Genomic DNA, 67,414 nt, shown 5'->3' with positions numbered 1-67,414 from the left:
GGGGGAACTTCTGTGCAGGGGGAACTTCTATGCAGGGGGAACTTCTATCCAAGCCATAATAAATGGTTGTGATGTGATTGACATTTGACAATTTCCCATCTCATTTAATCCTTAGGCTTTCCATAGGAGAAAAGTACTACCATTATCCCCTATATGGATGACGAAGTTAAACCCCAGAGATGTTAAATGACTCGCTGAAGGTGAAGCACGCTAAGAAATGGAGTCATGATTCAAACACAAATAGGCTTCAGGATTCACTGATCGTGTTGGAATTTGTCTGGCACAGGGGCACACTCTTGTAATTCTAGCATCCTGGAGGGCGACTGAAGTATCATGAGTACCTTGACTTAAACAGACCAACGAGAGCAAAACAAAATATTGAATTGTGTTTGACCAAGGATCTCATGTTTCCAAGGCTGTCCTCCAACTGACTATGACCTTTAACCTCTGATATCACCCCCCTCCACCTCCAGAGTGCAGGAATAACAGGCCAGCTACCCTCTTTGGTTGTATGAGGTCCAGGGGATCAAGCTCAGGACCTTGCATACTGGGCAAACATTGTACTATACAAGCACTTTCCACTTGCAATAACCCAAATAAATCACCACCCAACACCTACCCAGTGCATTTATATTGCATTATATTGTCTTCATATCACCAGGTCATCCAATAAGGATAAAGCCCTTAATGTAAATAGATCCAGTTTGAGGAGTCCTAAACCACCTCCTGATGACGTTTTCTATGGTAGAGTGAGTTACCTGTTTATGTGCCTTGGTACTTTGAGTCCGGTTGCTTACCACTTAAAAGCCCATAGTTGGGATGTAACAGTTGGTAGAAAGGGGATCAGGTTCTATTTCAAGGGCCGGTGAAGATGAGGGGTTCAATGCTCCATCTTAGAAAATTTGGGGTCTCCAGGGCATTTGGAGGCAGGAACAAGAGGAACGGCTGCCGTGCCAGTGAGAAGCCATTTGAGTCAGTGTTTCTATCGTTGTCTGGACTGAACACTGCCCTGAGTCCTGATCTCCAGGTGCCAGCCACAGACTTCTTACTTTGCTGCAAGTTCAGCACCACAGCAATTTTGCAGGCTTCGTGTTAGTGGAGGCCTAGAATTAAAGAACAGAGAACACATCCCATACTCCAATTTTATCCAGAGACGATCAGAAGTTGTGAAGTTTTGTAAATCGAAAGGAAGATTACTTAGCAGTTAGCATCTTAACAATTCAGATGGAGCTCTGCCTTAGTGTTTAGACTTCTGGGCAAAGAAGGAAAGCACGAGTGATTCAGCCACAACAACTTCCAAGAAGGGGCCACTGCTGTGCTTACAACTATTTCAGAACATGCTACCCACAGAGGGGAAGGCAGAGTCTCAGGAGAGCATGGCAGGTAGATACACAGAAAACTAAGGACTTGAAAACACAACTTCTCTCTCCAAAGCAATCTATCATATATTCTGGAAGCTGAGGCAGAAGGACTGCCACCAGTTTGAAGCCAGCCTGGGCTAGCCAACAAGTTCAACGCCTGCCAAAGCCCACAGCACAGCAAGACAAACAAGTGTCCCTGGTGGAAACTGTAGGTGAGAGAGCAGTGAGTGTTTCCAACCCCTCGCTCTGCACTGCTGAGCTGTGTTCCCGAGCACAGGAACCTAAGAAACTCATATCTTCATCTCGCAGAACTCATGCCAAAATCAGAGCATGAATCTGGTGATATTTCACACTAACGCTCTGTGTGTAGAATTTGTTACTGAAGCACACTGGACGGATAAGACTGGCTATAGAGGGAGTATTCTAGAGCAAGGAGTGACACCATCTCAGAGATAGAGACTCCTACTAAAGCATCGTCTCTTTTGAACACACCCTAATTGCCTACAGAGAGAGAGAGAGAGAGAGCCCTCAAGTGAGCTGGGGCTTAAACTCAAGGCCCTGTGAGGTAGGCAAACACTCTGTAAGCATCCTCACCTCTTACCTAGAACCCACGCTCCTAAGTTCCAATGGCTTCCGTCTTCAGTACTGAGATTGTAGCAAATACTGCAAGAACCAATATGTTCTAAACCTGTTCCAGGCGCTATAGAAACAATCTCATGGCTGAACGTTACTGTGCTTCAGTCTCTTTATCTTTTAGCAGACCAGGTAACACATGTACACACACACACACACACACACACACGCGTGCACGCACACACATGCACACACACATGCACACACACACGCACACACACATACATGCACACACACATGCACACACACATGCACACACGTGCACGCACACACACACGCACGCACACACACACGCGTGCACGCACACACATGCACACACACATGCACACACACGCACACACACATACATGCACACACACATGCACACACACATGCACACACACACACGCGTGCACGCACACACACACACGCACACACACACACGCACACACACATACATGCACACACACACATGCACACACACATGCACACACACATGTGGGCGCACGCACACGCACACAAACATACACATGCACACACACACATACATGCACACACACACACGTGCACGCACACACACACATACATGCACACACACATACATGCACACACACATACATGCACACACACATGCACACACACATGTGGGCGCACACACACGCACACACACGTACACATGCACACACACATACATGCACACACACACGCGCATGTGCACGCACACACACACGCACACACACATACATGCACACACACATGCACACACACACACGTACACATGCACACACACACGTACACATGCACACACACACACGTACACATGCACACACACACACACACACACACACACACACACACACACACACACGGACATATTAAGAGTGGCCACAGCCTCTTTGGCGTGGTGTGGCTTTTCCGGTAGAGCTATCTGGAGATCAGGCAGCAAATATCTCTATCTCCTTTTCTTAGTTCTACCACATTTGGTTCCCAGTAGCTAAGACTCCCCCCGACCCCGACCTTTGGCCTGAGGGCCATATTACCATAGTTGAAAAAAAAGGGAAATTAATCTCCTTTCAGAAAACCCAAAAGAATATACCCACACAAAGATAATTCCACCTCTAACAACAAAAATAACAGGAAGCAGCAATAATCACTATTCCTTAATACCTCTTAATGACAATGGACTCAATTCCCTAATAAAAAGACATAGACTAACAGACTGGATACATAAACAGGACCCAGCATTCTTGCTGCATACAGGAAATGCACCTCAGTGACAAAAGACAAACACTACCTCGTGGTAAACGGTTGGGAAATTTTTTTCCAAGCAAATGGTCCCAAGAAACAAGCTGGGGTAGCCATTCTAATATCGAATAAAATCAACGTTCAACTAAACGTTATCAAAAAAGATAAGGAAGGGCACTTCATACTCATCAATGGAAAAATCTACCAAAATGAACTCTCAATACTGAACATCTATGCTCCAAATGCAAGGGCACCCACATTCATCAAAGAAACTTTGCTAAAGCTCAAAGCACACAATAATAGTGGGAGACTTCAATGTGAAGTGGGAGACTCTCATCAATGAACAGATCCTGGGGACAGAAACTAAACAGAGACACAGAGAAACTAACAGAAGTTATGAACCAAATGGATTTAACAGATATCTATAGAGCATTTCATCCTAAAACAAAAGAATATACCTTCTTCTCAGCACCTCATGGGACCTTTTCTAAAACTGACCATATAATTGGTCACAAAACAGGCCTCAACAGATACGAGAAGATTGAAATAATCCCGTGCATCTACCAGATCACCACGGACTAAGGCTGGTCTTCAGGAACAACAATAACAACAAGAAGACAAAATACACATGGGACTGAACAACGCTCTACTCAATGACAACTTGGTCAGGGGAGAAATAAAGAAATTAAAGATTTTTTAGAATTTAATAATAATGAAGGCACAACATACCCAAATTTATGGGACACAATGAAAGCAGCGCTACGAAAAAAACTCATAGCTCTGAGTGCCCGCAGAAAGAAACAGGAGACAGCATACATTAGCAGCTTGACAGCACACCTAAAAGAACAAAAAGAAGCAAATGCACCCAGGAGGAGTAGAAGGCAGGAAATAATCAAACTCAGGGCTGAGGTCAACCTAGTAGAAACAAAAAGGACTATATACAAAGAGTCAGCATAACCTAGAGCTGGTTCTTTGAAAAAATTAGCAAAATAAACCCTTAGCCAGACTAACCAGAGGTCACAGAGAGTGTATCCAAATTAACAAAATCAGAAATGAAAAGGGAGACAGAACAACAGAATCTGAGAAAATTCAAAAAGTCATCAGATCCTACTACAAAAGCCTATATTCAACAAAACTGGAAAATCTGGATGAAATAGACAATTTTCTAGACAGATACCAGGTACCAAATTAGGATCAGATAAACCATGTAAACAATCCCATAACCCTGAAAGAAATAGAAGCAGTTATTAAAAGTTTCCCAACCAAAAAAAGCCCAGGACCAGATGGATTTAGTACAGAATTCTATTAGACCTTCAAGGAAGGCCTAGTACCAATACTCTTCAAACTGTTCCACCAAATAGAAACAGAAGGAATACTACCCAATTCATTCTATAAAGCCACAGTTACTCTGATACCAAAACTACACAAAGACCCAACAAAGAAAGAGAACTTCAGAACAGTTTCCCTTATGAATATTGATGCAAAAATAATCAATAAAATTCTAGCAAACTGAATCTGGGAACACATCAAAACAATCATCCATCGTGACCAAGTAGGCTTTATCCTAGGGATGCAGGGATGGTTCAATATATGGAAATCCATCAATGTAATCCACCAAATAAATAAACTCAAAGGAAAAAAAACCTATATGATGATTTCATTAGATGCTGAAAAAGCATTTGACAAAATTCAACGCCCCTTCACGTTAAAAGTCTTGGAAAGATCAGGAATCCAAAGCCCATACCTAAACATAGTAAAAGCAACATACAGCAAACTAGTAGACAACTTCAAAATAAATGGAGAGAAACTTGAAGCAATCCCACTAACATCAGGGACTAGACAAGGCTGCCCACTCTCTCCCTATCTATTTAATATAGTATGCAAAGTTCTAGCCAGAGCAATCAGACAAAAAAGGAGGTCAAAGAGATACAAGTGGCTGGATATAAAAATTAACTCAAACAAATCAGCAGTCTTCCTCTACTCAAAGGTTAAACAGGCTGAGAAAGAAATTAGGGAAACGACCTTCTTCACAATAGTCTCAAATAATATAAAATACTCTAACCAAGCAAGTGAAAGATGTGGATGACAAGAACTTCAAGTCTCTGAAGAAAGAAATGGAAGATCTCAGACGATGGAAAGACCTCCCATGCTCCTGGATTGGCAGGATTAATAGAGTAAAAACGACCATCTTGCCGAAAGCAATCTACAGATTCAATGTAATCCCCATCAAAATTACCATTCAGTTTTTCATAGAGTTAGAAAGAGCAATGTGGATTGATGTCTATATGCAGGTGAGGGCAGGCACAAGATAAGGCAAGGTCTGTGCTTGGGCAGTGAAAAAGAACAGGGGGCGGGGAGTTGTAAGGTGAGAGAGATGAGAAGGTAGAAGACGAACCAAGCTGGAGGAAAAGGATGACCTAGATCTGTGTATCTGTGTGACCTTAAAGTGCCATAGGCAGTTATGCATATCTTATAAGGGATGGATTATTATAGGACAATTTATCTTATCTAGGTGGGCAGTTTATATCAATATTAATTGGCTCTGAGTTTATTGTGTGGATGTTTTGTGGAGTGAGAATTTACTGATATAAATCTGATTGATAAATTACAAGCTTCTAGAGTTTTGATTTTAACAGGTTACTAGATATTGTGACTATAACCACAGAGGGTGGATGACTGAATGGGGCTGGCATGGCCGGGTGACCAGCGCCACGGGAGCTAGAAGGGAGGTCACTTCTGGAGCTAGCCATGACTGTGAGCATGGGGCCCAGACAGTAGCCGGCGGCAGCCTGGAATGGAACCTGGGAACTTAGCAAGACATGTGGAGACATTTTGAGAGCTCTGGGCCAGAGAGCCTGCTGAGTCTGACTGAGATAAAATACCCTGCAGATGCCATGTGGCCCTACTGTGCGGGCGACAGAGTGGGTTGGTGTCTCGTTCTTTGTTTATTTACTACAACAGGCGGCGAACCAACGTGCTAGGCAAGAATCCACTAAAGATTTAAGATTATCAGCCTGAGAATTAGAGCTTTATTTTCTAAGCGAGAGAAAGGTGTCGTGGAAAGAAGTCACATGGCCTTAAATCTTGAAACAAACACAGGGGGAGGAGTCTCTAGTCTCTGCTAGCAATCTCTAGGTCCCCTGCTGTGAAAAGAAATAAGCTGCTCTGGGTGAAGGGGCCAAGGGTGTGGCTTAAATTCCATTTGTTTGCTTTTGGAATAGATTTATATGCAGAGTTTGTCAGAATCACTTGGAGAATTTTGCCCATGATTTGGAACTAAAATTTAAAAAAGATTTAAAAGAAAAGACTATGTAGCACCAGGCAGAGTGCATAACAGAGGTATAATATAGAAGTTACTAGTGAGTGGAGGTCTGAGGCTCCAGGCAGAGAGCTTAACAGATTGATGGTAGAAAGACACAATGCTCTAATTAGTCTTACAGGATACTCATGTTCTCTCTAACGTGGGCTTCATGGGAACTTTGGGTTAAAATCCTGGTTTGACGGCTGCCTGCCTTTTATTGGCAGGCATTAGTAGAAATGTGATTAAAGTGTTTTTATAGTTAGAAGGAGAGAATGCAGATTTTTCCCGAGTCATTTGGGAAATTCTGCCCACAGTTCACAACTAGTACAGGGGAAAAATGCAATGGCTGCAAGCAGACAGCATACTAGATAAAAGCTGCCTGCTTCCTACAGGCAGGGATTCGTGGACGTTTCCTTTAAAGGTGGTATATTATGGTCTGCAGGAGCCTCCTAATCTCTAACCGGAGTTTTGGGTCGATTTCCTGACAGGACAGATTAGAGAGGCCTAAGAATAGGCTCACACAGTGTTTTAGTTTACCTCACTTGTTTTAGATCGTTTTAACTTTCAAAATGGTTGTGATTCTGAGTTTTGTGATAATATTATTTCTCTGGGAGAGAATACAAGATACAAGCCTTCCCGGTTGCCGGCTGAAGGCTATGCTGATTTGGGAAAAAAAGTTTTGTCTTTGTGTGAAAAGGTGATTAGGCTCTGGACACCATCTGGAGCTGTGTGGATCAGACCTGACAGGGGGAGACCCCGGAAGAACTAGATTCGAGAGAATAAAACAGAACAAAACAAGAAGAACAGAATTTCATCCTAAATACTAAAATTCTGTTATGAGATTTAAACATTGTAGAATGTACAGCTTTGGTGAGTCTCATCGCCAGACATGCTGAACTGACCTGCTGAACTGACCTGCCTGAACTCCTGATCTCAGGGACTCCTTTAAGATAACTCAACGCTCATATTGAAGAAGTTATGAAGAGTTGTCAGCCCAATGTCCTGGACTTGGGAGGCTGAGGGTGGTGGTTCTGAAATTATCTGCCTTTTTTTCTTTCCTTCCTTCCTTCTTTCCTTTCTTTCTTTCTTTCTTTCTTTCTTTCTTTCTTTCTTTCTTTCTTTCTTTCTTTCCTTTCCTTCCTTTCTTTCTTTCTTTCTTTCTTTCTTTCTTTCTTTCTTTCTTTCTTTCTTTCTTTCTTTCTTTCTTTCTTTCTTTTCTTTCCCAGATGAGCCTGCTCCTACCCATCTCCCGCTTCCTCTACCTTCACCAGCTGGCTTTCCCTGGGATTCCACTCTTCCTGCCTCAGAGACATTGGTCAAATGAGCCTGGATGGAGGAAGTGCTGTTGTAGCTTTATGTATTCTAGGAGGATGAGCAAGCCGAAAAACATGGGCCAAAGAGGAAGCAGGGAGACATTCACTGGAATGATAAACACAGACCCAAAAAGAAGAAAAGGTTTACCAGGTTGGGGTAATTTGAATGAGAATAGCCCTCAAATGTTTGCATATTTGGACCAGGAGATGTGGCTTTGTGAAGAGCTTTTGGGGCTGCTTCTAGGAATCTGGCAGGAATCTCACATTGGGCTAGGACAGGGAAGTAGGCTCAAGGTAAACACAGCAGAGGAATGTATTGTATTCCTTGCATCCCGGTCATCCTGATAAGCCCCTGATAAAGTGACCTGACCGAGTGACTTAATTACCTTGTTTGTTCCTTGATTACTTTGTTTATGTCTCAGGACTGACCATATTCTTCGTCTGCACCTAGAATGATATAAAAGCAGACTGGGAAAAAAACCCGATTCAGCTTCAGAACTGGCTGGAGTCATGTTATGGTGTTGTCTACATTGTCTTTTCAGTCCTCACTCCCTTCCTTGAGACCCTGTTGACTGACTGAGCTGGCTTAGTCAGGTGGCTCCACGATGTTGGAGCTGAGTACAGGGGTGCAGTGAAGGGCACGGTGGGGAAAGGAAGCGTGCACATGAAGGACACTTTGGACCAGCAGTGAGTAAACCCTGTAAGAATGGGCAAGGTGATGGTAGGATGCTTTTTGTTCATGTGCTTAAAGACACGCTAAAATCTAGAGGAGCGGACATAAGTCAAAAACAGCTTACCCAGTTTCTGAGTTTTATAGAAGAAATTTGTCCTTGGTTCCTCGAGGAAGGTACAATAAATTTACAGACATGGGAGAAAGTGGGAGAAAGGATAAAAGAGTACTATATGACGCATGGTCCTGAAAAATCCCCAGAGATGCTTTTAGCCTTTGGACTTTAGTTAGAGATACTTTAGATCCCAGACATGAAAGTGTAAAATTAGGTAAAAAATTGGAAGACGCAGATGGTGAAAGCAAGAAGAAAGATGAAGCTGTTCCATCCAAACCTCCTATTTATAAGGTTTCAGACAAAGCAAGGGGTGAGCCTCTATGTAGGATGATTCATTATGCACCAAGGCGAGTCCAGGATAAGGTGAAGCCTATCACTGGATGAAAAGGAAGAGTAGGCGGGGCGGGGGAGTCTAGAAAGGAGAGAGGAGGAGGAGAAGCAGAGGGGGAAATCAAGGTGGAGACGACAGAGCAAGATGATCCAGATATAGGTGGACTAGGTCAATTTTATCTTATTGAAGTGGCCATTTATATCTTTATTAATTGGCAGTGAATTTACTGTGTGGATGTACTGTGTATTGAAAATTTAACATATAAGTCTGATTGATAAATCACAAGTTTCTAGAACTTTGATTTTACTGGGACATAGGGGATGCGAGCAAAGTTCTGGTGGGCAGAGAGACAGCCTGGAGAGGGCAGCTATAGAATGCCTGGGGCTATCGTGGTGTGGTGTGGTGCCACACAAGAGCGACCCTTGGAATGTGATGTGTGTGGTGGTGGTCGTGGTAACAACCCACCAAGGGACAGTGTGAGAAAGCAACTGGCAGAGAGACAGCTGGAGTGTGCCTGTGCTCAGTATGGACCTATTGCTCCATTCACCATGGCTGTGTTAGATGGCCTGTCCATGGAGGCTCTTCTGCCTGCAGACTGGAAACAGCTCCTGCATGTTTTGGAGGGAAGAGGTTATTTGTTATGGAAAATGGAATTTTTGAAAGATGGCGGCAGACAGTGGAGTTAAATGCTAGAGCTAACTATCCATTATTTATGAGTCATTAGCAGGAAAAGGCCAATGTCAGGCTATACATTATCAGTTACAATTTAATCCTGGTCCTTATGCTCACATTGGCGCTGCTGCTCCCAGGGCCTGGAATGCCTTGCCTACTAAAAGGGATTTGTCTTAAGATGTTTGAAAAATAAGGTGTGTATGGGGGGCTGGAGAGATGGCTCAGTGGTTAAGAACACTGACTGCGGGGTTGGGGATTTAGCTCAGTGGTAGAGCGCTTGCCTAGGAAGCACAAGGCCCTGGGTTCAGTCCCCAGCTCCGGAAAAAAAGAACAAAAAAAAAAAAAAAAAAAAAAAAAAAACAAAGACTGCTCTTCCAGAGGTCCTGAGTTCAAATCTCAGCAACCACATGGTGGCTTATGACCATCTGTAATAGGATCTGATGCCCTCCTCTGGTGTGTCTGAAGACAGCTACCCTGTACTTATAGATAATAAAATAAATAATAATAAATAAGGCAGGGACTAGATGAGCTTTTTCAGGAGTTTGTGGATAGGTTGATGAAGGCTGCCAGGAAAGTGGAGATGCCAATGCTGGAATGCTTTTAGTGAAACAATTGGCTTCTGAGAACACAAACTCAGCCTGTCGGGTGTCTTGAGATCTTACAGAAAGAAGCCGGGAAAAGGAAAGCAGAGGATTGATAGGCCTCTTGGAAGTTGTTTTGGGTGTGGATAGATGGGGCATCAAGTGAGGAATTGTCTGAATAAAACAAAAGAAAATAGTAATGAGAGAAAACCAGGGTCCTGTCCTAGATGCAGGAGAGGGACACATTGGGCTAATAAGTGCAGTTCTAGGAGAGATGACTTAGGAAACCTTCAGGAAAACTGGAGAGGGGGCCAGGCCCTGAAACCATGTTATGGGGCAATGCAGTTCATTCCTCAGCAAAACAATCCTTTCAGGATCTCTTCCAAGCCACCCCAGGCATCGCAGAGCTAGACCTCAGTCCCTCCGCCTACACAGTATTAACTTCTGAAATGGGGATGCAGGCTCTTCCTACTGGAATATATGGTCCATTGTTGTTAGGAACTGTAAGATTATTACCAGGAAGAGGCAGTGCCACTGTGGCAGGGTTGATGATTGCCCCAGGAGTTATAGACGCAGATTATACTGGGGAAATTAAAATCATGACCTCTCCACCTACCCATATTTCTGTCATCCAACCAGTACAGAGAATTGCCCAATTACTCCTTATACCATTGGCTATGACAAAAAATAAGGTTAAACCTAATGTCCGAGGAGCAAAAGGATTTGGTTCTTCAGAGGCTCATTGGGTCCAAGCCATAAAAGCTGAAAGACCTAAATTAGTCTTAAGAATAAATGGGGAAAAATTACAGGGCTGCTGGATACAGGAGTGGATGCATCTGTAATATCTTGTATTCATTAGCCTGGATCTCGGCCTAAAACAACTACCATTGCCCAATTACAAGGGATAGGGTGAAGTCAGACTGAGTCTTGAGCAAAGCAGTGATCTCTTACATTGGGAGGATGAGGAAGGCCACCAAGGATGTTTTAAACTTTACATTGTTTCTAACTTGCCTGTTAATTTGTGGGGGTGGGATATAATGAGGGACATGGGAGTCCTTTTATACAGTCCATATAACAAAGTTATGCAACAAATGTGTGATTGTGGTTATTTGCCTAACCAAGGATTAGGAAAACAAAATCAGGGAAAATTGGAACCTGTAGAATGATGCCATTATACAGCCAGGCAGGTCCAGGATAAGGTGAAACCTATCGTTGGATGAGAAGGAAGGGTAGGCGGGGGAAAGTCTAGGAAGGAGAGAGGAGGTGGAGGAGCAAGACAGAATCAAGATGGAGGGAGGGAAGGATGACTCAGATCTGGGTGGTCTTGAATTGCCAAGGTAGTTGGAATGGACTTCTGTAGGCAAATTTATCTTATCTAGGTGGGCGGTTTATATCCTTATCCATTGGTTGTAAGTTTATTGTGTGGATGTATTGTACATTGAGTATTTAACATACAAATCTGATTGTTGGGTTACAGTTTGTTGAGTCTTGATATTACCGGGTAGCTGGGACTAGAGTTTCCAGCTGGCCAGGACTGACCAGGGTGACTAGCAATGGGAGTGGAGAGACCGCTGGGGCTAGAAGATAGCTAGGCTAACATGGCGTGGTGACACACTGAAACCAGCCGCCACTGAGATAAGTTAATGTTAGTTCTCTATGACCCTACGGTGCCAGAACTAACACCTGGGAGCAACCGCCTGGGTCCGAGAGTGCCAGGGGGCCAGTGTGGAGCAGTGATGCATGGGAACTGGTCACATTGCTTTTGTATTTTTACCACAACAAGAGCCCATTATAGTTACCCCTAGAAAAGATAAAAAAATAGGTCTAGCATATTTTTGGTTCTTTTTTTTTTTTTTTTCCGGAGCTGGGGACCGAACCCAGGGCCTTGTGCTTCCTAGGTAAGCGCTCTACCACTGAGCTAAATCCCCAGCCCCTGTCTAGCATATTTTTAATGGAGACCAGTGACAAGCCTACACTCCATGTGGATAAGATTACTTGGAAAAATGATATTCCTGTATGGGTGGATCAGTGATCTCTTACTTTGGAAAAAAATCTGGTTGGTCAACAGCTAGTGCAAGAGCAATTGCAAGCTGGCCATATTGAACTTTCCAATTGCCCCTAGAACTCACCTATATCTGTAATTAAGAAAAAAAATCGGGCAAGTGGGGATTATTGCAAGATGTGCGAAAAATTAATGAAACCATGGAACTTATGGGGGCATTACAACCTGGCTTACCTACTCTAGCTACCATTCAAAAAAAATACATATAAAAGATTGTTTTTATACTATTCCTTTGCATCCTGATAATAGTAAAAGGTTTGCATTTAGTGTGCCTGCTTGTAATTCTAAAGAACCCATGGAGATATCATTGGAAAGTTTTGCCTCAAGGAATGGCCAATAGGCCCACATCATGTCAAAAATTTGTTGCTGCTTCAATACAAGGGGTTAAGACTTTGAATCCTTCTGTGTATATTATTCATTATATGGACGATATTTTATTAACTGATCCCTCTGAAGGAGTTTTACTACAAGTCTTTGCTCTTACACAACAAACTTTAAAATCTTGGGGATTAGTTTTTGCTCCAGAAAAGATTCAAAGACAATATCCTTTTCAATATGTGCAACATCAGTTATATCCTAATCAAATTGTGACACAGAAAATTCAAATAATAAAAGATAATTTACGGGCTGGAGAGATGGCTCAGAGGTTAAGAGGCTTTTCCAGAGGTCCTGAGTTCAAATCCCAGCAACCACATGGTGGCTCACAACTATCTGTAATGGGATCCAATGCCCTTTTCTGGTGTGTCTGAAGATATAATAAATAAATAAATCTTTAAAAAAAAGATAATTTACTTATTTTAAATGTTAGGAAATGTTAGTTGGCTAAGACTTCATTTTAAGCTTACCACAGGAGAACTTAAACCTCTGTTTGATATTCTCAGGGGGCTGCAAACCTAATTCCCCAAGACAATTAACTGATGAGAGACAAACAGTTAGCAGAAAGTAGAGGAATTTTTCTTCATTTCCAAGTAAAATTTTAACATCCTATTATGAAATTGTTGCTGTGTTAATACAGAGTTGTAGGATAGAATCACAAAAGTCTTTTAGGAAAGAGCCTGATGACATACTTATTCCTTATTCCAAACCAGCAATGAAATTGGTAATTGCAGAATACTGATATTTGTCCTATTGCATGTGCAAAATTTTCAGGCAAAATTGGTAATCATTATCCAGAAGACAAGTTGTTACAATTTGCTTCTATGTATGCATTTGTATTTCCAGTAAATTTACACATTCATAGAGAATGTGCACTTACTGTATTTACAGATGGCTCATCTAATGGGAAGGCAGCATATGTAATTGGATCACATGTTCATTCTCTTGAGTTTCCCCTGGCTTCAGCACAAATAGTTGAATTACTTATTATAGCCACTGTTTTTAAAATGTTGAAAAAAATCAAGCTTTGAATTTGTATACTGATAGCCTATATAAAGCTCATGGTTTGCAATTGCTTGAAACTATTCCTTTTTTTTTTTTTTGATACTGATAATTCCCAAATTTTGTAATTATTTAGGCAAATACAACTCAATTTAAGAAAATGCATTGTTCCATACTTTATAGGATATTTAAGAGTTCATACTGGATTGACTAGAACCCTTAGTGAGGGCAATGCCATAGCAGATTTGTATACCAGGCAGATTATAGGCCTTACACAGGAACAATTAACCAAAGAATCTCATTCTTCACATCATCAAAATAGTAATAGCTTGAGACAACAATTTGCTATTTCTAGAGAATGTGCATGTCAAATTGTAAAGACTTGTCCTCAGTTTCTTCCTGTACCACGTAATGGTGTTAATCCTCAGGACTTGTACCTAATCAATTGTGGCAAATGGATGTTACTCATATTTATGATTTTGGAAAATTAAAATATGTACATGTGGCTATTAACACCTTCTCAGACTTTCTCATTGCAACTGGAGAAGCAACTAAAAATGTTAGTCATTACCTACATTGCTATTCTATGCTTGGTGTTCAAATCAGATTAAGACAGAAATGGAACTGGCTATTGCAGTCGAGCATTTGAGACTTTGTGTTGACAATTTAATATTACCCATATTACTGGGATTCCTTGTAACCCTCAAGGACAAGGTATTGTGGAGCAGGATCATAGAACTTTAAACAATATCTTCGTAAAATAAAAAAAGGGGACGTTATATACCCATACACCACGAAACTATTTAAATCATGCTCTTTTTATTTAAAATATTTTAAATTTGGATGTTCATGGACATTCAGCTGTTGAACCGTTTTTGGCATTCTCACACTTCCACTATGCATGCTTCGGCGAAATTAAAAGATCCTATGACAGGCCAATGGCACGGACCCGACCCTGTACTCATATGAGTTGAGGCCACGTTTGTGTTTTTTCACAGGAAGAAAATGGGGTGCGGTGGCTGCCAGAAAGGCTGATGGGACAAATGGAACAATCCCACCTTCCTGCTGATTCTCTTATTGATAATGATGATGGCGACGAAGGTTCCTGCACGCAGTGAAGTCTACTGGGCCCAAGTTCTTGACCCGTCACTGACACATCCAGCAGTGTGGTCCAGATTGGAGATTCCTATGAATAGTAATAATCTCCCTGGACAGGGAAGTCAACTTATAGTAAAACCACGACTTTCAATGCATTTGGTGATGGTATTTCAGTTTGCTTTGTGAAAAACAGCACAAATGATAGGTATATCTCTGTGTTTACTCAAATTTGGAAGGAAAAATGTTTCACAAACCATAACTCAAGGCATAGAGATGGACATGTGCAAATAGTATGAGGGATTTGCCCCTGATCCTTATGAGATATGACCTTTAAGTCTGATCCCACAAAGAATGTGAAACAGGCATTTAACAAATTGTTAAATGGAGAGAATGTTATAATCAATCCCCAATGTGGTTTAATGTCTCCAATAATATGTGAATTATTGATTGGGCATGGAATCAATTAAACATCATACGAAAGGAGATATCCATAGGTCTTTGGCAATCAGGATATTTCCAATGGCATACCTGGAAGTTAGCTGCAGCTCCCTATGAAGTTACATTGGCAATAGACAAAGTTAGGACAGGATCTGGATTTCGAACAAATGCACATGCTCCTCATCTTTTATTAATTGGTTGTGTTAAAATTACTTTAGTTTCTTCTACAGTATTTAATATAAGTTGTATTGATTGTATACTTTCTAATATACAATCTGGTATATCTTTTTGTAGTGATCTATCAATCAGCTTGTGTTTTATTGCCTGTGACTGTGACAGGACCTTGGTATTCTGAAATGAGCTTGCAGACATTGGAAGAGATGAGCCAGGCTTTAGGTAGAAGCAAGAGGGTAGTAGGCTTGATTATTGCCAGCATAGCAACTTTGATTATATGAATAGCACCACGACTTCTGCAATTGTTTTGACACAAGAAATTAAGACAGTTTCTTTTGTTAATCATTTAGCAAAAAAAAAATGTTACTAAGGCTCTGAGTATTCAAGAGGATTTAGATAGGTGATCCGAACAACGAATTGATATGCTGCATGACACTATTCAAATTATTGGAGAGGTGGTTCAGAGTTTAAGAGTAAGAAACCATCTCAAGGGCCATGCTAAATACCAATGGGTTTGTGTCACTTTTAAAACTTACAATGACAGTCACTTTAATTGAGAGAAAATTCAAAGACACTTGCAGGGTATTTGGCATAATTCTAACGCCTCTCTGGATGTTTTAACTTTACATACCGAGATTATGAATTTAAAGAATGCTGCCCCACTGAGCTTTGATGCTGCAGATATTGCTGATAAAATTATTTGTGGTCTGAGGTCACATCTTGGTTAAGCTTCAAGAACGGCATATATAGCTTGATCATGCCAGCCCTTCTTGTCCTGGGGATACTTTTATTCCTGCCCCATTGTAATAAAACTTGCCTTTAACAAAATCAGCATGTTGGCAGCCAAAATACACAGCTTGAAACTAAAAGTGGATTCCCATTCAGAGTCATTGATAGGCTGGCAGCCAATGACAGGTAAGATTCTGCACAGAGCTTTACCAAGGTAAGATGGAAATGTTTGGTTTGATAATGCATATTCCACGACGGGTAAGTAAGGCGTTCTTGTCAGAACAACCTAAGACAGGTGCAATCTGGTTTCTGAAATAAAAAAGAGGAAGATGTGGAGAGCTTTGGGGGCTGCTCCTAGGAATTTGGCAGGAATTTGACATTGGGCTAGGACAAGCAAGTAGGCTCAAGGTAAATACAGCCAAGGAATGTATTGTAGTCCTTGTATTTTGGCCATCTTGATAAACCCCTAGACACAATGACCACAGGACTTTGTTTATTGCCTTGCTTGTTTCTTGATTACTTTATTTATGCCTGAGGACTGAGCATATTCTTTGTTTGTACCCAGAATGATATAAAAGCAGACTGGAAAAAAAAAAACTGCTTCAGCTTCAAAACTGGCTGGAATCATGTTATGTTGTTGTCAAATTGTCTTTTTGTTTTTTCAACGCTCACGAGACCATGTTGACTGACTGAGCTGGCTTGGTCTGGCCTTGTTGGAGGAATGCGTCACTGGGGATGGGCTTTGAGGTTTCAAAATCCCAAGCTGAACCCATTCATTTTCCCTGTCTCTTCCTCTCTCCCTGCCCACCTCCCCGCTCCTGCTATGTGCAGATCTGGATGCTGAACTCTCAGCTATTTCTTCAGCACCATGTCTGCCTGTATGCCCCCATGCTTCCTGCCATAATGATAATGGACTAAACATCTGAAATCGTAAGCCAGTCCCAATTAAATGTCTTCTTCTTACCAAGAGTGAGGCCATGATCATTGTGTCCTTCACAGCAAGAGAACATTGACTTAGACTCTGGTACCATAGAGTCAGAGAATCTCTTTTTATGCCCACCCCTCATTTCTGACTTGTCTTAGAACTTGTCTACTTTAGCTAGCCTGCAAGTCGTGTGTGGGAGCAGGAGGATCAACACATGTTTGAAGCCAGTCTGGGCTACCTGGAGAAGGGGGAAGGAAGGAGGGAAAGGCAGAGAGACGGGGGCAATGAAAGGCAAGAAGACAGACAGACTGCAATCACAATTACCTTCTTTACCCTGTAAGGTGTATGCACGTCTTAAGAGCCTTTGAAAAGTCTTTGACTGACTTTATAACCCAGAAATATTTTTTTCTGGAGGGTCTAGGAACCAACTCTTTGAAACAGAACATGGAGAAAAGGTACTGCCCTGTCTCCCAGTTTCTGTGGGGGACCGGGAACCTAACTTATCAGATACCATGGCTCTAATTTTTAAATCTACCTTTTTATTGTTCTTTTGGAGCAAAATAATTAGCTATCACAGGTGATCAGCACAGTTTCCAGGTATGTGACAAGTGATGCTGGCAGGTATTGCCTGAGATGTGTGCAGGGAGTTTACTGCTTGGGTCCTGTTTCTTTCTGTCTTTGCAGGCTCCCAAGTAGATTGAGTGTGCTGGTCCTTATAGGTCCAATGCTTATTTCCTAATAAAACTGTTTTATTTCTCATTGCCCTGGGGTTCCTGGACTAGCAGGAGATCTTTTCCTCCTAGTTGTTGAAGATTTGAGTTAAATCCCCAGCCTCAGAGATTTTTACTTAATGACATTTCCCCCAGCATCTTCAGGATCTGGGAAGACAGGACATTCCAAGGCAAGGTAACTGTCCAAAGACCAAACGTGAATGTCCCAGGACATACCAATCATCTGAGAAAGTATATCAGTGATGCTGTTCTGTAAATTCAAGTGTATGGATACCGGGGTTAGGAACAGAATCCAAACACCAACTGCAGCCGCTGACAGAGATTATGAAAAGGCAGGTCTCTGCCTCAGCCTGGAAGATGAACCAGTCAGTTTAACTCCTCACACTTAATGTGCCCAACTCATAGGTGGTTCTGTGGCAAAGCATGATTGAGTGCAGTTGGCTCGAGTTCTAGCAAACTCCCAGGAGGTTCTGATGCTCTGTGTCTTGAGAATACATTTTAAGTAGCTAAGGTTTAGAAAAAGAGGATGAGAATGACAATGAGGAGGAGGAGGAAGAGGCAGGCATGGGCTGGGGGACCAGACGTCACTGCCTTCTAGAGTCCACTGCAGCTGCCAGCAATGTTCCTTGCTCAGGGTCTGGATAGAATACTACTTCTGGATTATACAGGATCCTGATACCTTCCTGATGCAGCACACGACCTATTTACTCTCCTCTTAGACTTCTGGCTGAGGGGACCACATGAAATGCAGGCTTCTCAGCCACTTCCATGGGATGCAAAGAAACCAAAATATCCAGAAACACACCAAGGATGCTTGTCTCCCAGAGACTCTCCTCCCAAGCACTGCGTGTATTTGAAGAACAAATGGATGAGTTTCTTGGAGGTCAGAGGTGAGAGAGCCAGGATATCCATGAGTTCAATAAATATTGTGCCTTCATAGAGCGTCATTTCAACTCAACTATAGAAATTGCTCAATGGACAATACACACATGGTTCCAAAGCTGTATTGTACAAGATTTGTATAGTGATTCCAGTATGGAGGCAGAAATGGTATATACAGTCATCAGAAATTTAACCCTTGGGGCTGGGTGACAGCTTAGTTGGTAAACTGCTTGCTGGACCACTCAGAGGACCTGAGTCCCACCATATTCTGTAAGCCTTTGCTACCCAGGCATCTGCTTCCAGCCCCCACATAACCTCACCTCTCTTGAGCCAAGTTATGGTTTTGGAGGGTTACGCAGAAGCTGTGAATTGTCCGATGTTCCCACCTGTCTAGATTTGGCCACACTAGAAGTTGCTTACATCTCCATGGTCAGTTTCCATGCATCGGCCTTCACCTGGACCCTTTCCCACCTGCCTTTCTTCTGAGCCTCAGCTTAGAACTCGTACCTGATGAAGACTCTACTTAGCTTAGCTGAGGCACACTCCTCTGTCTGTCTGTCTGTCTGTCTTAGCTGAGGCACACTCCTCTGTCTGTCTTAGCTGAGGCACACTCCTCTGTCTGTCTTAGCTGAGGCACACTCCTCTGTCTGTCTGTCTGTCTTAGCTGAGGCACACTCCTCTGTCTTAGCTGAGGCACACTCCTCTGTCTGTCTGTCTGTCTTAGCTGAGGCACACTCCTCTGTGGTAGGGTGAGGCTGCTTTCCTTCTACTCTCAGACCTGGCACTTTCCCGAACACTTTTGTGCTACATGACAGTGTCTGAGTAAGGGACAGGTCACGTGTAAGATGAGTCCCGTAGATCACACTACTTAGCAATGCCTGAGTGGTCTTCGTGCGCCTACATACTCCAAGGTTGGCACAGTGACAATAGTACCCAAATGAACTTATCTCCATCGTTAGGTGACGTGTGACAGTATAATGTCCCTGGAGCAGAGACTGGCAGATTGTGAGAATTATTTAACTTCTAATAAGGAGGCAGAGGCTTTGAGAGAATCCTAACAGTGGTTAAGAAAAGTCTGGGTTTGTGTTGTAGAGCCCTAACTCTAGGTGTCAGAGTGGCTTGATAGGAAACTATGTGGCGTTCTCCAGGACAAAAGCTGGGAGGCAGAAAAAGAGTAAGGAGAGAGGGGCTGCGATGAGGATGTGTTAAGAAGGACCGGGCTGACTTCGAACAGTTGTTTCATCAACCTTCAGACAGTCTGTGCTCGGGCCCCAAGCCTTGTGCTGGGCATTTGTTAAAAAGGGCTCTGCATGGTCAATATATATCTCTTGGAACTCTGAGACATTTCTCAAGCCCTGGAGAGCCATTCCCAAGAACACTGGTGTTTAAACAACGATGACTGCCTCTGAGACATCGAGAGCAGAATCCTGTTTGACCACTGTAAGCCAGTGCTCTTGTCACTGACTCTAACCATCCCTTGGGCTGGCTCTCTCTCTCTCTCTCTCTCTCTCTCTCTCTCTCTCTCTCTCTCTCTCTCTCTCTTTCTCTTTCTTTCTTTCTCTCTCCTGATCTCCCTGTCTTAAATCATTAGGCATTAAAAAAGTGAACTGCTCGTTTGGAACATTTTATAGCATAGGGATCCTGCGAGGCTCCCTAAGGCAGGACATGCTGGGTTTTCCTTCTTTAAAGTAGGTGTCAGAGTGGCTTATTCATAAAGGGGTGTGTGTGTGTGTGTGTGTGTGTGTGTGTGTGTGTCCAGATTTTTTTTCTTTTTTCTTTTCTTTTTTTTTTTTTTTTTCGGAGCTGGGGACCGAACTCAGGGCCTTGCGCTTGCTAGGCAAGCGCTCTACCACTGAGCTTAATCCCCAACCCCAAGATTTTTTTTTACAAGAAATGCCAAGTGTCCTACATCTTTGGGTTGCCCACTCCCTGCCCCATAGTACAGACCAGGGTGAAGCCACCTGCTTGCTGTGCAGCTCAGTGGCCAGATGTAAGTACTGTCTACTCTCTGCCCCTGGTCTTGGCCGACACCCACCAGGTGAGAACCAGACTATGCCTGAGCATCCTGCTTACTCTGCAGCACAGGATGCCCCTGTGATGCTTCACCTTTCTTTTCTCCACAGAAATTCTCCACATAACTGAATCTTCACATAAGACAGTGTATCTCTAAAAACAGAAGTCATATTTGAGAAAGGAAAAAAAAATCCTTAGAGCATTTATATCTGTACATTTCCTCCTTATCCATCTCCTGTCTTTAAATTTATCCCAAGATTTGCATTGATTTGCATGTGTATCAATGTGAAATAAAAGCATTTAAAAGTGACTTCACCCCTAGTACATTCTCAGGGTTGCACGACCTGCATCTCTGCGTGGTTCCAAAATACATTCTTACCACGGAGGAAACTATGCACCATTAAGCCCCTCCTCTCTGAAAGCCAACAGTCTGTTTTCTGTCCACAAAGACTTCCTTACTTAATATATATCATGTGGTATGTTACCTTTGTGTCTGGTTTCTTTGAATTGACTGCTGTATGTAAAGACACATGGATGCTGTACGTAAGATACGTCTATGCTATAACACCTATCAGCACTCACTTCCTTATGTTGCTGAGTAATACTCTTCTAGATGTGGAGTCGTATGTGTGGACTTCAAGTTGTTCTTACCTTTTAGCTATTTTCAATGCTAAAAGTGGAATTGTCAGGGCAGGCCATAATTATATTTAATTTTTTAAAGCGCCACGTTTCTTTAAAATTATTTGCATCTTTTGAATTGATTTCTAGTTTGAATCCAAACAGAGGAAGATGTTCATTTGGGTATAGGTACTGTCTCTGTCCCCACCCCCTCCCCATGGGGTCCCACCTACTGCTAGGCAGAACACAGTAAAATGTGTGGGCCAGCTCAAGGTAGTTTGAAAGGTAGTTGAGGCACTCACCGTGAATCCTGAAGATTCTGGGACATTCTTCATTGAGGCTGAGAGCATATTTCTTTCTCTTTATTTTCTGTTTTCTTTTAATTTTATATTTTTATGTATTCATTTTACATCCCGTTCGCTGACCCCCTCCGGGTCACCCCCTCCCACAATCCTTCCCCCATCCCCCTTCCCCTTCTCCTCAGAAAGGGAGAGCATATTTCTTTACCAAACAACTCAAGCTCTCCCATGCCCATCCTTCCTTCCCCCTTTGCTTCTTTTTCCTGGGGATTGACCCCAGTCTTCAGATGCTGGACAAGCACTCCACTGTGGGACATAAGGACAACTAAAAGTGGACCTGAGAAGCAATTAAATTAACTGAGCAAATCAGGGTCAATAGAAGAGACTTAAGGGTAACCATTCAAGAGAGGCTCGGGGAATATGTTCAGATGCCACGTGGGCTGTAGGCTAGAGGCAAGGTACAGACTCCACTTCCCCCTCCCTAGGTCCAAAGGTGCTGTAACTGGTATAAATTACCTCCTCCACCCTCTAAAGACTCTGCTGTAGAAGGGTTAGTCCCCAGATAGTGGCACTTGAAAGGGTTAATCAAGGAATTAATCCAATAATGGAATTAGCCACAGAGGGACTGGGTCACTGTGAATGTCTCCCTGGCTCAGCTTTGCCTGCCTCTGCACCCTAGCTGCCAGGAGGCGAACAGCCTGCTCACCACATCTTTCTGCCTCAGCCTGGCTCCAAAGCAGCAGACTCAGGTGACCGGGGCTAAAACTGAGAACATACCTGAAGTTGTTTGGAGAGACTGAATTGCTTACCCACAACCAATGGGAACCTGTCACATGATCTACCCAGGTTTAACTTATTTTTTAAGCGTTAAAAGAAATGTATTTATTTATTTGGTTTTATTTTAAGAAAGGGCCTGTAGCCATTGAAAAGGTTTTTTTTTTGTTGTTGTTGCTGTTTCCTTTTTTTTTTTCAGTTACTACTGTACTTTATTGTGTTCAACCAAATCACCATGTTACAAAAATAGCAAGCTGCCATAATAAAAAATAAGGCTCCTCTATCCAGCACCAGATAGCATCATTTTACTTTCAAGCCTAGAAATTGCACACTTGTATATAAACCAACCGAAGATGAGGATTGAGAGTTCATCTTGGTGGATTTTTCCTTTGATGAATATGAAGTGTCCTTCCTTATCTTTTTTGATGACTTTTAATTGAAAATTGATTTTATTTGATATTAGAATGGCTACTCCAGCTTGCTTCTTCTGACCATTTGCTTGGAAAGTTGTTTTCCAGCCTTTCACTCTGAGGTAGTGTCTGTCTTTGTCTCTGAGGTGTGTTTCCTGTAGGCAGCAGAATGCAGGGTCCTCATTGCGTATCCAGTTTGTTAATCTATGTCTTTTTATTGGGGAGTTGAGGCCATTGATGTTGAGAGATATTAAGGAATAGTGATTATTGCTTCCTGTTATATTCATATTTGGATGTGAGGTTATGTTTGTGTGCTTTTCTTCTCTTTGTTTTGTTGCCAAGACGATTAGTTTCTTGCTTCTTCTAGGGTATAGCTTGCCTCCTTATGTTGGGCTTTACCCTTTATTATCCTTTGTAGTGCTGGATTTGTAGAAAGATATTGTGTAAATTTGGTTTTGTCATGGAATATGTTGGTTTCTCCATCTATGTTAATTGAGAGTTTTGCAGGATACAGTAACCTGGGCTGGCATTTGTGTTCTCTTAGGGTCTGTATGACATCTGTCCAGGATCTTCTGGCCTTCATAGTTTCTGGCGAAAAGTCTGGTGTGATTCTGATAGGTCTGCCTTTATATGTTACTTGACCTTTTTCCCTTACTGCTTCTAATATTCTTTCTTTATTTTGTGCGTTTGGTGTTTTGACAATTATGTGACGGGAGGTGTTTCTTTTCTGGTCCAATCTATTTGGAGTTCTGTAGGCTTCTTGTATGCCTATGGGTATCTCTTTTTTTAGGTTAGGGAAGTTTTCTTCTATGATTTTGTTGAAGATATTTACTGGTCCTTAGAGCTGGGAGTCTTCACTCTCTTCTATACCTATTATCCTTAGGTTTGATCTTCTCATTGAGTCCTGGATTTCCTGTATGTTTTGGACCAGTAGCTTTTTCTGCTTTACATTATCTTTGACAGTTGAGTCAATGATTTCTATGGAATCTTCTGCTCCCGAGATTCTCTCTTCCATCTCTTGTATTCTGTTGGTGAAGCTTGTATCTACAGCTCCTTGTCTTTTCTTTTGATTTTCTATGTCCAGGGTTGTTTCCATGTGTTCTTTCTTGATTGCTTCTATTTCCATTTTTAATTCCTTCAACTGTTTGATTGTGTTTTCCTGGAATTCTTTCAGGGATTTTTGCGATTCCTCTCTGTAGGCTTCTACTTGTTCTCTAAGGGAGTTCTTTATGTCTTTCTTGAAGTCCTCCAGCATCATGATCAAATATGATTTTGAAACTAGATCTTGCTTTTCTGGTGTGTTTGGATATTCCGTGTTTGCTTTGGTGGGAGAATTGGGCTCCGATGATGCCATGTAGTCTTGGTCTCTGTTGCTTGGGTTCCTGCGCTTGCCTCTCGCCATCAGATTATCTCTAGTGTTACTTTGTTCTGCTATTTCTGACCGTGGCTAGACTGTCCTATAAGCCTGTGTGTCAGGAGTGCTGTAGACCTGTTTTCCTGTTTTCTTTCAGCCAGTTATAGGGACAGAGTGTTCTGCTTTCGGGCGTGTAGTTTTTCCTCTCTACAGGTCTTCAGCTGTTCCTGTGGGCCTGTGTCTTGAGTTCACCAGGCAGGTTTCTTGCAGGGGAAAAGTTGGTCCTACCTGTGGTTCCAAGGCTCAAGTTTGCTCGTGGGGTACTGCCTAAGTCCTCTCCGCTGTGGCAGCAACCGGGAAGATCTGTGCCGCTCTTTCCGGGAGCCTCCGTGCACCAGGGTTCCAGATGACGTTTGGTGTTTTCCTCTGGCGTCTGGATGTGCACAGAGTGCAGTCTCTTCTGGTTTCCCAGGCGTGTCTGCCTCTCTGAAGGTTTAGCTCTCCCTCCCACGGGATTTGGGTGCAGAGAACTGTTTATCCGGTCTGTTTCCTTCAGGTTCCGGCGGTGTCTCAGGCGCAGGGGTCCTGCCACTCTCGGGCCCTCCCCTACGGGAACCCAGAGGCCTTATACAGTTGCCTCTTGGGCCAGGGATGTGGGCAGGGGTGGGCAGTGTTGGTGGTCTCCTCTGCTCTGCAGCCTCAGGAGTGCCCACCTGATCAGGCGGTGAGGTCTCTCTCCCACGGGGTTTGGGAGCAGAGAGCTGCTGTCTGCTGTTTCCTTTTTAACGTTGTCTGGGACTTCTTCCTGTTGTACTTATATCAGGCGGCAAGCCGGTAGAAGGCGGTGTATGAAGAGCAAAGGCTAGACACAGCAGCCACCCAGTGAAGCCTGAGACGGTTTAAAGAACAACAGTGCAAGTGTGTGTGACCCAGGCTTACTTTTACTTACGTCTGTCTGTCCAGGTTCCATTTTGCACGTCCTTAGGAACCCAACCCAAATTCAACCAGCATTTGTAGAATTCCTCGAATGTTCCCATGTGCTGTGGCCTGAATATTTGTGCCCTGTCCCTTTAATATACTGAAATCCTAATCCTAACCCTCAGGATGATGGTATTAAGAACACCGTTTAGGGCTGGAGAGATGGCTCAGGGGTTAAGAGCACTGACTGCTCTATCAGAGGTCCTGAGTTCAATTCCCAGCAACCACATGGTGGCTCACAACCATCTGTAATGGGAGCTGATATCCTTTTCTGGTGTGTCTGAAGACAGCTACACTGTGCTTATATATAATAAATAAATAAATCTTTGGAAGAGGAAGAAGAAAAAGACGATGACGACAACAATGACGATGACAACAACCACCATTTAGTCAATTCTTTTCTCTTATACTAGAGTACCCGAGACTGGGTAACATAAAGAATAGTGCTTTACTTTGGTCTTTGTGTCCATGGTTCTAGAAGCTACAGAGCTTAACAGTTGGTAGCTGCATGGTGAGGTCCACACATTGCTTTAACTCATGATGGAAAGACCAAAAGCCTAGCCAACCTCTCAGAAGTTAAACGAGCGCTTGCTGTTGTGAAGAACAGGAGTTCAGTTCCAAGCACCCATGTCAGGCTGCTCACAACCACACGCAGTTCAAGTTCTAGGGGATCTGGTGCCCTCTTTTGGTCTCTGTGGGAATATACGTATAGACTCAGAAACAAAGACACATAAAATGAATGAGAACAGCACTCAGCGGTTCCGAAAAGGACATAAATGATCAGTGCTTATGTGTGCTTTAAACTGACCTGTGTCTAGCTTTTTGTTGTGGGTCAGCATTTCTGGTAACCCTTCTAGAGTGACCTTCTCCCTTAACTTGTGTCTAGGAAGGGAGAGGTTGTGTATTCCTAACTAATTTTAGTATGCAGCTAACATACAAAAGAGGCTTCAGTGGGCAGCTTCTGGAAGGAATAGTTTTCATGAAAATCGGGACTCAGAAGTAGCAGGCAAACATCAAACAGAAGCACATTCTCCAGTGACTGATGTTTACAGGAGAGCTTGCTGACCTGGCTAGCAGGATGGTTAAGTAGCAACAGGCGTGCTAAAGTGGCTTGCAGTTGACAAATTTAAAAACTCAAGAGCTGAAAGGGTTACTGGCTGCCTGGATACCAATCGGTCACTAACTACAAGAGTGGAAATGCCAAAGCCTTTTCCTGCTAGCTCCTGCCCTCCTCTCTTCCTGGCTCCCTCTTTCTCTCTCTCTCTCTCCTTTCCCCTTCTCTTCCTCTCTCTTTCTTTCTTTCTTGCTTGGTTGCTTCTCTGCAGTAAACATTTGTTTAAAAATGAACAACGACTACAACAAAAACCCTCTTTCAGTCTCCAATGCATTTCTCGGATGAACGCATATTTCCACCAGGATAACATTTGACTAAATCAAGGCCTGGATCCTTCTCTCCCAGGCCAGTTCTATACACCCAGCAATAGAATGTCAGCTCAATCCGGGTAGTGTTGGGGTACTGCTAGACGCCTCACTTGCTGCGGGCCAAATTGGGCAGGTCTGGGCAGCTCAGGGCTGTGCTGATCTCCTAGCAACTCGGGAAGCCGTGGGGGAACTTGCAACCCAAGTCCCGGCAGTGGTCATGCAGCGGGCAGTGCCATGGCGGAGCGTGGGCAGCGACTCCAGCCTAAAACTCTGGCTCCGAAACTGATGAGGGAGCGCCGGAACTGCGGGTGGTAAGCGCAGTGCTCGCGCAGCGCTCTCGCAGCTGCTAGCAGGGAACCTGGATCCTCCAGGCGGGGGCAGAGATAGACCTCGCTGCTAGTTGCCTTTCTCCGCGTCCCCGGTCCCCTCCCTATTGTAATCGAGTAAAAGGACCAATGCTGGAGCGACACAGCCTTTCTGGTTTGTTTGTGTTTTGCCACAAACCCCCAGGGGAAGTAAAGTCCCCAGGCCAGATAGTGGCCACTGGAGAGGCTGTCCTAACCTAGGACTATGAATGCCTGCCTTCGACAAGTAGCCAACTCTTTCATCAGATACCCTGGGACCCCTAGTTCCTTGTGTTCAGCTTATGGCGTCTATGACACCTGGAGTCTTTAGTCCTCTAGTTGGAGGCTCTGATCAAGCAGAACCCTTGGCTCGAAGTCCTAGGAATGTAGGTACTTTGAAGGGTTAGTGGAAAGAGGCTTAAAGAAAGAGGTTAAAGAAAGAGGCTTTTATTTTCCCCTTGCTGAATCCCTGAGAGCGAGGTTTAGCTGGTGAAAAGAGGTGCTTCTTCAGTGTGGTGACAGATAAGATGGTAAGCTTAGAATCAGAAAGCTTAGGCTATCCTTAAGCTGGTGGTCCTCCTGCCTCCGCCTCCAGAGCCCAAGGACTGGAGGTCTACACTCCCTGCGCTCGTTTTCTTATTGTGAAATGGGACGAATCAATGAGCTAGCTTTGTAGGTTTGGGAGGAGCCATGGGGCTAGCAATACACAGAACCCAGTGCGCTCTTTCTGCGAAGGAGCAATTATGAACGCTTGGGAAGTCTTTGCAAATGCCTCCCCGTGGGAAACTTACTTGCTTTGAAATAATTGTAGACTCAGGAGAGAGCAAATGTCCAAGATCCCACATAGCCTGCTGGAGCTGTTTCCAATGGCACCGTCTCACACATCTGTAGCCCACCACCAAACCAGGACCGCAACTTTGGGACTATAGAGTGGTTAAATAAAACCTCTGCCGTTCATCAGCTCTCACTTCTGTAAAAGATTTCATATGTACCTCAAGATCCCAACTGCTTTACGACCACGGTATCAGTTACCTTTCTCATTGCTGTGGAAGAAGAATACTGTCAAGAAACAGGTTCTGGCTCATAATTTTGGGAGGTATTGGTCTATGCTGGTGGGGAAGGTAGGCAACCCAGGCAGCCCCATCCACAGAGATGAGAGCTTTTGGCTTGCTCATATCTTAGGAGATCGGGAGCACAGATGAATGGGAACCAGAGCCAGACCATTATTCCGCAGGCTAGCAAGGCTTCACATTCCAAAAGTTCCATAACTTCAGAACGATCAAGTGTTTAAACACAAGAACCTATGGGGGATATTTTACACCAAGCAACCACACAGGAAATGTTTTGTGGGGCCTTCAGGGTAAGGCTTTCTTCCCCCAGCAACCACAAATCTGTTCTCCAGTTCTGTAATTTTAAGCATTTTAAGAATAGTAGCCAGGGCTGGAGAAATGGCTCAGCAATTAAGAGAGTTCAATGCTCTTCCAGAGGATTGGAGTTGCATTCCCAGAACCTGTGTCAGGCAGCCCATAAGTGCCTGTGACTCCAGGTCCGGGGAATGTGATAAATATATAAATAAGAATAAATAATGTGGGCAAACGAGGATAGCGTAGGTCACGCTTGATATTTGCTCCTGTTTAGCCATAAAGCTTGTGAGATCCACCCAAACTGCACAGGTCCGCCATTTGTTTGTCTTGTTGCTAAGGGGTGTGTTCCGCGGTTTGTTGCTAAGGAGTGTGCTCTGTGGTACGTATATACTACAGTTTGTTTCTTTATTCACTTGAAGAAATCCAGGCTATTTTTCGGTTTTTTTACTTTTAAATACAAAGTTGCCGTGAACCTTCATGTACATGTTTTTGCAAGAAAAAATATTTTCATTTCTCTAGGATAAACGTCAATATATTCTATAAATGCTCTTAGTTCTATGTTATTAGTCAGGCAAGGTTATTTATGGGCTTTAGGAGATATGGAGGGTTGAGGATGGGGGTGTAGCTCAGTTTGCAGAGTGCTTACCTACTATGCTGCTTAGGGCTCGATCCCCAGCACCCTATAAGCTCGACATGACAGAGTGTATTTAAAACTGCAGCGCTCAGGAGGTGCAGGCCAGAGGCTCAGAAGTCGAAGGCAGTTTAAGGTTGTCCTCTACAAGGCTGGCTTGAGAGTAATTTGGGCCATCTGAGGTTGAATCTATCTGTACACAAAAAATCGAACAAAACAAATAAGGAAATACAGAGTTAAGCATTTTAACGAGGAGAAGCAGAGTAGGGTAAAGGAAAGCCCTCCCTCTACGTTCCTAACCCCTGGGAATGGAGAGTGAGCTAGGTAGACGAATGAATCTTTTCAGAATTCTGAGTCTCAGTCAAATTAGTATGCAGCTCCCATTTGAGATGTATGGCTGTATTCAAGAAAAAAAAAACAGAACAAAAAAACAAACAAGCAAACAAAAATATTTGTTATCCTTTCTGTTTTTAGGAAGGGCTTGGGTATAAAATGGTTTTTAGTGAACTATTAACTACTAATATGACCTGGCCAGCCCCCCAGTTGAGACAGAGTTCTAAGGATTTATTATTTAGCTCCGTGCAATTACTGGGGGTTACCCCTAGTCTAATTCTCTAATGCTAGACTGGCTACTTCCTTAACTGTGCTGCTCTCCCAACTTGCTGTTCGGGTCTTGCTGGATTATTTCTGCTCCAGCCGTCTGCCCTGGGAGGATGGGGGTTATGTTCCTCTCAGGTACGTGTTGCCGGTCCAGTATGTTTCACGGAGACCTGCCTTCTCAGTCTACCGTCTCTTCCCTCCTCTCTCCTCCTTCTCTTCCTGGTCCCTACCTGGAAGCCAGGTAACTGAGAACCCACCTACACTATTCCCTCCAGTAACTGGCTATAGCCACCTTTATTTAAGCAATGGTTTTAAAACTGGGGAGCAAGGTCTGCACAACAAAAGCTGTTGCATGTGGGAACTCACTCATTTTGAGGCAACCAGATCTTGGGGTACAGAACTTAGCATTTGAATACATAGTGGCACCAGACCAACCCCCAACCCTTGGGTGTTTAAGTTAGCTATAAATATAAGTATATATAAGTATATATAACTATAAATATAATGTACTTATTCATGAAGATAGTTAATAATGAGAAGAGTTATTGCTAATAATTGATCATCAATTTCAAGATGAGATATGGCTTAACATGGCTATACCTTCAGCTGCTTGGAGGGTGATTTATTAAGGGCAGAGAAAAGCTTTCTGTAGACTCTTTTTTTGTTGTTCTTTCATCTAAATTTTCATAGCACAGTGAAGTTAAGCTCCTTGAGCCCACACCCATTTACACATGGCAAAGAAGTTCTAAGGTTTGCTGGAAACCACTGGGGACCAGGCTAGAATCTCTTTAAAATGTTTGATGATGATTACAGTAAAGGTTGGATTTCCTGGGGCTGGAGAGATGGCTCAGTGGTTAAGAGCACCGGCTGCTCTTCCAGAGGTCCTGAGTTCAATTCCCAGCAACCACATGGTGGCTCACAACCATCTGTAATAGGATCTGACGCCCTCTTCTGGTGTGTCTGAAGACAGCTACAGTGTACTCACATATCTATCTATAGATATAGATATAGAGATCTAGAGATATAGAAATTGGGTTTAGTATAAAGGGCCATTATGTGTGACAGGAGCTACAGGCAGAAAAGGCTTTGCGGAAAAACACCAGCTCTCAGACTATCTGAGGCAGGCTGGCATTGTTAGGGTCATCAGGCACCGGGGATCTGAGGCCTGGCTTTGGCATTAGTTTTGCCTGATTATTCTAGATCTCTTATCATCTTCCTTCCCATGTGCCATCTGTCCCATCCATCTTATGTCCATGGCCTGACTGCTCCCTGCAAGTGGGGGCCTGGCAGGGAAGGAAGCAGAGAGACAGGCTGTGTGCAAGTCAGAGAGGAGAGGGGAAATGAGGGAGTCTATGGCTCACCTAAGGTTAACTGTGTTAACCCAACGGTGCTCAGGCTGAGAGTGAAGTTTATTGTTACAGGAGCTACATTGTTGCTGGGACCAGAGTTCTTCCCAGAGTTCAAGAGGATCTGAGAAAGATGTCAGATAGCTCGGTGGGGGGGGGGGGGGCAGAGGGGCGAGGGATTACTGAAATGTGTGCAGCTAAGTACTGTTCACCAGAGCTTGAACTACATGAAAGATCCCAGTTCTACCAGTTCTATCATCGCTTAGCCATAGAGCTATTGTTAGACTTTATTTTCATTGTTTTCAATCCCCACTCTATGTTTGTGAGTGAGAGTGCATGTGCACTTGAGTACACGTGCCCATGGAGGCCAGAGGCACTGAAGTCCCCAGAGTGAGTTATACCTGTGCAGCTTTTGACACATGTTTTGTTTTTTTACTTCTTTGTGCCCCACTTTAGCTATAAAAGGAAACACACTAGTACTGGCTATGTGGAGTTAGTTGTTTTAAGATTTAAATAGGCTGATGTATGAAAGAAAGCACTTAAAGCAGCTCCTGTTTTTCTGTAGGACATTTCCCATTTGTGTTAGCTATTATGACTCTTTAAGGAAAATGTACCTATTCGTGTGTGCACATTCATATGTGTTTGTGTATATGTGTGTTCATGTGTGTACATGTGTGTGCATGCCTGCATGCATGTGTTTATACATATGTGTGTTTGTGCGTTCATATGTGCACGCGTGTGCATAAGGACATCAAGTGCGGGTCGAGGTCAGAGAACAACTTTCGGGAGTCAGTTCTCTCCTTCCACCATGTGGGTCTGGCTTGGCAGCAGGGACCTTTGCCCACTGAGCCGTCTGTCAAGCCTTGTACTTATGATTCTAATTAAAACATAAAGGAGGCTGCTTGTGTGGGAGGCTGAGGCGGTAGGACAGAGAATTCTTGGGTTCAGGCCATCAGAGACTGCATAGTGTGAGACCTTGTTTCACGCACACGCACACGCACACGCACACGCACAGGGACAAATGACACATTGTGGGTTTGATGTAGTCCATGGATTATAATTTCACAGCCTTCCTTCTGAGTTGAGAAGAGGAAACCAAGCCACTGAGGTCATCTAACAAACCATTCATTCAGCTACACAGGGACTATATTTGCTCCCCTTCTTATCTCCATGACAAAATACCCCCACACAGAGGGGAAGGATTTATTGGGGCTCAGGGTGTTGGAGAACCTTGCTATTAAGGTAGCAGTCCCCCATGACCAGATTGCTTTCTAAGCTCAGTGCAAAATGGGGAATACCCTTTCTTGGTGGGGCTTCACCATCTTTGCCTGTCTTTGTCAGGAGAGTGTCCTTGAACACAGATGGTTGGCCTTTTCTGGCCTTGTCGGAAAAATGACTTTGTTGAGAGCTCTCTGCAAGGCTACATAACTCAGCACACATGTCCCCCTCTGGCTTCCAGCCTGCAGGATAATTAGCTGCTGTATTATAACCAGTCAGCCCTTCCTGCTTGCTTGTCGCCATGACAAATTAGCCCTTTCCATATGTACTCCTAAAAAAGACCATAAATACCCCGTCCCCGAACAATACAGTAGACTCCTTTCAATGCAGCAGTCTCACAGCTGGCTAGCTGGCTGCACCTGGCTCTCTGCCTCAGCTTCCTTTGTCCCCTCAGGTTAGTGGCCAACAGCCTTCTGGGAGAAAGTGGGTAGACACAGAGAATTTGAGAATGTAGTGTCTATCATGGTGGGGAAGGCAGGGCTGAATTCATGGTGAGTGAGTCCAGCAGCTAGGGCTCCTCACAGAGTGGGACTCCAGCCCATGGCATGGTGGTACCCACATTCAGGGTGGCTCTCCCCTCCTCAGCTAACCCTCTCAAGAAACGTCCTCATAGGCATGCCCAAGAATGTCTCCCAGGTGATTCCAAGTCTAGTCAAGTTGATAATGAAGTTTATTGTTACAGTAGTTACATTGTTGCTGGGACCCAAGTTTATTCTTGCTACCATATTGACTTTTTTTTAGTCTCTAAGCAACCTGACTATCTTTCACAAACTGAATGGTGTAGGGACAATTTTGTCATTTTGGTTTCTTTAAAAAAAAAAAACAGAAATATTGTAAGACTATGTTTTTGTTTTAATCCCAGGTGTGGGATATGGGGCTGCTTCCCAGTGGCTGATTTGCCTCGTCCTCTAGTAGGGGTATGATTGTGGCAGCTGCAGGTAGTTTCTGCAGTTGTGTGATGTTTGGAATTCTGGGGATTTTTCAGAGGCTGTAGAAATGCTGGGGCCCTGAGAGGATGGTTGAGTTGTTAGTTGGTTGTTGGTGTTGTTTATGGTATGTTAAGTAGTCATGCACAAAGAGGAAGAGGAGGAGGAGGAGGAGGAGGAGGAGGAGGAGGAGGAGGAGGAGGAGGAGGAACAAGAAGGAGGAGGAGGAGAAGGGGGAGGAGGAGGAGAAGGGGGAGGAGGAGGAGGAACAAGAAGAAGGAGGAGAAGGAGGAGGAGAAGGGGGAGGAGGAAGAACAAGAAGAAGGAGGAGAAGAAAGAGGAGGAGGAGGAGGAAGAACAAGAAGAAGGAGAAGGAGAAGGAGGAGAAGAAAGAGGAGGAGGGGGAGGAGGAGGAGGAGGATATTAGATTCCTGATGGGGAAGATGAAACTTGCCTGGAGGAACTTGATGTCCCCAATCAGCAGGAAGTAGACTAATTAATGATAATGGCGCCCCTTTCCTGTCTACCTTTTTTTTTCCTTCTCCTATCTAGTGTTAGGGAGTTAAAGGGATGAAGAGGGGTGGAGGAAAGAAGAACCCACATAGTCGCCAAAGTCTGGCTACAGAACAGTTTTTTTTTTTTCTAATGTGGCAGAAGCAGTTAGAATGACAAATGCTTTAGTTCACATGGTTGGCCCTTTAAAATACAGTGACATGGACGACACAGGTGAGACTTTGAAGTATGCCACTCAGTAAAAAAGAAAAAAAAAAGCATCTTCTGTTCCAGGCATTTAGACTACGTATATACAGAGGGTAACTTGATGCTTCAACAATGTGTGCGGGCAAAAGGTACAGTTCTCATGCAGAAAGGTGAGTTTGCTTAAGGAGGAGATGGGAGCCATTTGTAGGGACACGGTAGAGAGGTAGAGGGCAGAAAGCAGGAGCAGGGGCTTGTAGAGCATGCGCAAATCAACCTCTTCTGCTCTGCCCACCCCACAATAGGTGTGGGTCCGCCTCCTCCCACCCAAGTCCTAGGATGCTCATCTGGCATGTTGTCTCCTAGGTACCTCGAGAACCTGCCTTCCAAACGTCTCCCGAAGAGTAGCAGGCTGACATTGAATAGCCGGCATTGGGTGTTTGTGAAAGAGGGGCTGGATGACTTCAGGAAAGACTGCCCCCCACACCAGGGCCCCAAGGATGCCTTTCTACCTCTTATTCATCACGGAGCCCCCAATGCTACCCCCAAGGGGAGGCAGAGCAGACTGCCCACGGGGACAACGTTGTCTAAGCTTTCGAAAGCTGGGAAGACATTCTTGGAGGAAGTGGAAGCTAAGGACGACGCACTGCACCCCCTGGCTCTCTACCCACAAATTAAAGAAGCTCTGCCTGCTGAGGTGATGTGTCTGGTCTTGAGGGAAGGCCTCCTGGGGGCCCTAAAACAATTCTCTGCAGATGCCCAGGAAGCCCTGGGGTACATATTATAAGAGAGGAAGTTGTACCGTACCCCCAGTGAAGGCTTTTTTATCAGCTCAGGGCAGCCTTCCTTGCGGCAGTTTTCTTTGCTTTCTGGCTTTGCCTTGAGACTCTCAGGGTACAGGAAGCCACACAAGGGTTGCTCAGTATTACTTATGTCTGTTTAGCCTGGGTCAAAGAGGTCTCGTTAAGAACTCACTGACAGGTGGCTAGAGACAGGAGAATCTGAAGGCTATGGGGACTCCACCACAACGCCCAGGCCAGGGCTTCCAGCCTGCTCCTAATTTTCAAAATGGACCCAAGCTTGACTTTCAAACAAGGAGGAAGAAATGACCGTCTTTCATCAAGCAAATGGTAGCTTTCACAGGACTGGGCCCCTCATCTGGCCTTTCCCTTCTGCTAGAGAGCCTAGAAATGGTTTCTTAGTTGACCACCGTATCCTTAAACAAATCCCAAGGTGTGTGAAATCTGAAGAAGAAGGCAGGCTGGATGAGGCAAGGGGATAAACAGGAAGCTCTACACACCCACCCCTGTTTAGCCTGCCCTTGGGCTAAACAGATAAGTCTGAACCCACAATTGTGAAACCAAAACTTGAGGCACATTGGTATACATTGTTATACATTGTTACTCAGTCTCCATCCCTTACAAGTCTTCATCCCTTGGGTTTGTTCCCTAAACCCAATGAATCCTGCAATCCATGTTCTGCAACCAATGCTGAATTTGTAATCCCATGATGTATGTCCGCCCTTTGCCTTGCTAAACTCCTGAGCGGGTGACACATTCCATGTGATACATTCTTGGGCTTATCTTCCTCCTCAGGCAGCCTTGAGCCTGAGTCTCCATTCTTCCGTCCAGGTGCTAACAGCCAATGATCCCAACAGCCATTCTCTGCCAGCCCTAACCCTTGCCCATGATGGCGCTGCTCTCTGAAAAATCCAACTCAGAGGGAGGCATCTGATTGGCTAGTCCCTTGTGCACTTACAAATGCAGCTTGTTCTAATCAGACAGTCATGGAAATAAATTTTCTCCTAGATCTCACACAATCCCTTGCACAGTGACTTCTCACTCTGGGAAACCTGTCCTCGGAGGCCCCGGATGGGAACCTCCCATCTGCTGCTCCACAATCGGCTCCTCTTCCCTCACTAGACTCCAGTCACTGAATGAATGAATGAATGAATGAATGAATGAGTGAATGAGTGATTCGTGCTAGAAAAGTCTATGGGAAGAGCAGCTGAAATTTCTGATCAGTGATTTTCTACACACTTTTCCTCACTGGGTCCCGTAAGCCAGAGGGTCTGAGTCTTACCACATCACCATGACTGTGGTACAGGAGTGTGGCTCTCACTTCCCTGTCTGATTTTCCCAACTAGGTTTTGTTAGCTTTGGGGTTTTTTGTTTGTTTGTTTTGTTTGTTTTTGTTCTTGATTTTTTTCCTATTTATTTATTCTTCTCTCAGACATTACATCCCAACTGCAGTCTTCCCCCTCCCCTCTCTCCCTCCCCTAGTCTCTTCCCTTCTCCTCTTTCCCCAAGATCCACCCCCACTTCACCTTCCCTCAGTAAAGAGCAGGCCTTCTAGGGACATCAACCAAATATGGCGTAACAAGCTACAGTAAGATCAGGCACAGATTCTCACATCAAGGCTTCCTGAAGCAACCCAGCAGGAGGAAAAGAGTCCAAAGGCAGGCCAAAGAGTCAGAGACAGCACCTGCTGTCACTGTTAGGAATCCCACAAGAACACTGAGATCCACAACCATATCAGTATGCAGAGGACCTAGGTCAGACCCATACAGGCTCCCCGATCTTCGTGAGCCTACCTGAGTCCCAGTCAGTTGATTCTTGTGATGTCATTGACCCCTCTGGTTCCTCCAATTTTTCATTCCCCTCCTCTGCAGGGTTAGCTTTATTTTGAGCCAGGGTCTTTCTATGGTGCTGACCTGGATGCTGTAAGCTCCAGTTTAGATTCTACTTCACACCTACAGAAAAGAAACAATACTTTGTGCGATGCTAGGAAAATCTAATCCTATCGCCTAGTTTCCCTGGGTCCACTCTGAGCTATGTGTGCACATGTGTGCCTGTGTAATAGGAGCAGAGGACAACCTCATCTGTTGTTCTCAGGCGCTGACCATCATTTTATTGACACAATGTTTCCTACTGGGCTGGAACTCACGGAGCAGGGTAGGCGGGCAAGTCTCCACTATCTTAGCGCTAAGACTAGATTTCAGGTGTGCCCCGTACCTAATTATATTTTTAAAACATGAGTTCTGGGGGTCTAACTCAGGTTCTCACGCTGGCCAGGCAAGCACTTTTCTAGCTTCGCTATCTCCCCAGAATGTGAGGTGGATCTTCAATGTGTGGTAGATACTGTATTCCTAGGAGGCCCGAGAGAGACCTGAGAAGCCCGCAGTCAAGAACCGCAGAAGTCCAACAGAGACACTCCGAGTGCTGAGGCTTTGGGGGACTCAGGTAGGCTCTCAGGCAGATTCTGCTAGAGGAAATGGAACCACAACACAGAGCCTGAGCATCCAATGGCAGGGCCACAAAGGTTTGTAAACAGCCCCCCAGCACAGTGCTCCATGAGGGGCTTGATAAATGGTGTTTGAAAAGAAACACCGAAGAAACGACTTGGTGTGTTTGTTTTAGAATTGGGGGCTCCCTTTCCTCCAATCACCCCCTCACCCCAAGTCTGCTTTCTCTGTGTAGCTCTTATTGAAGGTGCTTGAGGTACTCGACCCAGAGAGGAAGCTTGAGGATGCATGGGCTTGTTGCCGGGATACCAGGGAGTTAATGAAGGAACCCACAAAGCTTGTAGAAGAACGCTCTTCCCAAGTATGCCCGTGAGTACCGCTGACGTCTTTCCCCCGATGAACAGCCTAGGACGGACTTGTCATAGGTAGAATAGTTTTGCTCATTTGGGTGTTTCGTTTTGTGAGTTATGAAAAAAACAAAAACCCAAGAAACAAAATGATGCGGAGTTTCTTTTAGCCCAGGCTGACCTCCAACTCATTCTGTTGCTAAGGACGACCTAGCAACCCAATCCTCCTGCCTCTACTTCCCAAGGCTGGCCGTGCCTGGGTACCTAGAATACTTGTAAAGAAGCAGTAGTAATCAGTCTTGAAGAGGAAGACAAGACATGGCTCCTGTGGGTGTGGTTTTCTCAGTGGCATAAGTGTGGGCTCCTATCTAGCTCTTATTTGGCAAGAAAACCTGATGAATTGACTTTGTTCAACATGGCAGGCCAGTGGTCGGTTAGGTCATCCCAAGCACATGTGTGCACATATGTATAACACGGGATTGTCAATGATACACTTGCTAGCCTTTTTTTCTTTTTTTCTATTTTGAGACAGGGTTTTATGTATGTATCCAGGCTGGCCTGAAACTCTTAGTCTGCCTGCCTCTGCTTCCTGAGTGCTGGGGTAACAGGTTTGTGCCACCACACCTGGCTACTTGCTTGTTGTTTACGGCATTTATAGGCTCTTCTGTTTGGAGACCCTGCTCATGTCTGTATAGGCCATGCCCCTAATTGCATGCACCTTCTCTATAACTTTCCAAACTTCTCTGAAACTTAGTAGAAACTCTTATATCACACCCTTGCTCTCCTTAACCCATAGTACTTAATAATACAGATGTTGCCACAAGTGTCTGCATATAGATTTAGGAAGGGGACACATTTACTTTGAAAACAGGATGATCTCACCAGTGGGTGCCTAGAGATCTCGGATGACAAGGGCTCTCTCACTGCATTGCGTGCTCTCTGGTGTATCTGGGATGATAATATGTCCTGCTTCTGCCCTAGAGGATCCTTGGGAGACACGAGTTCCTCTCCCTCTCTGTGCTAGAGGCAAAGTCGCCCCCCAGTAGGGACTGGGTGGGAGAGTCTGCCAGTTTATGGCTTGGACCTAAAGCTGAATCCTCCAACATGGTAGCTACTTGTCATAAAAGGGGTGTTTTCATTCTTGTCTTTGTGGTTTATATTGTCTTTGAAGTTGCTCAGAACCTGTATGTGGAAGAGAGGAACATTATCTCTAGGATTATTATATATTATAGAATAGATCATATATTATGATATAGTAAGAAGATATAGACAGACTCTGTCTTTCACTTTGAGCAATTTGCTTGGTTAACCCTGAAAAAAGAATCTCACAGGTAAGAAATTACAAACAAGTAGGATTCAGTAAGCTATTTGGAAGAAGTCCAGCAGTAATATATTACTATCTTAGCACATCATAAAAGAAATGTGGAATCTCATAGAGGTGACCTTGGCTGTTAGCATACACATTTGTTTCCTTTGCCCGCTGTGAAATTGTAACCGCAAACCTGGTGGCTTGAAACAATTGGAAACGTTTTACTGACATTTAAGGGCGGTAGCTCTGAGGCCTGCAGTCTGATGTGGCTGTCATCGGTCAGTGCTGACATTGAAGGTCAGCCGGGCTGCGTTCCCTCCAGAGGCTGCAGGGACATTTGCTCCTTGCCTCCTTCAGTCTCTGGTGGCTGCTGGACAGCCACATCTGTCCAAACTTCAAGGCCAGCAGCTTCATGTGTCTGGGCTGTCCTCACATCGCCTGCTCTCCGTGTGGGTCAGGCTTTGCTCTCCCTGTCACTTTCCCTTCAAGGACACTCGTGATGGTGTGTTGGGCCCAGGAAGATAATCCAGATCATATCCCTCTGTTAGAAGTATGGATGAACACCTGCGAAGACTCTTGGAAAGTTGAGTAGCACAAACTCCAAGGATTAACACTTGATCTCCTTAGAGACTGCCCCAACCCTACCAGAGGTGACACCGCAACTCGCCCCTTGGCCAGATGTTCTGCCTTTTCCTCTGAGAAGAACCTTTGAAGGAGGCATCCCAACTCACCTCTCTCACGATCCCACAGCAGTCAAGCTCTCTCTTCAGTGCCCACTGAACTCCACCGACCTTGCCTTCGGTTAAGTTCACATCAACACCCGTGCTACCGTACCAGTGACTTTGCTCATTGGTGTGACAAAAATCCCGGCAAAAGCCATGCAAAGGAGGACGGATTAACTTTAGCTCACAGTTCAGGAGTGCACAGTCTATCGTGGTTGCGGACGAATAGGTAAGCGCAGACTCACAGTCACAGCAGCTGGAATGAACGCCAGCCGCCTGTCACCCAAAGCCCAACAGGAAGCAGTGAGCCCGAATCAGGGCCAGGCAATAACCCTCAAGCCATGCTCCCAACAGCTTCCTTCCAGGGATTTCCTAATCTGAACAGCCCCAGCTGGTAACCAAGTATTATATAGCTGAGCTTCTGGGGTTCGAGTCCCACTCAGTCCTTAACAGTTACTGCACAAGTGTTCACTGACCACCACACTGTTATTGAGGACACAGTGAAGCCATGCGACCAGACCACTCCAGGGTAGAAAGGTTTAACTGGGAATCAAACTGTTAAGGTTTACCTCTGGGTTGGGGGGTGGGGTGGGTTGGGGTGGGAGCAGGGAAAAGAACAAACTGTGGGGAAGCAAGTGGACTTCCTATGACCATCGACAGGGTGAGTGCTTTGAACTGACGCAGGCTGTTTGGGTTGACTGGGAACTAGATGTCCTTGCCAGAGGGACAGACCTCTGGGGTCGACTAAAGGAAAGGAGGTTGGTTCCTGGTGGTTTAAAGGAGGCTCCAGGAAGAAGAAACTGACTTTAGTCCTCAGTTTACCCAATGATCATTCTGTTTACCTGGCCAAAGTCTTTCTGGTTAAGACAGTAGTTCTTAACCTTCCTAATGCTGCGACCCTTTTATAGCTCCTCATGTTGTGGTGACCCCCAACCAAAAAAATATTTTCATTGCTACTTCATAACTGTAATTTTGCCACTGTTATGAATTGCAATACAAATATTTGGTTTCCAGTGGTCTCAGGCGAACCTGTGACAGGGTCACTCGACCCTGAGGTTGAGAATCACTATTAGGACACTGTCACCAGCACTGCCATTTGGGGGCAGCAGGGAATCCACTTCAAACCTACCACAATACCACACTACCACACTACTGTTTCCACGGCAACTGACACAATCGATGACATCATCTTTCCCATAACAGTATTTTCTTTTTCTTTCAAGACAGGGTCTCGATATGTAGACCAGGCTAGCCTTGTGTCAATCTTTCTGCCTCTGATTCCCCAGTGCTGGGAGGTCAGTTGTGAACCACCATACCCAGGCTCACAACCGTTTTTCCTTTAGCTTTTTTTCCCCTTAGCGTCCGCCTAGCTCAAGGTTCCCTCTTTGGTTTCCTTTGCCTGGTTTCTCCATTTGTCTGTTTGTTTTGGTTTTTTTGAGACAGGGTCTCCCTATGTTCTCCCCCCCCACCCCCCGCCGCTGTCTTGTTTCATTTGTTTCAAACCTTGAAGTACTTCAGTTTCTGATGTCTTTTCTGTATGTTCACATCCAAGTTGACTTTGGCCACCTACAAATGGACAAGCCAGGATCTGTCCTTGGACCTGTAATTAGCATCTCAGACTTCACAGTTGGAAACCACGAGCTCCATTCCTGGATCAGATGTATTCTTCCTGCCTTTCACAGCCCAGTAAATAAATAGCAATCACCTGGTTCTAGAACAACAGCAATCGGCTGACAGTTGGCAACGACTTTGTGAAATCTAAAATCCTGTGTACTACAGGTCTGTTCCAGGAAGCCACTGTGTCTTGTTTGGATGTCACAATAGCTTATTAGCTGGTGTGGTGGTTTGAATGAGAATGGGCCTCACTGGCTTTTATATTTGAATGTTTAGTTCCTAGGGCTTGGGAAGGGCTAGGAGGTGTGACCTTGTTGGAGGAGGTGTGTCACTGGGAGTGGGTTTTGTCCTTTACAAAGCCCACAGCAGGACCAGTCCCTGTTGCTCTCTTTGCCTGCTGCCAGTGGGTCAGAGTGCAAAGCTGGAGAAACTGTGCAGTCTGTAAAGTGACTGCTCCAGTGCCGTGCCAGCTTCCTACCATAATAATAATGGACTAACTCTCTGGGACTGTACACAAGCCTCAACTAAATGCTTACTTTTATAAGAGTTGCCTTGGCTGGAGAGATGGCTCAGCGGTTAAGAGCACTGACTGCTCTTCCAGAGGTCCTGAGTTCAAATCCCAGCACCCACATGGTGGCTCACAGCCATCTGTAATAGGCATCTGATGCCCTCTTCTGGTGCGTCTAAGGACAACAGCAGTGTACTCGCATAAATAAAATAAATCTTAGAAACAAAACAAAAAATAATAATAATAAAAGAGTTGCTTGCCTTGGTCATGGTGTTTCTTCAAAGCAAACAGTTGGTTTCATGACCTCCATGCCTACCCTTGCCCGTTCCCTCTCTCTCCCCTCGCTCTCTCTCCCCTCCCCTTCCTCCCTACCTCTCTCCTACTCCCTCTTCCCCTCCCTCCTCTTCTCTGCTTTGTACATGCATGCCTGTGGAGAGAGGAGGGAGGGAGGGAGGGAGGGAGGGAGGGAGAGAGAGAGAGAGAGAGAGAGAGAGAGAGAGAGAGAGAGAGATTAGGGCGGCCACGCATACCACACAGAGCCATCAGAGGACAACCTCAGGTGTGGGTCCTTACCTTCTACCCTCTTTCTGGCAGGGTCTCTTGGTTGTTTGCGGCTGACTTGTGAGCTTCCAGGGAGTCTCCAGTCTCTGCCTCGTCCCTCCATATACATATGTAAGAGCAGTAGGATTACAGGCTTGTACTGCCCAGCCTTGCTTTCCACAGGTTCTGGGGATTTGAATTTGGGACCTCACACTTGTGCAGCAAGTGCTTTACCCATGGACCCTTTTCCCCAGCCCATCCTCCTCTTCCTCCTCCCCCTCCTCTTCTTCTTCTTCCTCCTCCTCCCTTCCTTTTCCTTCTCCTCCTCTTATTTATTTTATTTTATTTATATAATATATTTTATTTATATATTTATATATATATTTATATATATTTATTTATATATATTTTATTTATATAGATTCATTTTATTTTATTTATATAAATACATTGTTGCTGTCTTCAGACACACCAGAAGAGGTCACTTAAAAACTTGATTGTGAGTTCGGTAGAGAGAGAGGAGAGTGGACCCCAGAGAGCCCTGAGAGTCCCACTGCCACCGCCCGCCTAGTCACCATCACACCCAGGGGGAGCCGCAGCCCCTTGCGGCCAGCCCCAGTCACCATCACCACAACCAGAAGCAGCGAGGGCGAGACATAGCAGCCGCCGGCTGCCCCCACCACCGCCCCCAGCGCCGCCGACACCAAGCCCAGCTCCATGGCGGGGACAAAAAGGTCATCAAGGAAGACGTATTTGTACACCAGACTGCCATAAAACAGAATAACCTTCGCACTGTAGGAGATGGAGACACTGTGGAGTTTGATGTTGTTGGAGGAGAAAAGGGAGTGGAGGCAGCAAATGTTACAGGCTCTGGTGGAGTTCCAGTTCAAGGCAGTAAATACGCAGCAGACCGTAACCATTATAGACGCTATCCATGTCGTGGGGCTCCTCCACGCAATTACCAACAAAATCACCAGAATAGTGAGAGTGGGGAAAAGAACGAGATCGGAAAGCTCTCCTGAAGGCCAGGCCCAACCATGCCGGCCCTATCGCAGGCAAAGGTTCCAACCTTACTACATGCGGAGACCCTGTGCATGCCGACCACAGTATTCTAACCCCCCTGTGCAAGGAGAAGTGATGGAGGGAACAACCAGGGTGCAGGAGAGCAAGGTAGACCAGTGAGACAGAATATGTATCGGGGTTACAGACCACGATTCCGCAGGGGCCCTCCTCTCCAAAGACAGCCTAGAGAGGATGGCAATGAAGAGGAGAAAGAAAATCAAGGAGATGAGACCCAAGGTCAGCAGCCCCCTCAACGTCGATATCACCGCAAGTTCAATTACCGACGCAGACGCCCAGAGAACCCTAAACCACAAGATGGCAGAGAGACAAAGGCAGCCGATCCACCAGCTAAGAATCTGTCTGTTCCCAAGGCTGAGCAGGGCGGGGCTGAGTAAACGCGGGCTCACCATCTCTACCACCATCCGGTTTGGTCATCCAACAAGAAGAAATGAATATGAAATTCCAGCAATAAGAATGAATAATGGGGGTTGGGGATTTGGCTCAGTGGCAGAGGCCTTACCTAGGAAGCGCAAGGTCCTGGGTTCGGTCCCCAGCCCCGGAAAAAAAAAAAAAAAAAAAAAGAAGAAAAAAAAAAGAATGAATAAGGGTTGGGGATTTAGCTCAGTGGTAGAGCGCTTGCTAAGCGCAAGGCCCTGGGTTCGATCCCCAGCTCCGGGGGGAAAAAAAAAGAATGAATAAAGATTGGAGCCGAAGACCTTAAGTGCTTGCTTTTGGCCGGTTGACCAGATACACTGGAGCTATCTGCGTTATCTATGCAGCAGGAGTTTTTATTATTTTACCGAAAGATGTCTCTTTTTGGTAATGACAAACGTGTTTTTTTTAAGAAAAAAAAAAAAAGGCCTGGTTTTTCTCAATACACCTTTAACGGTTTTTAAATTGCTTCATATCTGGTCAAGTTGAGATTTTTAAGAACTTCCTTTTTAATTTGTAATAGCTTACAACTTGATTTTTTCAAAAAAAGTCAACAAACTGCAAGCACCTGTTAATAAAGGTCTTAAGCAAAAAAACAAACAAACAAACAAACAAACAAACAAAAAAAAAAAAAACCAACTTGATTGTATAGTTCCAGTCAAATGAGACACACAGAATAGGCAAGTCCACGGTAACTGAAAGTAGACTCATGTTTACCAGGAAGGGGAGAGGGCAGAAATGGAGAGGAGCTATTCGTGTTTGGGGGATGCTCTGGAATGAGATAGTGTGTTAGTTGCATAACTTTGGAAATATGTATTACTGGGTTATATACTCTTTAAATGCTAAAAGAAACTTCTTTTGAGATATGGTCTCAGGGTTGGGAATTTAGCTCAGTGGTAGAGCACTTGCCTAGCAAGCACAAGGCCCTGGGTTCGGTGCCCAGCTCCGGGAAAAAAAAAGAGAGAGAGAGAGAGAGAGAGAGAGAGAGAGAGAGAGAGAGAGAGAGAGAGAGAGAGAGTCTCAATTAGCACAGGCTAGCCTTGAACTCACTACGCAGCTGAGAATGACCTTGGACCCCTCCTGATCCTACTGTCTCTACTTCTCAAGTGCTGGGATTACAGGTGTGCACCATCATGTGTTCTTCAGTGATGCTGGAGATGAGTGCAGTGCTCTGTGTGCACTGGATGGAGTGCTCTGTGTGTACCGGAGGAGTGCTCTGTGTGCACCGGATGGGTGCAGTGCTTTATGTGCACCGGACTAGTGTTTCCCCCACTGAGCTATATTCCACAGCCCAGTGTTTGCATTTAATAAGCCCTTGATGAGTTGGATGATGGGTAACTGCATCTGACATGCTCAGACTTGTATTTAGCAATGAACATTTGGCCTGAAATTTAAATACAGGATTAAGGGGTTGGGAGGATAGATAGAAAGATGTAGAAAGGGGTTGGGGATTTAGCTCAGTAGCAAGCGCAAGGCCCTGGGTTCGGTCCCCAGCTCCAAAAAAAAAGAAAAAAAGAAAGAAAGAAAGAAAGAAAGAAAGAAAGAAAGAAAGATGCAGAAAGACCAGTGAGAGCCGTTCACAACAGGCTAGAGAAGCAGACCAGCAATTAGAATCTACCAGATATCCATGAGTCATAGAAGAGAGACAGACACAGAAAGAGAGAGACAGAGACAGAGACAGAGAGAGGTAGAAAGAGACAGAGAGAGGCACACACAGAGATAGAAAGATAACAGAGGAGAGAGAAAAGAAGGGAGGAAGGAGGGAGGGAGAGAGAAAGAGCGCACTGTCAGAAATCCTCTCTTTTCTAAAGATTACAGGTCATCTTCAAGTGCAGCGGCTTCTACCTGGTACATGGTAATTAATAAGTAGTACTGGGGTTGGGGATTTAGCTCAGTGGTAGAGCGCTTGCCTAGCAAACGCAAGGCCCTGGGTTCGGTCCCCAGCTCCGAAAAAAAGAAAAAAATAATAAGTAGTACTTATTACTTTCAAAGCTGACAGAACACTCCATACACTTGCTTTTCTAGTACTTAAGAGGGAGTGTGACCTTTTAGAGACCTTGAGAGGGCTGATCATTTCCCAATGATACTGGTTGAGATCCACTTGGAGTCATCCAGCCTCATGCTTAATCCTTTGATGATCTCATTGTGTGTAGGCCCAAGAAGATGCTGATGTCACGTTCAGGCCAATGGCTTTGTGAAGAAAAGCCAAGCAAAGTGGATTCACTCTATAAAGACAGTCTCCTCCACGATGACATACGCAGAGGAGTCAGCAACTTCTGCCACTGGGCTGCGGATCTCGTAAGTTAGCAGTGACACCTAAAGTTACCATCAAGAGTTGAGCTCAGGGGTTGGGGATTTAGCTCAGTGGTAGAGCGCTTGCCTAGCAAGCGCAAGGCCCTGGGTTCGGTCCCCAGCTCCGAAAAAAAAGAAAAGAAAAGAAAAGAAAAAAAAAAAAGAGTTGAGCTCAGGGATTGGAGAGATGGCTCAGCGGTTAAGAGCACTGACTGCTCTCCCAGAGGTCCCGAGTTCAATTCCCAGCAACCACATGGTGGCTCACAACCATCTGTAATGGGATCTGATTCCCTCTTCTGGTGTGTCTGAGGACAGCGACAGTGTACTCACATACATAAAATAAGTAAATATATCTTTAAAAACAAAGTGTCGAGCTTAGCGTGTGACGCCCTCGGCTCAGTCCCTACTGTGGAAGAAACACATCAAACTTAAAGTCACTTCTATTAAATGTCATTTGGAGTCAAATCCTCAAATCATCAGCCATGATGAAAACAGTCTGCATAGACAGTCAAACAGTCATTGACTATAGAAAGTTCTGGGCACAGGGAACTTGGGCAAAGTTTGTAAGCTCAGAGCTATTTCGAATACTCACTTTTCTATCTTTTACCGGGGCTGTGACTCCATAGTTTCCGTTCCCGCTTTAGCAACAGGAATTGTCCTTAGCATCCTTCGCTCCTGCCGCACTTCACGCTTCCAGACACACTTGTCTGTGAGTGCTGGTGACACGGGTGCTTTTCTAAAGGGCGGACATGTCTGCCGTGGTTATCAAGCCTCTCTGCACCTTTAGTCCAAGAACCCCAGTGCTTACGCCAGTCCCCACATCTCTGCAGAGTCTTTTGGTTCCCTGATGGTTTTCCTGGGTTTAAGACCTTCCGGTATTGCATTCCTCCCAGATTTGTAATGCATTAGTAATTTTTAATCGAATACTTTACACATATATTCAATTTGTTTACCTGTGTGTGCGTGTGTGTATGTGTGTGTGCACGTGCATGTGCATGCACAGGTCACAGTGACAGAGGACAACTTGTGAGAGTTGGTTCTCTCCTTCTGTCGTGTGGGACCTGAGCATGGAACTCAGCGTATCTCGCTTGTTGGGAAGCAGCTTCACCGGCTGAGTGAGCCATCTTGCCGGCCCTACTCAATGTATTCATTTGGTACTATTTTCTTAGCAAGGGACTATCCTCCAAACCCGAATATAACTCCATGGCTTTGAAGGAGAAGGGAGGCTTACCTGGAATCTCTAGGAGAAGGAAGCACAGCCAGATCTAGCTGCTGACGGCTTCTAGGCACTGTCCTCAGGCCTTGCTGACCCCTCTGTCTGACTTCACTCTCAAGTTTTCCTCAGGAGGTGATGGGGGCCAAAAGTCATGGCAAAAGTTAATTAAGATTGCATTGAACCCATGAGCAGCCTGGTGGGGTGAGAGAAACCTTTTGCCGACAGGGCAGAACCTGGGGCTTGCTGCTGCTGGGTGGAGTGACCGCCATGGAATGACTGCCATGATTACCTGCCACCCACAGTCTGGCTTCTCTGTCCTTAAGCTAGCTGGCTGTGTGGGGTTGTCTGATTCCCACCTCTTCACTCGGTCCTATTGCTGGAGATTGCTCTACCTGAAATCTAGGAATCCTAAGGAACATCCTAAAGATGGCTGCATAGAGCCTTCCTTACATAGTAGAGAAGTTGTGTTTTTTTAACTTTATTATTATTATTATTATTATTATTATTATTATTATTATTATTGTTGTTGTTGTTGTTGTTGTTATTTTGTCTTTTTCTTTTTTCAGAGCTGAGGACTGAACCCAGGGCCTTGCACTTGCTAGGCAAGCGCTCTACCACTGAACTAAATCCCCAACCCCTGTTGTTGTTGTTATTATACATGCACGCACACACGCACACACAGATAAGCGAATTGAATATATGTGTAAAGTATTTGATTAAAAGTTACTAATGCATTACAAATCTGAGAGGGATGTAATACTGGAAGGTCTTATTACTATTATGTGAATGTGTATGTGGTATATATGTGTGGCTGTGTGCATGCTACAATGTGGAGGTTCGAAGACAGCCTGGTAGAGTCTCTTCTCTCCTTCATCCTTTTTGAGGATTTAGAGAAACACTAGAAATGGTCATCAGTCATGTTTCCCACTGAGCCATCTTGCTGGTCCTGTTTCCTGACGTTTGGAAGAAGTGGCCTAGCGTTCCTCCCAGCCTTCCATACTGTCTCTCCTACCGTGTCCCCACTTGTGAATGAGAGCTGAATGCCAGAGGGTCTGCACAAGACCCCCGAGCACCAACCTTCCTTGTCTGTAGTTCAATGTCCTCCCTAACAAGATGAAACCATAAACCAAGGGAAACATCAAATATACATGCAAGTTTGCATGGGTGAAGGAAGAACATGGGTCACAAAACAGCTATGCCAGACACCATTTTGAGACAGGGTCTTTTAGTGGCCTGGAGCTCACCAATTAGACTAGGCTGACTGGCCAGCCAGCAAGCCCCAGGAATCTGCCTGCCTCTGCCCATGCTGGGATTACAAGCACAAACCGTCTCTGAGGGTTTTGAGGACTTAACTCAAGTATGTCCCAGCAGGCATTTGCTAGCTGAGACAGCCGCACAGGCCCAGCAGCTCCTGCTGCTTTTTCTTACCCACAGTTCATCTCTGCAGCTCGTTAAGCTGGGGAAGCCTGGGAATGTGGGAGGAAACAAAGGTCAGTAAAGTTTTCTTTAGGATAGGAAACCAAAACAAAATGACACTCACAATACCACCCCTGGGACTGCGGCTCAGCTGTTCTGCCAGCTTGCTGTGTTTCCGGTCTCTCTAACCAGAGTCCTAGAGGTCCTTGAATTCTATATCCCAGCAGTCTGAGGTGTAAGCCTCTTTCCCTTCTACACTATGGGTTTCTGCATTGACTGTGCTTGCTGGGTTTCTTCTCATTGTTATCCTACGACGCCCCATTCTGAGGCTGCTCCGTAAATTTAAGGCTCTCGCCCTGCTTCACGACTCCTCTCTGTAAATATTACTTCATCTCCAACTTCAACGCACCCTATTCTCTCTGTTTCCCAATTTTTATCTCCCAAAGCGGGATTCTTCTGACTCTAGTTTGTCTTTCAAGGTTAGGACAAAAGTCATTTCCCTGAGCCACTCAACACATCCGTTTCTACTCCTACCAACTGTGTTCAGGGAGCAAGAATGGACAGTGTTATTCTGAGTATAAAAACATTGAAATGGCCTCTTTTAGCTGGGTCATGGAGAAGCCCTGGATGGCTCAGTAGCTGGGAGAACCTAGGTTTATTTCCCAGCACCCACCAGCTTATAACTGCCCACAGTTGCTGCTATAGGACATAGGCTCTTCTGGCCTCCGGAGACACCTGCCCGCACGTAGCATAGATTTTCAACAACATACACAGACACTTTTTTTTTTTTAAAGATTTATTTATTTATTATATATAAGTACACTGTAGCTGTCTTCAGATACACCAGAAGAGGGCATCAGATCTCTTTACAGATGGTTGTGAGCCACCATGTGGTTGCTGGGAATTGAACTCATGACCTCTGGAAGAGCAGTCGGGTGCTCTTAACCGCTGAGCCATCTCTCCAGCCCACACAGACACTTTTTCCTTGTTAAAGATATACTTGAAAAGCACTCTAGGGAGCTGGAGAGATGGCTCAGAGGTTAAGAGCACTGACTATTCTTCCAGAGGTCCTGAGTTGAATTCCTAGCAACCACATGGGGGTTCACAACCATCTGGTGCCCTCTTCTGGTGTGTCTGAAGACAGATACAATGTACGCACATACATAAAATAAATAAAGAAATCTTTTTAAAAAAAAAAGGAAAGAAAGAAAAGAAAGAAAAACACTCTAGGAATATCTCTGCTACAATGTGTCAGAAAAATTTGTGTTTGGTCAGACAGTATTTCTTCAGGGAAAGAAACTGGCTTCTTGCAGTTTCTAAAGTTGTCAGTCTCCTTAGTCTCCAGTGACTGCTCCTTGAGCATTTGGTCAACACTTCCGGAGATGAAGGAAGGCCATCTGTCCTCCATTCAGGCATTGTAGTGTTCTTTCAGGGAAGCTCGACCATCGAGGAAGAGTTCATCCTGCAACAGTTTGACATTGACTATCAGACCAGATGCAGCTGTGATGAGCTTCACAGGCTGAGGCTAACCCAGGTAGGTTGAGAGCTGAGGAAGAGAACTGACGTAGTAAACCACAGGAGGCAGAGTTGTGCCGGAAACCAGACTTTGAGAGGCAACTCCAGAAAACACAGGCCACCACCAGAGAACTAACCAAAAATCTAAGGAAACTGAGTTATCTTAAAGCTTTTAACACTCTTGAATTCTGGTTCTCTGGAACTCTGACTTTCTAAAATAGACTTCCCAAGATGCTATCACGTTTAATAAATATTTGATAAGAGAATGAATATTTAATGTCTATGATAATGGTTTGTATGAAGAGGACATAGCATTTGGAATTGTTAGTGATGATCCTTTTTAAGAGACAGATTTTTTAATGTGTTTCCTAAATGGAAACTATAACATCTAGTTCTATTAATGAGTGCTTATTGCTTAGAATCAAGACTAAGAGTAATCCAACAATGACTCTGAACATTGTTAATCTCATGCCCAAAGAATTATTGAATTTTTATTTGAATCAGATTGACCACACATCTTTGTTGTTGTTGTTGTTGTTGTTGTTGTTAAGAATTTTTAAAAATCATTTTAAATTATGTGTGTGTGTATGTCTGTGTATGGATGTGTGCACACGAGCGCAGGTGCCTGTGGAAGCCAGAAACACTGGAGCCCCTAAAGCTGTTATTACAGGTGGCTGAGTTCATGTCAACCTTCTGCAGGACAAACCCTGCATCAATGGACCACCTCCCCATCGAGAACGCTGTGGGCACGGGATCAAACCTCGGTCCTCTGGAAGAGCAGTAAGTGCTTTTAACCTCTGGGCATCTCTCTACCCCACAGCATCCCCCTCTGTCACATTCTTGCCTAACGTGAGCACATGTTGTTGCAAACATGGAAGCCTGTCAGGAGAAGCAAGACTTGCATCAGTGTTTTGGAGGGAGGTGGCATGTATACGGTCTTCTTAACTTTCCGTTCCACTGCCAGTACAAATAAGCACGCGTGCCTCACTGTGCGAGTCAACAACAGACTTAAGTGCCTGTGTTGAGTGGGGAGTGTCTTCCCTCTAAGTCAAAAACAGAACATTATCTCTAATTAGCTCTGAATTACCTGTGGTTTTCTTTACACATCTTAACCACATAGCTCTATGTCTCTGAAGAGAAAAACAGAATCAAATGTGTGCAACTTAAAGATTTCTCTCAGGGTGGGGAGATGGCTCTGTCGGTAAAGCGCTTGGTGGGTGAACATTACGAAGTGAGTTTAAATCTCTAGAGTGCATCTGAAGCCAAGCACAGTAACACGGTGTCTGAGATCTCAGCTTTCCCGTGACTGGATGGTGGAGTGAGGGATGGGGGCTGAGGGGAATCCTCAGAAGCTCACAGCCTGGTTTCTCTGCAGTGAACAATAGAGAGGAGAGCCTTACTTAAACTATAGAAAGTAAGAACTGGCACTCAGAGGTGACCTCTGACCTGCACATGTGTGTAGACACACATACATCCCCGACACGCATGTACATGTATTCACACATCCACACATGCGTGTGCACACTCTTGCATACACACACAGTTTTTTGTGGGTACAGAATTCTAGGTTCACAGTGTTAGTTTTTATTTCAGTAGTGTGAAGCTATTGTTCCCTTGTCTTGATTGAACTATTTCAGATCACTCTTAGGAGATGTTTGACCTGTTTTTCTGAATGTGCTTTCTTTTTCTTTGTTTGCTTTTAGGATTTTTCTTTTTGTCAGTGTTTTATACACACACGCACACACACACACACACACACACACACACACACACACACACACCTCTTTTCAGACCTATGCTAGGACTTCACTGAGCCTCTCCAGCCTATGAGCATACATTTTTCATAGGTGTTTTTTTCTTATTAAAATTATTAGTGTATATTACTTATACAAAATAATTGATTGCATTTTGTCACTTCAGTACGCATGCACAGTGTACTTCTTTCATAAACTTTGTGGGGGAAATCTGACCATTAGTTCCTCAAGTTTGTTTTTGGCTTCAGCCCTCTCCCTGATTTGATTTGCTCATAAGGAGGCTTGACCCGGTGCCCCAGCCCGCTGCTTCTGTTCCCTGTTTCCTCCTTCGTTTATGGTTTATGGTCGATAGGTCCTTAAACCCTGTGATGTGTGTGGTTTTGTCTCATGATTACAGTCTCCATTTCTAGGTGTCTGATGTGTGTATCTGCCTACCGTGTCTCTGCTTAATCTTTGGAAGCATGAGATACGGCTCAGAAACGGCTTTGGCGTCTTTGAGTCATAACCTCTGAATCTGCTCTGTGCCAGTCCCTGCCCTGGGCGCTGTGTTTTCCTGCATGGCTTCCGGTCCGATGGTTTTGTGGTGTGGATTTCACCTTAATGGCTGTTTGGGGTACTTTTGCATTTTTATAATTATTTTTGAAATTTGTTCGGGGCTAGAATCAAGTTACTTGGAGAAGCCTGATCATTTGTGGGTCTTGCTTTTTTTTTTTTTTTTTTTTCCCCCCGGAGCTGGGGACCGAACTCAGGGCCTTGTGCCTGCTAGGCAAGCGCTCTACCGTTGAGCTAAATCCCCAGCCCGGGGGTCTTGCTTTTAAGATTCCTTGAGAAAGAATAAAGTAATCTTTGGTCTTGGGCTAATTACTTCATAGTACTGAGCAAGACCTTAAGTGTGTTCTTCCCAGGATCTTGTGAACTTTTACGACTTCCAGGAGGAAGAGACTACTGAACTATCAGGTATTTCCCCTCTGGTGCATTTAGCTGGTTCATTGTTTGATCTTGGGTGGTTTCCCCAGTATATGCCCCGGCCCCTACCACCGACACTCACAGAGCCCTCTCTCTGTTCTGGGGCCCGGTCCTGTGAACATCCGCTGCCCGACTTTCCCTGGATTCTTGATTCTCCTGTTTCCTCAGTCAGAGAGTCCCTTGGGCGGCTTCTGGGCTCCTCCTCCCCCTGTGCCCTAGAGACTCTTTTTTTCTGCCTTGGGCTGTTTCTGGGCTCCTCCTCCCCAAGTGCCCTAGAGATTCTTCTTCTGCAGTCGGCAGGCAATTATGACACTTATTTTGTTTGTCCCTGTTCTCCCAGGGCTTACTGTCCTGGTTACTGAGGCCTGGAGTCTTGCAGGCTATTGTTTTTCTCTGAGTTCCGAATGTGGAAGGCGGGAGGGAAAGACAGGCTGCATTTGGACACGCAAGTCCGTCCGGTCTTTAGCTTTCTACCCACATAGAGTTCTCAGCACCGCTACCTTCTGCCCTCTGATGTTCTTTAAAAATGTTTTCCCCCTCCCACCGTAGCTCTGCTCGCGCATCCTGTCTGTTCGAAGCCCCCCTTTCCCTGCGTGGATCTCTGTCTCCTTTTAGATGAGGTATGTGTTTGTTTTATGCTAGGGAGGCTCTTTATTCTAGGTCGTTTGCTGGAGACTATTGTCTCCTTACTTCCCAATGCTTCATAGCACCGTGAGCCCTTCTCTCTCCATTTCCCTCCTCACTCTGCATGCCGATTCATCCATCTGCTCATTCATTCATTCAACAAACATTTCTGAGCATCGATGCGTTCAGCAGTGTTGCTAGCAAATGACAGGAAACTGGAGGGCCGCCATCTTTACTAGGGTGTCCTCTGAGGGGACCTTCGTGCCCACGGACTGGTAAAGTGCAGAGATGAGCCACGCCGGAGATGGTTTGAGGGGAAAGTTTCAACTTTATTGCACACGAGGACCATTTATATGGTGGAAGTCCTATCAACTGTCATGGGTTAGAACATCCTGGATTGGATGGTGAGCGCTCATACCGCCAGGGTCTCTGCATAAGGAGCACATTAAAGGAGAAGTGGAGAGTGCAGACTCATCTGCCGGCCGGGCCAGCTATCAGCTGTGCATGCTACTTCAGAATTTAGGGTTCTGACTTCTGAGGCATGGTACACCACACTTGTTTAGAAGCACAGTGCGCTAAGTAGGCAGTCTGTCAGGTCTTGCCTACAGAGGACTACTTCCTCCATCCAGAACTTACAGCCTAGTGAAGTCAGCAGGCAAATGATTAACCGCCACAGAATGATGCCTCGTGTGTACACAAGTAAGAAGAAAAGATCGGTCCAACAAATACACGGTGTGGGCACTTTCGATAAAGGCTTCAGAGAAGAGATCTTGCTTGTGCCGAGTCATAGAAGATCACCAGTAAATGACCAACTCCCTCTCTTTGCTTGGATTCAAATTCTTTCCCCCACTCTTTTACCCCATACTCTGCTTCCCTACTTTTAGTTCCGTGCTTCTTAGCTGAGGGAGATTTTGCACCATCCCCCTCTTCCCAAGGATATTTAGCAGTGTTTGCAGATGGCATCTTTGGTTGTCCTACCTCAGCGGGGACCACTAGCATCTCATAGATAGAGACCGGGAACATTGATAAATGTCCTTCCGTGAGGAGGAGGTCAGCCACCTCTCGTCAGCCAAGAGTGGTCAAATCCCAAAGGTCAGCAGTGGCAGAGTTAAGAAATAGCACTGTAATTCAGCAAATATTTATAGAGCACCTGCTATATTCTTAGTGTCCTAGATGCTAGAGAGGTGCAAGGAGAACGGCCTCCCAAGCTTGCATTCCAGAGGGCTCAAAGAGATGCGGACAGACAACAGAATATACACAGCACACTCGACAGTGACCAGCGCCGCTCAGAAACAGGAGGCCCAGAAGGAAGGGACAGTGTGTTGTGAGAGGGTCGCAGACTTTAGACTCGGTGGTCGGGAGGATACCACTAAAAACAGCATCAACTAGGTATGGGAAGGAAGACCGTGAGGCACCAATGCAAGTGCGAAACATTCTGGAGTTAAACAGTCTGTCCAAAACATCAAATATGGAAGCTGGTGGGAGAAGTGCCTCCCGGGGCTAGACTCAACACACTCTTCCCAAAATATCCTGGCCTTCTGTCCCACTTTCCAGTATGTAGTTTAAATGTAGACAAGAGGAGTGGAAAGGTGGCTTAGACGTCAAGAAAGCTTGCTGCTCTTCCAGGGGACCAAGTTTGGTTCCTAGCACCTATGTCAGGTAGCTCACAACTGCATGTAACTCTGTTTCCAGGGAAACTGACGTCCTCTTCTGGCTTCCTTCTGTACTCCTGTACAGAACCTACACACACACACACACACACACACACACACACACACACACACACCACACAACACACACACACCACACACATGCAACACGCACACACAATACACATACACAACACACACACAACACACACACACACACACGCAACACACACACATACACACAAAACATTCACACACAACACACACACAAAACACACACAACACATACACAACACACACAACACACACACAAAACACACACATACAACACACACACAACACACACAAAACACACACAACACACTCACACAACACACACACAAAACACACATACAACACACACACAAAACACACACACAACACACACACAAATTTAAAACAATTTTTAAAATTTTTTTAATTTTAATTTTCCTTTTTTAAAGATTTTTTTACTTATTTATTATATATAAGCACACTGTAGCTGTCTTCAGACACACCAGAAGAGGTCCCATTACAGATGGTTGTGAGCCACCATGTGGTTGCTAGGATTTGAACTCAGGACTTCCTGAAGAGCAATCAGTGCTCTTAACCGCTGAGCCATCTCTCCAGCCCTAATTTTAATTTTCATATTGTTTTTTATTTATTTACATTTCAAATGTTATCCCCCTTCCTGGTTCCCCCTCTGCAAACTCCCTGTCCCTTCTCCCCTTCCCACGTATGGGCCTAGAGAAATTGTTCAGTGGGTAAAGCACCTGTGGTTTTCGCACAGCAGCTGGGTTCAGTTCCCAGCACCCACACTGTGGGTGACTCACAACTGCAGCTAATTCTAGCTCCAGGGACCTAACACTGACTTCTGCTCTCCAAAGGCATGATGCACCCAGGCTAACACTCATACATGTAAAAGAGAAAAACTTTAAAAACAAAGTAAGTGTGCTGAGTAGTGGGGCCCAAAACCTTTAATCCCAGCAGTTGGGAGGCAGAAACAAGCAAATCTCTGAGTTTGAGGCCAGCCGAGCCTATACAGTAAGTTTCTGGATGGCCAGTGCTACACAGAGAAACCCTGTCTCCCCAAACCCTGAATAGAATAGAATAGAATAGAATAGAATAGAATAGAATAGAATAGAATAGAATAGACAATAAATGTGAGAAGGACTGAGACAGAATTGTGACTTCATGTCTCTGTGTTCCACCCACAAGTTAAGTCACTGTTTGCGATAAGACGACCCACAGTATTGTCCGCAGCATCTGGCCTTGAACCAGCTTGAAGCTCTCCTTAGAGCAGTACAATAGAAGTAGCAGAAAACAGAGTGAGACCTGTTCTTCCTTCATATTTTCTCTCTCCATTAAAGGGCCAGAAGGTTAGGGGCTAGGAAACAGTTTGCTCGAAGATAGTGCTCCCCAGGCTGAGCGCAGTGCTCCCCAGGCTGAGCGCAGTGCTCCCCAGGCTGAGCGCAGTGCTCCCCAGGCTAAGTGCAGTGCTCCCCAGGCTGAGCGTAGTGCTCCCGAGGCTGAGCGCAGTGCTCCCCAGGCTGAGCGTAGTGCTCCCGAGGCTGAGCGCACTGCTCCCCAGGCTGAGCGCAGTGCTCCCCAGGCTGAGCGCAGTGCTCCCCAGGCTGAGCGTAGTGCTCCCGAGGCTGAGCGCCGTGCTCCCGAGGCTGAGCGTAGTGCTCCCGAGGCTGAGCGCCGTGCTCCCGAGGCTGAGCGTAGTGCTCCCCAGGCTGAGCGTAGTGCTCCCCAGGCTGAGCATAGTGTTGGGCTTAGTGAGTTTAACAATAGTTTAGCTCACCGAGTCTTCTTTAAGATTATCACTCTTAGGTGAAATATGCTATTTTTTACCTGATTTCTACCTGCTCTGCATTCGTTATCTCTTATAATCCTCAGGACACTCTTTCAGGGTTAAAAACCCGTTATCTCCACTTCACTGATATATAATTGAAGTGGGTGTCCTTCGACTCACAGCTACTGAGAGAACACAGACTGAATTCTAGCCTAGGTCTGTCTACATCCAGCGCCCCTATCCTAGGTGTCACTCTGTTTTCCTAGTTATGAATGTTCCATGCTCCTTTCATAAAAACCCGAAGCACGGTGAAACGTTGTAAAACACTTTGGCGAGACTAGCCGTAAATTCTGAATCATGAATTTACATGAACACCTTTCATGAGATGAGCCTCGGGTTATGGAAACGACCAAGTGACAAATAAATACACGAGCGGCGTCAATGCCAGCCCTGGAATTGCGTTGCTTTCTCTAGAATCCTCAGCAGCCGAAGCGGGTGAGGATGAGGTACGGAGCCTGGTATCTGAACACCAAGTTGTGGAAGAGGCAAAGAGCCGACGAACCTCTGGTCGACCCCAGGGTCTCACCCAAAGCTCAGGATTCGAATTTTGAAAAACAGCTTCAGGAACAGGTGTGTACACAGGCTGCGATCCGGTTGTCTGAGCAGAGGTGATCGCTGTAGGCTGGGCAGGGAGTTTCCCTCAGCGTCTGCAGCTGTGTGCATTCAGTGAGGGAGGCAAGATAGTGTGGAGAGCATAGAATAAACAGGACATGAGTCCTGGCTCCATGGTAAACACAGTACCTCTATAAGACAGAAAAACCATTCTGTGTTTGAGACATGGTCTAGCTTCCTAGTCTTGGCTGTCCTAGCACTCCATTCGTAGACCAGGCTAGCCTCTTACTCAAAGAGATCCTGATCCTCCTGCCCTGAATCGTGGGGTTAAAGGTGTGCAGCAGCCCACAACTACCAAACGTTCAAGGGCGAGTGAGGAGCGAGGCCCACTGAAGTGCACGTATCAGTTGTCCAAGAATTCAGAGCTGCACCTGGGCTGTTTCATTAGTAGTATTTCCGTTACCACAGAATCTCCCTCAGAGAGGGGTCAAAGGTTCAATGACCCAGTAACACAACCACACCGCTAAGACGTGGTCCTACTGTAGATAGGCTGTGTGCTTGCCTGTCTCTTGTGTACACGCATCTGCTGGAGCAAAGGTCATCCCCGTTGGTCTGAAATCAGGCAGGTGTTGACACAGCCCTCACAGGACTCTGACGAGCTCATTGTGGACCTCTTCCCTTTTACAACAGACCAGAGTGTCTTGGGATCCACGTAGGGAAACACGTGGGAAAGTAAAACTGTGCAGACATGGCTGACACTTCCTTAGGAATTACCCATCAGGCTACTCGGCCGTCTGCAAAGGTCATTTTTCTCCTCCCAAATCCTGGGTATAAAAGACTGTTTTTAGGAATTGAGCAAGCCAGGACTCCATAAGCACAACATGCTTGGATAGGTTCCAAAATAAATAACCCTCAGTAGAATTTCCGATTGCATGGTTTCGGAGTGCCTACATTAATGTGAATTTAACTCATAACAATATTTTATTTTGACAGCAAGAGCTATTTATGGTGTCTGTCAGAGTGCTTGGAGTCAGCTGAAGTAGTAATAGCTCTTATTTTCCATTCAGGCAATGTGGTAGATAGAACTATGGCAGTAAACGCTGTTCACTAGGAGATCTAAACACAGCGGGGAGTCAAGACAGTAGGATTGTTCTACAGCAATCTTTGTGGAGGCCGAGTCTGCCCTACTTAGTCACAGCTGGCCTAGGACTCATGAGCCTCTTGCTTCACCCTCCCAAGGGTCAAGATCATAGGCAGGCTCTGCCATGCCCAGCCTACAACGTAAACCACACTTTCAATATGCCCAAGGGAGCCCTTAGCTTAAGCACAGAAGGTGCCACTGTGAGCCACCATGACAGTCTTGCCAAGAACTCAAGAGATTCTCGCTGTCCTTGACTGACAAGGTTTGGAAGGTGAAATGACCTTAAAGAGTTGAACTGCAGTGTGCAAATTTATACATCCACTCTTTGAGTTCCAACAATTGTAAAGAAAACACCAAGGGAGGCTTGACTATTCGGAGGAGTTGGGACTGAAGCAAGTCTGTTGCGATTGGTTGCCCTTTGTAATTAAGATCCGTAACTTGGGGTTGGGGATTTAGCTCAGTGGTAGAGTGCTTGCCTAGCAAGCGCAAGGCCCTGGGTTCGGTCCCCAGCTCCGAAAAAAAGAAAAAAAAAGATCCGTAACTTGTGGGCTGGCGAGACAGCTCCTTTGCCCCCCTCATTAAGAAATATTAAATGAAATAAAAATCAAAACCTGTAAGCTGTGGCTATATTGTATCCAACAAGTTAGTTTCTAGACATCCCAGGTCAAAAGTTTGACTCATTGCTTAGCCTTCATATAAGGGTAGGGGGAAAGAAAGGGCAAAAGAATAAAACGAGACGTTTTTGGAAACTCATCTTCCGTAACTGATGAACCACACGGTGAGAAGGAAGCGCTTGCAGCGAGTTCATGGAAGTCTCTCCCCTGACTTTTCACGGGCTCTTTTAGGAGGAACTGCTTGCAGACCTATGTGGAACAGCCGCCTTTAAGGACTTCGTTCTAAGCAGGGGCTACAGGATGCCCAGGGTGAGTTATTCTGCAGAACCCTGCAGAGAGCTTTGAAGAGACAGTTCTGGATGAGAAGTACCCTAGCATAATGAGAATAGTCCCCTCCTCTTCCCCGGCACCCACACGCCTTGGGAAGGGTGGGTCCTTGGGACCAAAGTGAAGGGAGTCGAGGTGCCTTGCACAGCCTGTTGCTAAGGCAGTATGTGCTCTCTAGGAATTCCTTAGGGCTCCAGTACTTTCAGGTCAAAGGACAAAGTCACATGGCTTGGGGCAGCATGAAATGGAGTGGGCACTTAAAATCGTATCACACAGTGTGAGCTCTGTCCAAACAGAAACACACGGTCGTCAAAGTTCACGTCTGGGGGTCTCCCAGCTTCTATTCTGACCTCTCCCTGATCCAGAAGGTTTGGCCTATAATGTGGAAAGGGTGTGCCAGGCTCCTTCCATAGGGTAGGCTCACACACACACCTCCAACACAAAGATCATACCGGGAGGTCAGCTGGGCAGACCATAGCAAGCTGTGCACCCAGACAGCAGGACCCAAGGCATATGGTGTCAAAGTCATAGCTAATGACAGGCTGTGCCTGTGTCTACCACCGTGTCCCTCAGGTTCCCCGGAGGATGGAATAGCCAAGGTACTCAGATGTTGTTAGAAGTTCTCTTCTTTTTCTTTCCTTCTTTTTTAATGGTTGTTGTTTTGAGATGTTTAAAGCATGAGGCAGAAATTTCGTGTTAAAACACTCCATCATAGGTTTCAGTGGAGTTTCTCTTTGGCTCTGAGCATCAGTGATAGGCCCCCTAACTATATTATTTTATGCTCTCTGTATAGTCTATATGTTCTGGGTTTGACATACATGCAGTAGCTACTTGATCTTCACATAAAGCCCACTTAAGTGTACTTATATATTTTTATAGAGAGAGTATAAACTATGCTTAATATTTTATATTGCATGTCATATACTCTTTTGAACATTATATAATACATGTCTATATTTGTTTTGCCTTTTTTAAGGTGACCTTGAATTTCTAATTCTTCTGTTTCCAACTCTTAAGTGCTAAGGATATAGGCATGTGCTACCATGACTGTTTTTTTTTTTCAAAAATGATACATATACTTATATATATATGTTACATATATCATATATAATGCATATGTATACACATATATATGTGTATATGTGTATGTGTACGTATATGTGTGTGTGTGTATGTGAATGTGCATGTGCGCATTAGTGTGGCCCTCTGAGGCCAGAGGAGGACATCGGATGTCCACCACTCTTTGTTTATTCTCTCACTTACCTTGAAGCTTGCCATTTTGTCTAGGCTGGACTGGGATTCACCAATCCCCACTGTCCCCCTCCTCAATGCTAGAGTTACAGGCACGTCTGACCATTCTTGACTTTTTCTGTAGGTGCCAGAGACTCAAAATCAGATTTTTATGCAGCAGCAAACACTTTTACCCACTGAGCCCCCGTCCCAGCCTTGCGTTATATATGCCTACCTCAGTGTTTATACTGTTAGAGCCTCCCTCTTCCATTCAGTGACCAAGCCAGCTCAGTCAGTCAACAGGGGACAACATTATAGCATGACCCCAGTCAGTGCTGAAGCACCTTTTTATCCAGCCTGCTTTTATACCATTATAAGTATGTGGAAGGAATAGGGTCAGTTCTAGGTCAAGGAACAAACAAGAGAATAAAGAAAGTCCTGTGGTATCCAGGGACTTATCAAGATGATAAGCCCACTTCCTTGTCCTAGCCCAATGTCAGATTCTTGCCAATATCCTTGAAGCAACACCAAGAGCTCTCCACAATTCAGGTTTGTTCCTGCTGCTGCAGTTCATTCTGTCAGTACAGGTAGATTGACGTGGGCGGTGTGTGTGTGTGTGTGTGTGTGTGTGTGTGTGTGTGTGTGTGTGTGCCTGACATACTGGCTGCGCTCTCTGCTGCACAAACTCCTGAGAGAAGGTGCCCCTGCATAAGGCTGAGCTATCTGAGAACACTGGTCACATAGACTCTGGCAGAAGGTTGTCCCTTTTTCTTGTGTCCCACCCTCCTACTAATGACATTTAAGGTGAAGGAAGGAATCCCTCACAGTATATGAAGGGAGATGTGGCAAACACTTGTAATCCCAGCCCTTGAGAGGCTGAAGCAGGAAGATTACTGTGAGTTCAAGGCCAGCTTGGGCTACGGAGTGAAACCCTGACTCAAGAAAAAAAATGTAAATTAGGGGGTTGGGGATTTAGCTCAGTGGTAGAGCGCTTGCCTAGCAACTGCAAGGCCCTGGGTTCAGTCCCCAGCTCCGGAAAAAAAAAATGTAAATTACATGCAGATGTACATAAATGCAAAACACATCTGTATGTATGTATTTACCTACTGTCACTTAAACAATGTATGTGAGGGCTAGGGATTTAGCTCAGTAGTAGTAGTCACAAGCCAGGGTTTCCCACTGTGCTTCCCAGATATTTTCTACCTGGGGAACTTGGGTATATAAGTGGTGAATAAAGCTACAGGAGTCTTGGGGCTGGGGATTTAGCTCAGTGGTAGAGCGCTTACCTAGGAAGCGCAAGGCCCTGGGTTCGGTCCCCAGCTCCGAAAAAAAAAAAAAAGAACCAAAAAAAAAAAAAAAAAAAAAAAAAAACCAATGTATGTGAGCATTCATTCTCTGTAACTCACAATGTATCTGTATTCTGTGTGTACGTGGATTCACATGAGTCACGGGGGAACATTTTCTTGTGTGGATAAACCGGTGTCTATACGTTGTCCACAGTGACCTGGATAGATCCCAGGCTTTGCTGAGCTGGGCTGGCCCAAGCTGGGGTACATGCAGGCCGAGGGTGAATTCAGTCTGAGTATTTATGATGGCGAACAACTGCTTCTCACTCGAGTTATCCGCTTAAAAGGTCTGGCATAAGGAAATCTGCCAGAGTGAAGTGTTTATTATAGCGGGGGGGGGGGGTGCTGTGCAGTTTTCACTTGTTATTCTAATGAGACTCCTTTTTTTCCCTGTAGTTCCTTGAGAAGATATATGCGGAGGAGGAGAAAAGTAAATCTGAAAATATTAGGACTCCTAAAAAGCTCACGGAAACAGAGAGGAATCCTGGGAGAAGATGAGTCAGCTTTTATTGACAGCATATTTGAATACTGCTCCATTATTTTAATTATTAAGTAGAATATAGCAAGTGCTATCTGTGGAAACTTCAACCCGGTCTTTCTAAATGCTTTAGCTTATCATTTTATATATATATATATATATATATATATATATATATATATATATGTATGTATGTATGTATGTATGTATGTATATATATCTGGAGTTACACAGGGTAGTGAGCCACCATGTGGGTGCTGGGAATTGAACCTTGGTCCTCTGGAAGAACAGTGAGTTCTCCCAATGGCTGGCCCATCTTTCCAGCCTCCACTGACCAATGTTTTGTTTGCTTGTTCATTTGGTTTGGGGGTTTGGCCTTCTTCAGTGAAAGTCTTGCTATGTAGCCCAGGCTGACCTCTAATTAGTCATCCCCCTGTGTCAGCCTCTCAGGGGCTAGAGTTGCAGATCTGTACCAATGCACCTGGTGCACACAGACACACAAAATACATTTTGTGTATTTACCGACTATGGAATCAATATTCGTGTGTAGGCCTCTTACACTTTCAAGTAATGAAAATTCCATCAGTGTATTAATTCTTCGTAAAAATAAAATCATAGGTAAAGTCACAATTACTTTATTGTTACTACTTTGAGTGAGAACCTGATGTAGAATGAGTGCCTCTTTTCTTTCTTTATATATTAGTATTATTACTGAGGTGATTGTTGTCCCCTCCTGGGCATGTCAGTCTTGCTAATAAATTTGTACTCACAGCAGAAGGTCATAGGTCAAAAAGTTTAAAGGAAAATCAAGCTAACGTGTGTGTGTATGTGTGTGTGTTTGTGTGTGTGTGCATGTGTGTGTGTATGTGTGTGTGCATGTGTGTGTATGTGTGTGTGTGCATGTGTGTGTGTGTGTGTGTGTGTGTGTACATGCATGTGGGTACCCACAGAGGTCAGAGCAGCATGTCAGATCCCCTGGAGCTGGAGTTTCAGGCAGTTGTGTGTTGTGTTATGTGGGTGATGGGAACCAATCTTAGGTGCTCAACTGTTCTGAAACCTTGAGCCATCTCTCTAGCATCAACAATTTAAAAATATATACATTATTTGGGACAGGGGGTGGGGTTGGAGAGCTGGGTCAGTGGTTAAGAGCACTGGCTCTTCCAGAAGACTAGGGTTCAGTTCCCAGCACCCACATGGCAGCTCGCAACGTTCTGGAATTCTAGTTTCAGGGAATCTGACGCTCTATACTGGTGTCTGTGAGCACCAGGTACGCAAGTGGTATACAGACAGGTGTGCAGGCTGTACACGTATAAAATAAATATTTGCAGTAAAATAACTTTAGAAGCAAAACAGTTATTGCTTTTGTACCCACTTATGGTCATGCACGTGTGTGTGTGGAAGGAATATATGGAGGTCTCTCTTGGGTGTTGTTCCTCATGATCCGCCCATCTTTTTTCCTTTTTCTCTTTCTTTCTTTCTTTCTTTCTTTCTCTCTCTCTTTCTTCCTTCCTTCCTTCCTTCCTTCCTTTCTTTCTACTTCTTTCTTTCTTTCTTTCTTTCTTTCTTTCTTTCTTTCTTTCTTTCTTTCTTTCTTTCTTTCTTTCTTTCGAGGCAGGATCTCTCACTTGGACCTGAGCTCATAAATTCAGCTGTGTACTCTCTGCCTATTTCCTCCTTCAACACTGGGATCCCAAGCCATCATGGGTTTCCACATAAGTGCAGGGAATCAAATGTGGATCCTTACACCTACGCAGCAAACATTTGCCTTTCCCCAGGCCCCTCCCACTCATATTTCAACTGTCTTCCACAGAATTACACTTTAAGGTTGTTACGGTAACACACCAACCATTAGTAACAACTGGGAAAAGTTTGGGGGAAAGGTGTGTGCCTGACATGGCAGGGAAAAAATGTGTAACAACTCTTTGGTGTTCATTTCTACACCTGCTGTTGTTTTGTCTTTGTTTCTGTTTTGAGACAGGGTTTCTCCGTGTAGCCCTGGCTGTCCTGGAACTCACTCTGTAGTGCTTACACAATGGTAAGCGCCTGCGTATGACCTACATGTGCCCCAACCCTGCACTTGTGTCGGTGCCCCATGCCCACACTGACACGGTACCGAGAATCGGGCGAAAGCCTGCGGGATTAAAGAAACACACACACACAGGTTATTCGTGTCAAGCCATGAGAGGAAGAGAGAGAGAGAGACTCCTGTAGCTTTTTTTTTTTTGAAAACGGAGTTTTAATTTTTATTATGGAAATTTTATATTTCAAAAGACAAAGACGAGGCATTAATGCCCACCCATCAGTGGATGTCCATTAAGATTTAAGTAGTTTATTAAATGCCTATGAATTATGCGGGAATATCAGGGTGTATTTGAGAGCCATATTTGCCTTTCTTGAACTTGTTAAGCATTGCTTGAGAGGAGAGCTTTCTGGAAATTCAACAGTCCCTAATGCCACATCCAGCTAAATGCTTTCTATTCTATTCTATTCTATTCTATTCTATTCTATTCTATTCTATTCTATTTTAATTTTACCATACATCCTGAACACAGCCTCCAATTCTTTCCTCTCCTCTCAGTCCCACCTTTACAAATCCATATACATTGCCCCTCCTCTTCTCCTCAAAGAAGGGACCCTCTCCTTAGGTAGTACCCTATCCTAGGGCATCTATTCCCAGCAAGACTAGCACATCCTCTCCCACTGAGGCCCAACCAGGCAGTCTAGGTAGGTTAAAGGAGATCCAATGGCAGGAAACAAGACAGACTCCTGTCCACTTGTTAGTGTATCCACATTAAGACCTAAAGATTCAACTGAATTTGGATCTTCCAGGACGCATGTAGGAGCTGGTCTAGATCCCCTACACATTAGCAAATATGCAGCATGATCTTTGAAAGGAAAAGGGTGAAATTTACAGACTTTGGAAGGTCAACACAGAAAAAATATTTTATTATAGTGAAAGAGGGCAGAGCTTTGTAACTACAGAAATGATCTCTGGGTACCCATCACTGTTGAACTTTCTTAAAGTTAATGAGGTTTTATTGGGTGGCAAAAGGAGGGAATGAAGACTTGGTCTGTCCTTTTTCCTGTTCTGCTGTCAAGGTGGTGCCTCAGTTTCAATCACTTCGTAGACATGGTTTCCAGAAAAGGAGTCCTCCTTTAGGAGGGGAAGAGAGGGGAGAGAGGGAGGGAGGGAGGGAGAAAGAGAGAGGGAGAGAGAGAGAGAGAGAGAGAGAGAGAGAGAGAGAGAGAGAGAAACAGAGACAGAGACAGAGAGACAGAGAGACAAAGAGAGAAAGAGAGAAAGAGACAGAGAGAGACAGAGAGAATTCCTTTCTGGCATCCCCAGGCTCTGGTAACCACTAAAACTGGAGAAACACTAGCCTGCAATATTTCCAATATCTGTGGTATCCTTCAGGGATGAGGCTTTCAGCAAGCCCAAGGGCAGTTCTGGCTTTAAACCAACTTCTGTTTTCTATGTTCTTGATATTTACGCACAATTTCGTAATCCTAACTTGACCAAGTACATTCACGAGTTCAGACTTCCCTACATCTGCCAAGCAAAGCCAGGAAGACATACCAGTTTTGTTTTGTTTTCCTTGTTTCCTGTTTTTCTGCTTCTAGACGGTTTCCTTGTTATTCCTGGTAGACTTTAACGACTATGTCCAAAATACTCAAAGCTGGGAGGGAATTTACTGATCTTACTCTTCCTTCGGTGTTACTTCCTCAAAGGCAGTAATTAAAATCTAACACATTCCTTCTGGTGATATTCCCATGAGAGCCTTTGTGGTGACTGTGCTTTTGGTTTTTTCTTTTTGTTTGTTTCTCTCGTTAACGACTCAGCCCCACTTCACGCTACTTCCTGGAGAGTTATGCATAAGAAGCTGTAGGAGTGGGCTGGAGAGATGGCTCAGCGGTTAAGAGCACCCGACTGCTCTTCCAGAGGTCATGAGTTCAATTCCCAGCAACCACACGGTGGCTCACAACCATCTGTAAAGAGATCCGATGCCCTCTTCTGGTGTATCTGAAGACAGCTACAGTGTACTCATATATAATAAATAATAAATCTTAAAAAAAAAAAAAAAGAAGCTGTAGGAGTGACTGGACTGGACTTGTCGCTTTTCCTGTTGTTATAGCACATAGTAGATGATATAGTCTGAATAGAGTGCTTCATTTCCAGAGTGAGTGTCAGACTTAAAGAGCACAGGCTAAGTGTGCATAGACAGTTATCACACAGCTTTGCACTTTCAGGAATGTTCTATGGTGCGACTTATTTACACGCTTAACATTTACAGTTGTATTCATATTCATTTTATCTTTATCTATATCTATCTTTATGCCTATCTATACCTATGTTTCTTCCTGTCTCCATCTCTATATTTCTATATATCTATATCTATATCTATATCTATATCTATATCTATCTATAGTAACTTCCTTTTAATCTTTCGATGATAGAAGCTCATTTTCTCAGAATGCTAGTCATTCCGATGAGTAGTTTTCAACTTTGAATTGGGTAATAGAGCCTACATTAAGAAAGTAGTATATGTCTCGAAAATAAAATGACCAGAGTTCATCACAGATGCATAAATGTGAGCGACTACTTCCTCTAAATAAAACTTTTGTCTGGATGAGCAATGGCAATATGGCCTCTCGGTTTAGGATGTGAATATCTGCATTGTGGAAAGCCAATGAAGGTAAGGATACGAGACTCCTGTAGCTTTATTCACCACTTATATACCCAAGTTCCCCAGGTAGAAAATATCTGGGAAGCACAGTGGGAAACCCTGGCTTGTGACTACCTGGCTCGTGACTTCGGTAACAAAAGATCTCGAGACCTAAATTAATTAGGGAGAAATCCGAGAAGACCAGCCTAAATCTCAAGGACAAAGGCTGAGAAAGCAAAAGACAGGAGCGAATTGACCACCGCCCAGGTGTGGCCCAGGTGTGGCCCAGGTGTGTCGGTTCCACAT

At 44.7% G+C, this 67,414-nt stretch overlaps 1 protein-coding gene and 1 pseudogene across 4 annotated transcripts; both read left to right on the top strand.

Moving 5' to 3' along the window:
- The first annotated feature begins 26,603 nt into the window (after positions 1-26,603).
- Fam47e (family with sequence similarity 47, member E) lies at positions 26,604-63,074 on the top strand. Of its 4 annotated transcripts, XM_008770096.4 has the most exons (9): positions 26,622-26,796; positions 34,037-34,367; positions 37,150-37,283; positions 45,602-45,746; positions 49,805-49,906; positions 50,587-50,667; positions 57,171-57,326; positions 59,295-59,372; positions 62,363-63,074. In XM_008770096.4, exons 1-9 carry the CDS (start codon positions 26,720-26,722, stop codon positions 62,462-62,464), a joined length of 1,206 nt encoding a protein of 401 aa, XP_008768318.1. In that variant the 5' UTR covers positions 26,622-26,719; the 3' UTR covers positions 62,465-63,074. The 4 variants fall into 4 exon arrangements, with proteins under 4 accessions (XP_038948606.1, XP_017454922.1, XP_038948604.1 ...); XM_017599433.3 differs by lacking the exon at positions 49,805-49,906 and having other exon boundaries at positions 26,612-26,796; XM_039092676.2 differs by lacking the exon at positions 57,171-57,326 and having other exon boundaries at positions 26,613-26,796.
- On the top strand, positions 42,460-44,035 carry Ybx1-ps3 (Y box binding protein 1, pseudogene 3; annotated as a pseudogene).
- Positions 63,075-67,414: the final 4,340 nt, after the last annotated feature.

Source organism: Rattus norvegicus, chromosome 14 (assembly GCF_036323735.1).
Source record: "Rattus norvegicus strain BN/NHsdMcwi chromosome 14, GRCr8, whole genome shotgun sequence".
Lineage (NCBI taxonomy): Eukaryota > Metazoa > Chordata > Mammalia > Rodentia > Muridae > Rattus > Rattus norvegicus.
This window is presented reverse-complemented; position numbering and strand designations above follow the sequence as displayed.

Coding starts and splice junctions, on each gene's coding strand:
- Fam47e (XM_008770096.4), top strand. CDS start 26,720: ATGGCGGAGCGTGGGCAGCGACTCCAGCCTAAAACTCTGGCTCCGAAA. Junction 26,797..34,036: donor GAGCGCCGGAACTGCGGGTG/GTAAGCGCAGTG, acceptor GTTGTCTCCTAG/GTACCTCGAGAACCTGCCTT. Junction 34,368..37,149: donor AAGAAGCTCTGCCTGCTGAG/GTGATGTGTCTG, acceptor TTCTCTGTGTAG/CTCTTATTGAAGGTGCTTGA.